Raw genomic sequence first — 72,089 nt, 5'->3', positions numbered from 1 at the left:
GTTCTGAACCACCTTTTTCCCCACTGTATTTACCCCTAATACTTCAGTTTGTATGAATTATTAAAAGACAAACTAAGGCATATTAAAAATATTAAGAGTTTATACTATTCCAATCAGGCAATACCAAACCAGAAGGAGAAAGGAGTTCTCCACCAACAGGACTCAGGGAAAGATTTTTATAGAGAACAGGTAGAAACAAAGCAAGGAAATTATTTGACTGCCTCATTTGTAAAAGCCTAGTTTGCTGCTGGTGACTGGTTGTCCTTTGGTTTTGAGTTCTCCACCTTGAAGCATTTACAGACCTAGGCTGTGGTGTGCTTATGCAGGCAAAGCACCTCAGTCTAATGGTTTCCTATTTAATTAATTTAACCTTACAAAGAACAAGGATATCCCTCTCATATAATCATAGTACTGTTATCAACTTTAGTACACTTAATCTGGATATAATTATATTTCCTAAATCTACCATCCACGTTCCAATTTTGTCAATTGACCCAATAATATATTTATAGCAAATATTTCCTTTCCAGCAGAGGGTCCAATCTAGAGCTAGGTTATTATATAGCAGACCCTTGAATAACATGGGTTTGAACTTCGTGAGTCCACGTATACAGGGATTTCTTTCACTGAATACATACTACAGTACTGCATCGTCCACAGTTGGTTGAATCTGAGGATACTGAACTTCAGATATGCATGGACCACTGTAAAGCTAACTGTAGACTTTCGACTGTGAGGAAGATTGATACCTCTAATTCCCTCGCTGTTCAAGGGCCAACTGTACTTAGCTGTAACATCTCTTTCAGTTCAGTTCAGTTCAGTTGCTCAGTTGTGTCCGATTCTTTGCGACCCCATGAATCGCAGCATGCCAGGCCTCCCTGTCCATCACCAACTCCCGGAGTTCACCTAAACTCATGTACATCGAGTCGGTGGTGCCATCCAGCCATCTAATCCTCTGTGGTCCCCTTCTCCTTCTGCCCCCAATCCCTCCCAGCATCAGCGTCTTTTCCAATGAGTCAACTCTTCACATGAGGTGGGCAAAGTATTAGAGTTTCAGCTTTAGGATCAGTCCTCCCAAAGAAGACCCAGGAATGATCTCCTTTAGAATGGACTTTAGCCTCCCTTAATATGGAACATTTCCTTGGCTTTTCATTGACTTTTATGACCTTAATATTTTGGAAAAATATAGACCTTGTAAAATAAAAAAGTGGAATTTGTCTTATTTTGAGCTTGTCTAATATTTCCTCATCATTAGTTTCAGATTTTGCATCCTGGATACATTAGTGGCATTGTGTCCTCAGTCCCTCATTTGTGATAATTTGTGCTCATTTTGATTTTCTGGTCAAGGTGTTATTTGCATAGTTAGCTGTTTTTTACTCTTGTGACCAGTAAGCAACCTGTGAGAATTATTATTCAATAGCACACATTCGGTGGATACCAGAATCTAGTCCTGTAAATTGTCTTTGAGATTTTTTATCTACCTGTAAATTAGGCTGCATACTGAATTCTTCTAATTTCAAATATCTTGTGATGACTCTTCAAGCTAACATTTCTAATTTTCTTCCGTTCATCTGACTTAAAGTCACTGAGAACAAAGGCTGCCCTTTTCTCTGCAAACCGAAGCTGGAAAACTTGATACAAATTCAGAGGAATCACTGCAACAGTTCCTGTGTGGCCAGCCTTCATGCCTGTTGATGTGTGGGCCACACATAAAGTTCCTTGGATACCTGATGACACCACCAGAGAGATTCAAACCACAAAAGATGCTTCACACCCAAATATCTCAAAATCACTGGCTCCCCTCAGAACTCAGAAATTGGACTTACAGTCTCTTTCAATTACCAACCTTTGTTACTATTTTGTTTCCCTAGAAATGCCTCTTATTAAATACCTATTGGCTTGAACCATATAAACCTCACTTTTGGAGCCCAGATATATCACCTATAGCCATAGGGGTTCAGAATATGTCACCCTAAAATACGCCACATCAGTATATTGATTATTTTGAATTAAAGTTACTTTAGAAATGGCTGATACAAGAACTCTGACCTTACTTTGTCCCCCCCTAAAAGTATGAGATCAATCTCTCATGTACAAGGTACCCTCTCTGTACCAGGAGGGTAGAAGGCATTTTTATCACCAAAGACAGGGAATTTAGGGCCAAGAAAGCTGTAGAAACAAACCTTGCTACTTCATCATGTTACTACCCTCCTGTCTTGTCAATTTTTCACATGTTTATTGTTTCTTTGTCGAAAATGTATTGAAGGAGGAAACAGATAGAACAGGCTCCATCTTGAAAGCAGGACTCCATCTTGGGATGGACTGTGGACTTTGAGCTATATGCCCAGTATCTATGGAAAGGACATATCAACTGGAAAACCAGAGCCCCCCCGCCAACAGATGGAAGAGCCCCAGGGCTCATACCTAGAATCTCCGTCGCCTAAATGAATATTCTAATTATCTGTGTAACCAAATAGAATCATAAATTCTATTTTGCTTATTGGGGTATGACCAAAGGCCTATTGATAATTGTCCACTATAAACTACCTAGGCATAAGTCATATGAATCACGGGTTAACTTTGATTGTATCTTTCTTTTCCTTTGTTCAGACTAGTTTCAGAGAATTTGGGGAGGTGAATTTGAGCATGTACACTTAGGGTATATACATCACATCACACATCAGTCACTCAGTCGTCTCTGACTCTTTGCGACCCCATGAATCCCAGTACGCCAGGCCTCCCTGTCCATCACCAACTCCCAGAGTTCACTCAGACTCATGTCCATCGAGTCAGTGATGTCATCCAGCCATCTCATCCTCTGTCATCTCCTTCTCCTCTTGCCCCCAATCCTTCCCAGCATCAGAGTCTTTTCCAACGAGTCAACTCTTCGCATGAGGTGGCCAAAGTACTGGAGTTTCAGCTTTAGCATCATTCCTTCCAAAGAAATCCCAGGGCTGATCTCCCTCAGAATGGACTGGTTGGATCTCCTTGCAGTCCAAGGGACTCTCAAGAGTCTTCTCCAACACCACAGTTCAAAAGCATCAATTCTTCGGCGCTCAGCTTTCTTCACAGTCCAACTCTCACATCCATACATGACCACAGGAAAAACCATAGCTTTGACTAGACGAACCTTTGTTGGCAAAGTAATGTCTCTGCTTTTGAATATGCTATCTAGGTTGGTCATAACTTTCCTTCCAAGGAGCAAGTGTCTTTTAATTTCATGGCTGCAGTCACCATCTGCAGTGATTTTGGAGCCCAGAAAAATAAAGTGTGACACTGTTTCCACTGTTTCCCCATCTATTTCCCATGAAGTGATGGGACCAGATGCCATGATCTTCGTTTTCTGAATGTTGAGCTTTAAGCCAACTTTTTCACTCTCCACTTTCACCTTCATCAAGAGGCTTTTGAGTTCCTCTTCACTTTCTGCCATAAGGGTGGTGTCATCTGCATATCTGAGGTTATTGATATTTCTCCCAGCAATCTTGATTCCAGCTTGTGTTTCTTCCAGTCCGCGTTTCTCATGATGTACTCTGCATATAAATTAAATAAACAGGGTGACAATATACAGCCTTGACGAACTCCTTTTCCTATTTGGAACCAGTCTGTTGTTCCATGTCTAGTTCTAACTGTTGCTTCCTGACCTGCATACAGATTTCTCAAGAGGCAGATCAGGTGGTCTGGTATTTCCATCTCTTTCAGAATTTTCCACAGTTGATTGTGATCCACACAGTCAAAGGCTTTGGCATAGTCAATAAAGCAGTTTTTCTGGAACTCTCTTGCTTTTTCCGTGATCCAGCAGATGTTGGCAATTTGATCTCTGGTTCCTCTGCCTTTTCTAAAACCAGCTTGAACCTCAGGAAGTTCACGGTTCACATATTGCTGAAGCCTGGCTTGGAGAATTTTGAGCATTACTTTACTAGTGTGTGAGATGAGTGCAATTGTGCGGTAGTTTGAGCATTCTTTGGTATAGCCTTCTTTGGAATTGGAATGAAAACTGACCTTTTCCAGTCCTGTGGCCACTGCTGAGTTTTCCAAATTTGCTGGCATACTGAGTGCAGCACTTTCACAGCATCATCTTTCAGGATTTGAAATAGCTCAACTGGAATTCTATCACCTCCACTAGCTTTGTTCATAGTGATGCTTACTAAGGCCCACTTGACTTCACATTCCAGGATGTCTGTCTCTAGGTCAGTGGTCACACCATCGTGATTATCTGGGTCATGAAGATCTTTTTTGTACAGTTCTTCTGTGTATTCTTGCCATCTCTTCTTAATATCTTCTGCTTCTGTTAGGTCCATACCATTTCTGTCCTTTATCGAGACCATCTTTGCATGAAATGTTCCTTTGGTATCTCTGAATTTCTTGAAGAGGTCTCTAGTCTTTCCCATTCTGTTGTTTTCCTCTATTTCTTTGCATTGATCTCTGAGGAAGGCTTTCTTATCTCTTCTTGCTATTCTTTGGAACTCTGCATTCAGATGTTTATATCTTTCCTTTTCTCCTTTGCTTTTCACTTCTCTTCTTTTCATAGCTATTTGTAAGGCCTCCCTAGACAGTCATTTTGCTTTTTTGCATTTCTTTTCCATGGGGATGGTCTTGATCCCTGTCTCCTATACAGTGTCACGGACCTCATTCCATAGTTCATCAGGCACTCTATCTGTCAGATCTAGGCCCTTAAATCTATTTCTCACTTCCACTGTACAATCATAAGGGATTTGATTTAGGTCATACCTGAATGGTCTAGTGGTTTTTCCTACTTTCTTCAATTTAAGTCTGAATTTGGCAAGAAGGAGTTCATGGTCTGAGCCACAGTCAGCTCCTGGTCTTGTTTTTGCTGACTGTATAGAGCTTCTCCATCTTTGGCTTGAAAGAATATAATCAATCTGATTTTGGTGTTGACCATCTGGTGATGTCCATGTATAGAGTCTTCTCTTGTGTTGCTGGAAGAGGGTGTTTGTTATGACCAGTGCATTTTCTTGGCAAAACTCTATTAGTCTTTGCCCTGCTTCATTCCATATTCCAAGGCCAAATTTGCCTGTTACTCCAGGTGTTTCTTGACTTCCTACTTTTGCATTCCGGTCCCCTATAATGAAAAGGACATCTTTTTTGGGTGTTAGTTCTAAAAGGTCTTGTTTGTCTTCATAGAACTGTTCAATTTCAGCTTCTTCAGCGTTACTGGTTGAGGCATAGACTTGGATTACTGTGATATTGAATGGTTTGCCTTGGAAACGAACAGAGATCATTGTGTCGTTTTTGTGATTGCATCCAAGTACTACATTTCGGACTCTCTTGTTGACCATGATGCCTACTCCATTTCTTCTGAGGGATTCCTGCCTGCAGTAGTAGATATAATGGTCATCTGAGTTAAATTCACCCATTCCAGACCATTTCAGTTCGCTGATTCCTAGAATGTTGACATTCATTCTTGCCATCTCTTGTTTGACCACTTCCAATTTGCCTTGATTCATGGACCTGACATTCCAGGTTATGCAATATTGCTCTTTACAGCATCGGACCTTGCTTCTATCACCAGTCACATCCAGAGCTGGGTATTCTTTTTGCTTTGGCTCCATCCCTTCATTCTTTCTGGAGTTATTTCTCCACTGACCTCCAGTAGCATATTGGGCCCCTACTGACCTGGGGAGTTTCTCTTTCAGTATCCTATCATTTTGCCTTTTCATACTGTTCATGGGGTTCTCAATGCAAGAATACTAAAGTGGTGTGCCATTCCCTTCTCCAGTGGACCACATTCTGTCAGACCTTTCCACCATGACCCGCGCATCTTGGGTTGCCCCATGGGCATGGCTTAGTTTCATTGAGTTAGACAAGGCTGTGGTCCTAGTGTGATTAGATTGACTAGTTTTCTGTGAGTCTGTGAGTATGGTTTCAGTGTGTCTGCCCTCTGATGCCCTCTTGCAACACCTACCATCTTACTTGGGTTTCTCTTACCTTGGGCGTGGGGTATCTCTTCACGGCTGCTCCAGCAAAGCGCAGCCAATGCTCCTTACCTTGGACGAGGGTATATAAGGTTTTCACAAAAACTGGTCAGGGTCCTTGGCTAAGAGGAGACTCTGCCTTGGGCCCGCTGGTGTAATAAACTGCACTCCACTATCTGCATTGCACTCCTAAGTGAGTTTGTTTCCTGGAACGCATGGCTACAACAGTAGAAAAGTGTCCTGCTTTGCTCAATTTGAGTTTCATGTCTTTGTAGGGGGGCGGGGGGAGGGGGCTCCCATATAATTACATTTGTTTATCTCCTGTTACTCTTTTTATTACAGGTGGGTCTCAGCCAACAACCTGGGAGGATAGAGGGGAAATTATTTTTCGTCCCTTACACCACCTTCTGAAGTGAGACACAACTCTGTAACTGAACTGACCTATTCTCAGTACTAAGAGACTAGTTCAGTGAGACTACCAGCTTCACAAAGACAGTGAAACTTAGCAGGGAACTTTCAAAGGATGGAATGAAAAGTAGCAGAATATGCCACTCCAAAATATACCTCTTTGGCATAAGGATTATTTTGAACTGATTATTATTATTATTATTTTTTAAGAAACAGCAGACACAGGAGAAGCTCCAAAACAGAGCTGAATTTACCCTTTTCTAAGGGAAATCTCTATTGATTACGGTGCCTTCCTCTCTGTACCAGGAAGAGAATGACTCTAAATCACAAAACTCATCCATGAAGAAGGTGCTGGCTTAAATCTGCGTAACAACCTTACCCAGTTTGCTGTGTCTTTCCTGATAACCTCCTGTAAGTGGCCCCCCTAGTCCCCAGCATCTTTCTTTTGTCTTTAGCTGAAGATAGTATTTCAAGTGATGGATTGGGCCATTTCAGGGTATTTTACTCAGTTTTCGTGGGTATCTCCCATGTATACATGATATATGTGTTAATAAACTTCTGTGTGTTTTTCTCTTTTTAATATGTCTTTTATTTCAAGCGGTCTGATCACAGAACCTATAAGGGTAAAGGAAAATTACTATTCATAATAGTATGAGTTATTAATGCTAGAACTGTTAATAAGAAGATAGTGTGTGTGTTTCTAAGAGTTCTTTTAGTATCAGGATCAGCCACAACTTTCTCCTTAGGATCAGGAGAGGTTAAAAGGTAACATGACAACATTAAGCAAAATATTAGTTGCTGTTTATTTTTACAAAAGACCAAATGGAGTAAAGACGCCCTCTAGTGAAAGATTAGGTACATTTTGCAATCAAACAGAAAGAACAGAAAATCTATCCACAATTACATGGCAATTGCAATGTGGAGCTTTTGCTTTCTTCCTGAACAATAAAATCAATAACAGAATTAAGAAATTAATTCACTTATGTAATAAATTATGTTCTCATTCATATGTTCTTCCTGAATGAATTTTATTGATTTTAATTACTTCTAAGTTGTTTTGTTCTATAAATTCGAATAACCAAGTTGTCATTCTGTCAAGGAAATCTGTTGTTTCCTATTTTGGAAAAAAAAAAAAAAGAGTCACTGTTTATTGACAAATATACTCTTTCTCACAGGTTTATAAAGTAAATATTGATTTGTTCAACAGATAATCTGAATGTGTTATCAGAATTTACTTTAATTTTATAAAATAAATATTTGAGAGAAAGTAATTTGCAAAATTATCAAAAGATCTAATGATAAAGAGCTTCCCTGGTGGCTCAGTGGTGAAGAGTCTGCCAATGCAGGAGACAGGGGTTTGACCCTTGATCTGGGAATATCTCACATACAGTGGTGCAACTAAGCCTGTGTGCTACAATTGTTAAGCCTGTGCTCTAGAGCCAGTGGGCCACAATTACTGAGCCCACATGCCAAAACTACTGAAGCTCACACACCCTAGAGACCCTGCTTGCAACAAAGAAGCCACCACAATGAGAAGCCCACACACCAGAACTACAGAGTAGCCTCCCCTTGCTGCAACTAAAGTCCAGGCAGTGCTGAAGACCCAGAACAGCCAAAGATAAAGAAAGAAAGAAAGTTACTTAAAGCAAAAAGATATAATGACAAATCTCTAGAAAAATAAGATGTTGACAGAAATTCTTATTTTATGACTTTCAGGGTCAAGGTGCTTGAGAAAGAGATAAAAGAATAAAGGGACTGTGTGTAGAGTTGATGGGCACGGGGAGCAGGAGATTATGCTCTCAGAGGCCAGCCCAGAGTCTTGTTTACAGTGAAAATCAATAAACATTGTTGACTGGAGGTGAGACAAGTTGTTCCCTAACAAACTGAAATAAAATCTCTTTTGGATGAGTTGCTAAGATGGTTGGCAAATGCCAAAATTCAGTGTTTCATTGATTTAAAACTGTCCTGTAAAACTTACAGGCTGACAGTCCCTTGGCTATGACAAAAGGAATACTAAAATACAATGGTGAAAAGATGATCTTTTCAACAAAAGGTTCTGAGCTTATTGGATGTCCATCTGCACACACACAAAAATTAATCCTAGCTTCTACCTCACACCTTAAAGAAAAATCAGTTCCTAGTGGATTGCAGATCTAAATGTGAAAGGTAAAACATCAAAGTTTCTAGAAGAAAACACGACCACCTCAGGGATTGCAAATATTTCTCAAACTGGACGTGAACAGCATTAACCACAGAGCAAAAGACCATACTAACTGAAATTAAGAACTTCTCTACTTAAAAACACCACTAGAAGACCTATGCAATATGTATGTTCAATAAAGGACTTTTATCAAGAATACATAAATAATTCCTACAAATCAATAGAGAAATGAACACAGAAGAAAAATGACTTAAAATTAATAGGGACTTTACAAAAAATGATACTCTACTGATCAATAAACTTATGAAAATGTGTTCAACTTTCTTAGTCGTCAGAGAAAAAAAACATTACATCATAATGTGACAGCACAATAAGCAGAGGTATCCTGGTAAATGTTCGACAATTGGCTTTCTAGAAGGAGGAAAAGTCTGTATGTGTGCGTATCACAAATGGACAAATAATAAAATATACAGTGTATACTCTTTACTGTAAATTCCATACAGCCAACTGATTCTTACAGAATTCTTTCTGATTTTTGCTGAACTTTTGCATCCTTATCTAAGGCTGTAATTCAACCATGCTTTGATAATTTTTTTAGCTATTCACAAGATACCAACTACATACATGAAACTTTTAAGCTTAATCTGCATTATTAATATTTCCCCCATCACTTTCTGAAGTCTGTATAAATCAAGCCCTGATTAGTGGCATGCCCCAGTTTTCATAGTGTAAATATTCCACTGTGGTCAATCTCAAACTACCTAGAAGATATTGCTAAAGAGATGCATATAATATTATGTATTATATAGTATTTCCCTCACATGGATAAAATTACTATAAATAAACTCAGTAGCATAGAATGATAGTCAAATGTAGTACAGTAATTAGGAGGTGATAAATTTTGAATACTTTTGTTTTAATATAACTTACTTACGTTTATGTAAGTTAATTTTTAATAATGGTTATTTTTAACAACCAGTTGTCAAACTTACTACAAATTTAACCTTTTGTCCCTGAGAGCTGGTCTGAGCCAACTCCAACATACTTTTGAACCTACCAGAATGAAAAGATAGCCAACACCACATGAGATCTATGACAATTAATTCCTAGATAAATCCCCAACAGAAATGCACACCTAGGTTCACCAAAGACATGTATAAGAATGTTCACAGCAGCACTATTCATAATAGCCCTGAATGAAAAGCAACCCCAAAGTCATCAATAATAGATAAATAAATCATATAATATTCAATGAGAATGAACACACTATTGTTACATGTACCAACATGGACGAATCTCATAAAGGTGAAACAAACCAGACCCAAATGTATACATGGGCTTCCCTGATGGCTCAGACAGTAAAGAATCTGCCCACAATGCGGGAAACCTAGGTTTGATCCCTGGGTTGGGAAAATCCTCTGGAGGAGGGCAAGGGAACTCACTCCAGTATCCTTGCCTGGAGAATCCCCATGGATAGAGGAGCCTGGTTGGCTAGAGTCCATGGGGTCACAAAGAGTCAGACACAACTAAGCGACTAAGCACAGGATAGCAAAAGAATACATGCTGTTTGTTTCCATTTATATAAACTCAAAAACAGACAAAAGTAGTCTACAGTGTCAAAGTCAGGAGAATGGGGTAAGGGCGCAAGGGACACAACCGGTGCTCTGGTTGCGTTCTTTTTCTCAATTGGCACGGTCTCCATAGTTGTGTCCAGTTTGTGAAAATTCATTAAACTGGACCACTTAAGATCTGTGTGATTTTCTGTGGATGTGGCATTTCAGGGTTTAAAACATTAAAAAAAAAAATCTACTCCCTAGATTTAAAAAGGTACAACTGACCTAACTGATAATTCCAAGGTAATGCTAAGTTGGCTAATTTAATTATCTTTAACTGAAGGAGTTGTTTAGTCACCAAGTCATGTCTGACTCTTTGCAAACTCCATGGACTGTAGCCTCGCTAGGCTTCTCTGTCCATGGGATCTTCCAGGCAAGAATACTGGAATGGACTGCCTTTTCCTTCTCCAGGGGATCTTCCTGACCCAGAGATCAAACCCAAGTGTCCTGCTTAGCAGGTGGAGTCTTTATCACTGAGCCACATGGGAAGGCCACTGAAGGAGTAAGGGAGTAGAAACCAGAAGGTTGATGAATGGAATCCCACTGTCTCATCGTGAGAGCCTCTGAAAGAATTTTTATTCCTTTTGTGACTCAATACTTTCTACTACAAATAGAAGTGAATTACAAAAATCAGAAAATTAATGAAACACAAAGCTTACCAAATCTCTGTACTAACCTTCAAAATAGCTAAACTCTATGAAGCTATTTTGTAACAGAGAGTAATATATCCCCAAATAATTTACTTGGTCCTTGAAAATATGACTCTGTTAAGAGTCATATAGCCTTTTAAAGATTTTTCAAAGACATAATAACCTTGTTCATTTTTTCCCCATTTGGCCTGGATCCACAGACAGAAAACAGCCACTAGCCAATAAAATAGAAAGGAAGGCGTACTTCTCAGTAAAAGATATGGGTAAATGGTTAAATGGATGTTGGAAATGGAGTGAGGGCTCCATCAGCCGTAAACCCAGTGGAAGGAGCAGCTTTCTGTTGAGTGGAAGTTAATTTAACATTGTATGTTGCAGATAAAAATGCTTGCTGGAGATTATTAATTCATACAGGCCTATACCTAGATCTTTAAATTATTTTCAAATTACTTTTGAAAGCTTTCTCCTTCCATATCACATACAAAAATATGTTAGACTCTGTTGCTACCCGAACACTCTCCTTCTAGAAGCTTTACTGCTACAGCACATTTCACATTTCATAAATTTTGATGTCTGTTTTGCCCTAGACTTTCCTTTCTATGTGAGTTATTTAGCAGAACTTAGTTTAAGATTATGTGATACGTATAAAAGAGTACTCATTTTAGATGGACGTGATAGAAATCTTTTCTTGAAGGTTCATTCATTACATTTTGTAAGGAAAAGAACCATAACTGAGTATCAGTTTCACCATAAATCTACCCATCTCCTTTGCAAAGAGTCTATAATCAGCAAATCAGTGATCTGGGAATTATTTTAGACATTTAGCTCTGCACACACACCAACTTGACAAATGTGAATAATAGGCTCACACTGACTGGACAGTCAGAAGCAGACAACACTTGGGTAAATCAAACAAGGTTTACATATTTGGAGGTGCAGCATGAAGTTAGAATAGATTAGCTGGGCAGTAGAGGCATCAACTCTCATTTCCTATTAACAGTCAGAAGTGTTTTACTTGAGAACCCATCAAGGGGGCCACACCAGCAGATACACGGTTGGGGATGTTAAATCTGAGCAAATGAGGCTCCCATCAGACCTTTCAAAGACTAGGACTGTCAGACCTAGTCTCGTATACCTAATGCTAAAGCAGTCCAGGATGTCTTGGTCTTGCTTGGGTACATGCTGGAGACAACTGCACCCTGGCCAGGTATACCACAACTCTCAGGGAATCACAGGACACATGCCAGATTTGCAGGAGTATATCATACTCACGTTGTTTGTTTAGTCACTAAGTCATGTCTGACTCTTTTGTGACCCAATGGACTGCAGCCTGCCAACCTCCTCTGTCCGTGGGATTTCCCAGGCAAGAACCCCGGAGTGGGTTGCCATTTCCTTCTCCAATATAAATAAAATCTTTGTTCATTGCCTTTAACCCCTCCAAACTAGGACAGCATGGGCTGGATGTAATTCTGAACTCCATGCCATGGAACCAGAGTAATGGGTAATCTGTTATCCATATGGCTCTGGGACTCATGCTAAAGCACCCTTGGGCCAGTTTTAGGATCCAATAAAGTCCAGAGTTACTTATGTTGACAAGGAATCATGAGATTAAACAAGGAAAAAAAGACTGCAAAATACATGCCCTGCTAAGTCACTTCAGTCGTGTCCAACTCTGTGCGACCCCATAGACGGAGCCCACCAGGCTCCCCCATCCCTGGGATTCTCCAGGCAAGAACACTGGAGTGATTGCCATTTCCTTCTCCAATGCAGGAAAGTGAAAAGTGAAAGGGAAGTCACTCAGTCATGTCTGATTCTTAGCGACCCCATGGACTGCAGCCCACCAGGCTCCTCCGCCCATGGGATTTTCCAGGCAAGAGTACTGGAGTGGGGTGCCATTGCCTTCTCCGATACATGCCCTGCTGCTGCTAAGTCGCTTCAGTCGTGTCCAACTCTGTGCGACCCCATAGACGGCAGCCCACCAGGCTTCTCCGTCCTTGGGATTCTCCAGGCAAGAACACTGGAGTGGGTTGCCATTTCCTTCTCCAATGCATGAAAGTGAAAAGTGAAAGTGAAGTCGCTCAGTCGTGTCTGACTCTAGCGACCCCATGGACTGCAGCCTACCAGGCTCCTCCATCCATGGGATTTTCCAGGCAAAAGTACTGGAGTGGGGTGCCATTGCCTCCTCTGATACATGCCCTAGCCATAGACTATCCAATCATCTAGTCACTAAACATTGCAAGACAATTTTCTACATCATTATTATTTTTTTAAACTTTCTATGTTGCATTGTGAAGTGAAGTTGCTCAGTCATGTCCAACTCTTTGTGATCCCATGGACTGGGGCCTACCAGGCTTCTCAGTCCATGGGGTTTTCCAGGCAAGAGTACTGGAGTGGGTTATCATTTCCTTCTCCAGGGGATCTTCCTGACCCAGGGATCAAACCCAGGTCTCCGGCATTGTAGGCAGATGCTTTACCCTCTGAGCCACCAGGGAAGCTGGTGCATTGGGGTATAGCCAATTAGCAATGTTACGATAGTTTCAGGTGAACAGTGAAGGACTCACACACACACACACACACACACACACACACACATATATCCATTCTCTCCCAAACTCCCCTCCCGTCCAACCTGCCACATAACATTGGGCAGTGTTCTATATGCTATACAGTAGGTTCTTGTTGGTTATACATTTTAAATATAGCAGTGTGTACATGTACATCCCAAACTCCCTAACTATTCCTTCCACCATTCCTTCCCCCAGCAACTGTAAGTTCATTCTCTAAGTCTATGAGTCTGTTTATGTTTTTTAAGTTCATTTGTATCTTTTCTTTATAGATTCCACATATAAGGGATGTCATATATTTGTCCTTCTCTGTCTGACTTACTTCACTCTATATCATTATTTTATATGTGCTTTTATTTTGCTTATTTTTGTTGCCTTCTAAACCTATGCAGTGAGATGTGAGGAGGTTTCTATTTAGCCATCCTCCATCATCTGGGGGCATCCTTTTACCAGGTGAAACACCCGTTTGCTTTGGATGGTGTCCTTTCTTTCAACTCAGTTTTGAATAATAGGATGCCAAACTGCAGTGCCACAATGAGATCCCAGCAATCTGGGCTTCTCATTGGCTTAATCCATGACTTTTCTTTTTTTGGCTGCACTGGGTCTTTGTCGTTGTGCTCAGGTTTTTCATCGCAGTGGCTTCTCTTGTTGCAGAGCACAGGTTCTATGGTACCTGGGCTGCAGTAGTTGTGGTGCACAGGCTTAGTTGCCTCGTGCCACGTGGAATCTTCCCAGACCTGGGACTGATGTCTCCTGCGTTGGCAGGCAGATTCTTCATCATTGGACCACCAGGGAAGCCCTCATGGCATTTTAATCAGAGAAGAATTGCTAGATGTTACACATCTCTGCCTAAAGCTTAATCTACCTTAACCACTCTGTCATGCTGAAACCCTTACTCACCCTGGATGGTTCTGCTGAGGCAGAGAGCTGATTTAGATCAGGATCCAGGCTCAAACCCTGGGTTTACCAACTACTACGCTTGTGATCTCCAGTAAGTCCCATGGGGCTCGAGTTTGTTTTCCTCACCAGTGAAGTGGGATCTAATCTATTACCCTTATGAGTTTGCAGCAACAGTGTAGAGAATGCTTGTAACTTTGCCTTAAACAGTGCTTGACACACAGTCTGTGCTCAATAAACATAAATTGATTCTAAATCTGACAGTTTAGTCTCTTGAAATATCGCATGTGCAAAAAATTGTTTATTGTCTACAGATTTTACTGACATGGATGGGTTTTACTGAAAAGTCTCTAAACTTCAGCAATAAATTCATTGCTAGGATTTTAGAGGACAAGTTTGTTGTGTTGTGAACAGATGTAAAAGTGCCTACAGCTAAAAGCATTTCCTTGTACGTGAAATTAAGACTTGCAGCTACATGCCAAGCAACTCATGAATCAATATCATATTCTCGGCCACCACTTACCCTCTTAGAAGCTTTTTGAAACTATTAGTAAGTGTAACCAAGAATTTGTTGAACTCAAGTAAATTTTCACTGAGTTGTTTGATTGCTCAGTCTGTTAGACGGATTAAAGGTTATTAGAGAGGGACTGTCATTGACAGTGCTGCTGATGGATCAGCAAGCAGCAAGACTGCACAGTAATGAAGAGAAAGAAAATCACTCCATACAGGGATTAAGATTTTAATTGGTTTCTCAAGGCACTTACAGACTCTATTCAAGAGCTAGTTCTGAAGTTTAAAAGAATATTGGAAGATCACAGTCATGACCACTTAGGGCTTTCTGTTTTGCATTCACAAATATTAATTGAATACATCACCACTGTCTAAAAATAGCCCAATAAACATTTACCAAGAACATCTGGCTATTAGACTTCTTAACTGAATACACCCAACTGTGTTAATTTTTGCAATGAATGTGCAAATTGCTAAGCTGGTATAGGGATTCTAAACTTGGAAAGGGCAAAGGTAGGAGAGTAGGAGGTAGTTCTTGGAAAATTAGCATGAATAGGACTGGACTACAGTGGTCAGTGGCTCAAACTCTGTGTATCTTTAGTTACTGCCCAGTCTCAATCTGCTCACATGATATAGGCTCTGCTGATTACAGGTGCCAGCCCTTAACTTCTGAGTTAATGATGCAAAGGATCAAGGACAGCAGGAAGCCTCATGATGGCCACACAGAGTTCTAGGGAAGCAGAGACTGAGGTTCTAGCAGCAATAGCTGTATCTGTAGGGCAGGCTGCCGTGTATATACTGCAATAGTGATATTTGTGTGCTTTTGACTGGATATGTTGGCTCTGCTGTGTAATTTCAGGTGGTATTCCTGGCTGCATGGCCCTCAGTCTTGTTTTTCACCTTCCTTTGGATTCTGGGGCCTACCAAGAGTATGTCACAAATTCCTTTTGCTAACTAACTAAGCCAGAGTCAGTTTCTCATGCTTATAATTAAGAATGTAGTATTTCATTTGAAAAGACCCTGATGTTGGGAAAGATTGAAGGCAGGAGGAGAAGGGTACAACAGAAGATGAGATGGTTACATGACATAACCAACTCAGTGGACAAGACTTTGGGTAAACTCTGGGAGTTGGCGATGGACAGGGAGGCCTGGCATGCTGTAGTTCATGGGGCTGCAAAGAGTTGGATACGACTGAGTGACTGAACTGAACTATTCATTCAATTTTTTAAAAGCCAGTGTTAGAATATCAAAAATCCCCATGGACTGGATTTGTGATGGTACATCACTTCGAGTCCTCCCTTATAAATTATAAGCTCCTGGGAATTCCCTGGTGGTCCAGTGGTTAGGACTGTCTGCTTTCACTGCCGTAGCCAGGGTTCAATCCTTGGTCAGGGAACTAAAATTCCACAAGCCACATGGTATGGCTAAATACATAAATGAATAAATAGCAAACTTCTTCATAAACAAAGTGGGGGAAAAGAAATATGAACAGAATTCATACAAGCTGGGTTTCTTCATTTTCTCCCAGCATCCTATTTTTTTAAAAGAGTATTTTAACAGAGTAATAATTATTAAGTATTCTTTAACAATTTGTTACCAGATCAAAGAAAAGACAAAGCTCAGGGGTAAAATGGCTGGGTCATAGTGCACATCTGGTTTGCCTGAATCCCTGACATAACATGCTGATGGGAAAATAATATATGGAATATATTATATTCCATAATATTTAGAACAATCAGGTAGCCTGAAGAGAAAGACAAAGGAGACTTTCCCCTTTCATTCTTTTAACACTTATGCCAATTAGTAAATGCTGTTTACTTTGGGCAAAAGAAGGTGCTAACAATCTGAAGAAACTCAAAGAAGTATGGACCACCTGACTGGCCTTCAAGGAAACATATTTATTCATCTTTCAAATGTTTATTAGATTCTCCTGTATTAGACCTGATGGATATAAAGATCTGCAAGGTATAGCCCTTGTCTGTTGAGGCTTATGGTTAATAGGAATAATCATCCACATGACTAGAAGCCTGTGTGGCCTTAGATATATGTATATATATGTATATATATTTTAGCTTATTTATTTTTGGTTAATGTTTTAAGCATGTACAACCAATTACCATAACCTGTGGTATTTTCAAAAGTTTGATACTCATTGCATGTCTTGAGTTTATAGACTTAAGCAGTATATAATATAATTAGAAAGTTATAAATAAACTCATAAAGGCAAAGGTATGTTCCCCAAAGTGGCATGTACATTAATTAAATCAGGCATCTAAAATTATGACCAAAGTCTTTTTAAAATGTAGAAATGTAAAATTACACTTTTTTAAAAATGAAGAGATTATCTATGCACTTTAAAAATCAAATGTGTCTTGTATCAGAGACAGAAGACAGATATAGGATTGCACTCTTCAAAGCCAATTACCTAAGATTTTTCTTATTACCTAAACAATAGCGATGGCATTAGAGGAAAATTACACCTGCATTTTAATTGCCAATCTAGCATTAAGGTAGTTCTGCAAAAAGGTAACGCAGTTGAAAGACTTCCAATCTCCAAATTAAAAACCTGCAAGGCCCAGATTAAAGTATGGAATATTGCAGATAAAAATAAAGATACAATTGGTTTACTGAATGGAATCAAACATTGCTGACATTTCTATGAAATTTGGAACTACTAAATTTCATTTCTTTAAATATTTCCATTATTTTTTTTCTTAGTGGGATGAATTATCTCAAATAGCTTACAAAGTTATTCTCTACAAAGCACTTTTGTTTGCTGCTGTTCAGATAGAACAAAAACTTTTCCACATTAACAATACATGTATTTTTGTTATAAGATTTTATCATGATGGATAGCTAACAATTTTTTCACTAAAACAAAACAGTAAAATATTTTTGTTCTATCAGCACTGCATCTTAACCATGTTACATTAAATACAAAGAACCAATATCTTATTTGGCTATGATATACTGAGTTGGAAAAAACCTATAATTCTCCTGTGCTTCTCTTTATTCTCACACTACTGTTACATTCATAACATGCCTGACACTTCTGGTCATGAAATGTGAGGGTATTTTCCCTACACCAAGCAATTCTCCTGGAAACCAGGTGGATTTATGATTTAATTCAACTGTGGCACTGTCTACCTGGAGATAGTGTCAGATTCCACTAGTTAAGGGCTCAATCCCACAAGACTGCTCCCAACTTACTTCAGATATCAGTCCTAAGTCCCTGGGTCTCTAGGTCACCCACAACTTCTGACTTGGCTACAAATAGGAGGTTCTCACAGCTCTCTCCTTGTTGTGCTGTGCTAAGTTGCTTCAGTTGTGTCCGACTCTTTGCGACCCTATGGACTGTTACTTGCCAGGCTCCTCTGTCCATGGGATTCTCCAGGCGAGTATACGAGAGTGGATTGCCATGCCCTTCTCCAAGCTTTCTCCTTAGGTACTATTAATTTACAAAAGTGGCTCACAGAACTCAGGGAAACACGTTTACCAGTTTATTAAAACCTACAATAAAGGATGCAGATGAACAGCTAGATGAAGAGATGCACAGGGTGAAACCTGGGAGAGTCCTGAGCACAGGAGCTTCTGTCCCCATGAAGTGGGGTATGTCTACCGACCGGTGTGTGAGTGTTCACCCACCTGAAAGCTATGTGAGCCCCTAACTATTGGGATTTTATGGAGGCTTCCTTATATAGCCATGGTCAATTGCTAAATCCATTTCCAGTCCCACTCCCCTCTCTGGAGGATGGGCGGTAGAGATGAAAATTCAAAAATTCTAATCATGGCTTGGTCTTCCTGGTGACCATCCTTCATGCAGGAGCCAGCCAGGAGCCCACCCAGAGTCTCCTTGAAAAAAGTTGCTCCCTGTACTCTTACCACTTAGGAATTTACAAAGGTAGAAAAGGAAAGATATAAACATCTGAATGCAGAGTTCCAAAGAATAGCAAGAAGAGGTAAGAAAGCCTTCTTCAGCGATCAATGCAAAGAAATAGAGGAAAACAACAGAATGGGAAAGACTAGGGATCTCTTCAAGAAAATCAGAGATACCAAAGGAACATTTCATGCAAATATGAGCTCGATAAAGGACAGAAATGGTATGGACCTAACAGAAGCAGAAGATATTAAGAAGAGATGGCAAGAATACACAGGAGAACTGTACAAAAAAGATCATCACGACCCAGATAATCACAATGGTGTGATCACTGACCTAGAGCCAGACATCCTGGAATGTGAAGTCAAGTGGGCCTTAGAAAGCATCACTACGAACAAAGCTAGTGGAGGTGATGGAATTCCAGTGGAGCTATTCCAAATCCTGAAAGATGATGCTGTGAAAGTGCTGCACTCAATATGCCAGCAAATTTGGAAAACTCAGCAGCGGCCACAGGACTGGAAAAGGTCAGTTTTCATTCGAATCCCAAAGAAAGGCAATTCCAAAGAATGCTCAAACTACCGCACAATTGCACTCATCTCACACGCTAGTAAAGTAATGCTCAAAATTCTCCAAGCCAGGCTTCAGCAATATGTGAACCATGAACTTCCTGATGTTCAAGCTGGTTTTAGAAAAGGCAGAGGAACCAGAGATCAAATTGCCAACATCCGCTGGATCATTGAAAAAGCAAGAGAGTTCCAGAAAAACTGCTTTATTGACTATGCCAAAGCCTTTGACTGTGTGGATCACAATCAACTGTGGAAAATTCTGAAAGAGATGGGAATACCAGACCACCTGATCTGCCTCTTGAGAAATTTGTATGCAGGTCAGGAAGCAACAGTTAGAACTGGACATGGAACAACAGACTGGTTCCAGATAGGAAAAGGAGTTCGTCAAGGCTGTATATTGTCACCCTGTTTATTTAACTTCTATGCAGAGTACATCATGAGAAACGCTGGACTGGAAGAAACACAAGCTGGAATCAAGATTGCCGGGAGAAATATCAATCACCTCAGATATGCAGATGACATCACCCTTATGGCAGAAAGTGAAGAGGAACTCAAAAGCCTCTTGATGAAGGTGAAAGTGGAGAGTGAGAAAGTTGGCTTAAAGCTCAACATTCAGAAAACGAAGATCATGGCATCCGGTCCCACCACTTCATGGGAAATAGATTGGGAAACAGTGGAAACAGTGTCAGACTTTATTTTTCTGGGCTCCAAAATCACTACAGATGGTGACTGCAGCCATGAAATTAAAAGACGCTTACTCTTTGGAAGGAAAGTGATGACCAACCTAGATAGCATATTCAAAAGCAGAGACATTACTTTGCCAACAAAGATTCATCTAGTCAAGGCTATGGTTTTTCCTGTGGTCATGTATGGATGTGAGAGCTGGACTGTGAAGAAGGCTGAGCACCGAAGAATTGATGCTTTTGAACTGTGGTGTTGGAGAAGACTCTTGAGAGTCCCTTGGACTGCAAGGAGATCCAACCAGTTCATTCTGAAGGAGATCAGCCCTGGGATTTCTTTGGAAGGAATGATGCTAAAGCTGAAACTCCAGTACTTTGGCCACCTCATGCGAAGAGTTGACTCATTGGAAAAGACTCTGATCTGGGAGGGATTGGGGGCAGGAGGAGAAGGGGACGACAGAGGATGAGATGGCTGGATGGCATCACTGACTCATTGGACGTGAGTCTGGGTGAACTCTGGGAGTTGGTGATGGACAGGGAGGCCTGGTGTGCTTCGATTCATGGGGTCGCAGAGTTGGACACGACTGAGCGACTTATCTGATCTGATCTGATCAGGAGTCCTGTGTCAGGGATTTGAGATAAAGATCAAATAAAGATATTTCTTTTTATATGGCAAAATATCACAGATATATTTTAAATCTCTTATTAGAGAGAAAGCCTGGGAAGAAGATGCAGAATTTCTTGAAGTTTAAAGGTTGCAGAACCCCCAAAGACAAAATCCAATCAAGTGGTTTAGCAGCCTAGAGGGAGGTTAAAGACACGTAAACTTCTTAAAACCTGAGCCAGAATAGGCTTCCCCTCTTTCTAGGTCTTGTACTGATGCCAAACTGAAATTATAGCAGAGTGATCACATTTCAGGTATACAAAAATGGAGTTGGGCGGCCATGTCCTTAAACTACTGAGACACGTCCCTTAAACTACTAGGAATTGAACATTCTTTAAACATCTTTAAACACATCCAGTTGTGTCCCTGGATGTGTGGGACACATCCAGGGATACAACTAGCAGCTGCATTTAAAACAAATCCTGCCAACTGCAATCTTATGTTCTCAAGGTCTCCCCTTATAGCTATGCAACCATTTCAGACCTCAACCAATCCTTACTTAACAATCACCCTTACTTCTTGCCAGCTCCAATTATAATTCTTAGTAAGTAACTCACGTAATTAACTGTAACCTTGCAGTTTTTGCCTTTATCAGTCTGTCTCATTTTGTAGTCTGGCAGAACACAGTTCAAGTGCATCCTGGATCTGTGTGTCCTGGGAGGCAGTCCTAACAAACCCCAAATGAACATTTTTTAAAATTTCAATCAGGTCTCAGTTTCTAAAATTAGGCTAATGGCACTTTTGCTAAGTAACCCCTCTCTGAGCTTCAGTTCCTTCATCTGGCAAATGGGGATTAATGCCTATTTCATAGGACTGCTGTGCAAATTAAATTTAAACAGTGTAAAGTGTCTGACTTATAGCAGGTAACTTAACAAATATTTATTCATTTTTCTTTTCCTTTGGAGCTTAAGATCTAGTTGGGATGATCAGTGGTAAACCCATGACGAGGTAAAGAAAAATTCAAGATTTAAGCTACAATTCACATTCTCTGAGGTGGCTGGAGAAGATGATTTTTAATGTCCCTTCCAGCTCTAAACATCGATTATTCTATACAAGCTGTATGAGAAGTGTCATGGGATGCTGCATGATGAATTGGCAGTTGGGAAGTGCAGACAGTAAAAGCTATGAGGTCAAAGAAGTGAGTGACTGCCCTGGGCTGGAATCGTTTAGGAAGACCATTAAAAAATTCTGAGCTGTCTGAGCTAGAACAAAAGCCCAATCCAATTAGGAGAATGACTGGCAAGAGTCTAATTATAATACAAATTCAGGCCAAGCTGAGAAGAATAGGAAACAGAAAATATTGTAGAGAAAGGAGAAAGGAAAAGGCAGTGTCAGCAATTTGGTTTCTGAAACAGAGAATATCAAGCAGCTATCAGGCTTTTCATCCTTGTAATAGTCTTATAAGGTAGCTGTAGTGTATTAGTCCTGGTGAGACTCTCCTGTGAGTGAAGAATCTGTTAGAAATGTGTTTGGTGACAAATAATAGAAAATCTCGCCAATAGTGGCTTACACAAATAAAGTGGTGTTTTTTTTTTTTTTTTTCTCCTTCAAGGGAAAGGACTCCTGGGTTGGTGCCACCATATAATAACACAGTCTAGACACAAGCTCTTTCTAGCTCTCTCCTGCCTCACCATTGGCTTGTTGGCCCTTGCCTTATTGCTCTTTGCCTATGGTCAGAAGGTGGCTGCTGTGCCTATGGTCAGAAGGTGGCTGCTGTGCCTCAATGCATCACATTTGCATTTCAGACAATAGGCAGACAAAAGGGCAAAAATGAGGGCAAAATGGCATACCCACTGAGTCTGTGCCTTTTTATTAAGAAAGCTAAAGTTTTCTGCAAGATTGCCCAATAGGCTTCCCCTCGGTAACCTGCTGGCCAAAGTCATGTCTCCTGGTTGCTCCTAGTGGTAAAGAGGGAGAAGGGGAATGTGGATGGGATTAGTTAGCCGACTGCTGATGAAGAAAAGTGTTGAAGCCTTGTGAAAAAAAACTACTACAAATTCAATTTCCTTAGTAGCTATCAGGTTATTTAAACTACCTACTTCATCTGGGGTGAGTCGTGGTAGTTTGTGCTTTTTAAGATATTGATCTATTATCAATAAGTTTTCAAATTTTTGTGTGGAACTTATTCATAGTATTCCCTTATCAATATCCAACTATTTGCTAGTTACTAAACTCTTTAAGATATGCAGAAACACTGTATATGTCATCAATTTTTAGTTTCTTGTAGAAATCTTTCTCAGAGCCATCTGATTGCTCCAATCCAGAGTGAAGTCCCCTTTGTATAGCGTATAACTCTCACCTGGGGATTTTGCTTTCCTCCTATTTCCTGAGTCTTGTGTCTTCCTTTTGCTTGGTTTATATCTACCAGTAACTTCCTCAGAAGGGTGAAACTGAGAATATCTTTATTCAACTCTCACACTTTATTGATAATTCAGTCTAGTATAGAATTCAAGGTTGGAAACAATTTTTCTTCAAAATTTCCAAAGTATGTCTTCATTGTCTTCTTGTATCTGGTGTTGCTTTTAAGAAGTCTGAAGCTATTCTGATCCTGAGCCTCTGCTGGAGACCTGTTTTTTCCTGTCTGGAAACTTTTAGGATTTTTTCATCACTAATTGGGAGGCCATGGTTCAACTAACAGGTAAGTATCCTAAAGTAAATCAGCTATATAACCAGAAGTTTTATAAAGTGCTTCTATCTAACACCCAACTTTGCCTACATACACTCCCTGTATATCCTTGAAATCTCCCCTGAAATTCTACTTCAGATGATATAAAATGCCCACATAGGCAAAGTAAGTTTACTTCTTAACAGTTTTGGCAGGAAAATTCTCCCCATCACCTCCAGACGGACTGGTCATTACAAGTACAGTTTTGTGTGTCCCTTCCATTCTTTCTAGAGGAGTGAAATAAAAAACAGACACCAAACATCTTTGTGATCATCTGAGAGGAAGAGGTGAGGAGGCTTTTAGGATGAATCAGACACTGACATGGTAGCAATTACTGAAAAGAAAGATGAGAGGAGAAAGTTTCATACCCCCAAATTCTTAGATCTTTGGGACCCAGTGGAGATAAAGTTTATTTTTTATTTCGTAATTTTTATTGGAGTTTAGTTGATTTACAATGTTGTGTTAGTTTCAGATATACAGCAAAGGGAATCAAATATATATATTTGATATATATATATATATATCCTTCTTTGATTTTTTCCTCATATAAGTCATTACAGAGCATGGAGTAAGAGTTCCCTGTGCTATACAATAAGTCCTTATTCAGTTCAGTTCAGTCACTCAGTCGTGTTCAACTCTTTGTGACCCCATGAATCGCAGCACTCCAGGCCTCCCTGTCCATCACCAACTCCCGGAGTTCACCCAGACTCACGTCCAATGAGTCAGTGATGCCATCCAGCATCTCATCCTCTTTTGTCCCCTTCTCCTCCTGCCCCCAATCCCTCCCAGCATCAGAGTCTTTTTCAATGAGTCAACTCTTCACATGAGGTGGCCAAAGTACTGGAGTTTCAGCTTTAGCATCATTCCTTCCAAAGAAATCCCAGGGCTGATCTCCTTCAGAATGGACTGGTTGGATCTCCTTGCAGTCCAAGGGACTCTCAAGAGTCTTCTCCAACACCACAGTTCAAAAGCATCAATTCTTCAGGGCTCAGCCTTCTTCATAGTCCAACTCTCACATCCATACATGACCACAGGAAAAACCATAGCCTTGACTAGATGAACCTTTGTTGGCAATGTCTCTGCTTTTGAATATGCTATCTAGGTTGGACATAACTTTCCTTCCAAGGAGTAAGCATCTTTTAATTTCATGGCTGCAGTCACCATCTGCAGTGATTTTGGAGCCCCCAAAAATAAAGTCTGACACTGTTTCCCCATCTATTTTTCATGAAGTGATGGGACCAGATGCCATGATCTTCATTTTCTGAATGTTGAGCTTTAAGCCAACTTTTTCACTCTCCACTTTCACTTTCATCAAGAGGCTTTTGAGTTCCCCTTCACTTTCTGCCATAAGGGTGATGTCATCTGCATATCTGAGGTGATTGATATGTCTCCCGGCAATCTTGATTCCAGCTTGTGTTTCTTCCAGTCCAGCGTTTCTCATGATGTACTCTGCATATAAGTTAAATAAGCAGGGTGACAATATACAGCCTTGACATACTCCTTTTCCTATTTGGAACCATTCTGTTGTTCCATGCCCAGCTCTAACTGCTGCTTCCTGACCTGCATATAGATTTCTCAAGAGGCAGATCAGGTGGTCTGGTATTCCCATCTCTTTCACAATTTTCCATAGTTGATTGTAATCCACACAGTCAAAGTTTTTGGCATAGTCAATAAAGCAGAAATAGATGTTTTTCTGGAACTCTCTTGCTTTTTCGATGATCCAGCGGATGTTGGCAATTTGATATATTGTCACCTATTTTCCCACTTTGCAAAAGTGGGGAAATTTCTCAAGTATTATTATTTTGATTTTATCATTTTTCTGTTTTTTTTTTTAAAAACAGAATTTTTTAAAATTCTGTGTACAAGTTTATTTGTATTTTTAAAACTTTTTGATGAAGTAAAATGTACATGCAGACATATGCACAGATGTTATAGCTAAATGAATTTCACAAAAATAAACACGCAAATTTTATTTTGTTTATAATTTATCTTGTAAATTAACAGTGAAGCAAGATCACAAGTGTGATATCTGAAATTCTATACAATGGATGTATCAAATGCTAACCATTTCTTGCCATTTAACTTAATTGCTGTTAAGGATCTTTGGCTGAGAATGACATACCTCCATCCATAACAGTTTTTGCAGTTTACTAAACACTTCCTTTTGTAGCTTACAGCTTACTAATATTTCTACATACCTTATCTTAATCATTCCTCATAACAATTTTACGAGGGACAAATAATTACACAGTTTTAGAAAGAAAGAACCAACAAGGACCTACTGTATAGCACACGAAACTACTATACTCAATATACTGTAATAACCGATAATGAAAAAGAATCTTAAAAAGAATATATATATGTGTATGTATATATACACACACACATATATATCTGCATATATATATACACACACACACATATATATATATACATGGGCTTCCTGGTGACTCAGTGGTAAAGAATCTGCCTACAATGCAGGAGACGTGGGTTCAATGCCTGGGTCAGGAATATCCTCTGGAGAATGAAATGGCAATCTACTCCAGTATTCTTGCATGGGAAATCCCACGGACAGAGGAGCCTGGTGGGCTACAGTCCACAGGGTCGCAAGAGTTGCATTTGACTTAGCAACTAAACAACAACAACAATATGGATATATAAGTGAATCACTTTGCTGTACACTTGAAACTAACACAACACTCTAAACTATATTTCAATAAAAATTTAAAAAAAAAGAAAGAAGGAAACTGAGGCTTAAAGAGGTGAAGCCATTCCTTGGGGGCAGAAGGTCTAAAAGCCGTGGGACATGAAGCAAGGCCCTGAGAGTCCAGTGTGGAAGGGAATTCATACATGCTCAGTCATGTCCGACCCCATGGACCCACCAAGTTTCTCTATCCTTGGAATTTTTCAGGTAAAAATACTGGAGTGGGTTGCCATTTCCTACTCCAGGGAAATCTTCCTGACCAAGGGATCGAACCCGCATCTCTTGCATCTCCTGCATTGCCAAGAGGATTTTTTTACCACTATGCCACCTGAGTGGTTCCTGAGAGTCCAGGTCTAGTATCAGTTCTATAGACAAACTGCTTTTGTGTAAGGCATGCTGTGAGGCGCTGCCTAGATACCCCTTCAGGAACAAAAGACTTATTCTTCTGAAGTACTTATTCCTTATCCCTGCTACTGGTGGAAAACTCTGAGTTTCACCACTTCTGGGACTCCCTTGGCTGAAGAGAGAAACCTCACCCAAGGTTATGTCTTCTTCAGTGGGCAGTCACATCCAATGACTCATCAATGAACCATGGCCCAGCACCCTGGGGAAAACTGAACTCATCTCAGCTTCAGAGCTTCTGGCATTATGGTTGGTGAGGCCTCCATTAGAGTCCAGGGCACCACATCTCTCCCTATCCAACTGTGGGTTCCTCCCTGCCCTTCCACAGGTGTTGATTCTAAGTGTGCTCCATAATAAACCTCTCCTACACTAATCTCTGGATAATGAGACACATGTGCTATCACATGGGGTAAGAATAGCCATACTCTGCATTCGAAAGTGTTGTATAGAATTTCACTAACAGTTATTGAGGAGTTATTAGTTGCTAAGTATAGAAGATACTTAAGCTCAGACGGTAAAGCGTCTGCCTACAATGCGGGGAGACCCGGGTTCAATTCCTGGGTCGGGAAGATCCCTTGGAGAAGGAAATGGCATCCCATTCCAGTACTCTTGCCTGGAAAATCCCATGGACTGAGGAGCCTGGTAGGCTACAGTCCATGGGGTTGCAAAGAGTCGGACATGACTCCGTGACTTCACTTCTACTTTTAAAAACACTTATTCAAGTTGTCTCCCAGAAAAGTGAAAGTCACTCAGTTGTGTCAGACTCTTTGTGACCCCATGGACTATACAGTCCATGGAATTCTCCAGGCCAGAATACTGGAGTGGGTAGCCATTCCCCTCTCCAGGGGATCTTCCCAATCCAGGGATCGAACCCAGGTCTGCCACATTGCAGGTGGAGTCTTTACCAGCTGAGCCACAAGGGAAGCCCAAGAATACTGGAGTGGGTAGCCTCTCCTTTCTCCAGTGGATCTTTCTGACCCAGGAATTGAACCGGGGTCTCCAAGAAAGTAATGTTGTAAGCTAAAACAAAACTGATGAAAATATTTATATTTACCTTAATTGGTCAAGAAAGAGAGTCTATGGATTCTGATATAAATTTTTAAAATATTTATATCAATGTCATGTTTGTGGTTTGTGGTTACATGCTCCCCCTTGTAATTTTGGAGGGAAAATTTCGCAATATCTGGAGCCCTTGAGGGCCTGTAAACAGAGGAGGAAAATGTCCTCAAATCCCTCACAGCAGAGCCCAGTTAGGGGGCGCCAACGTGACTTCCCAACGGGATAGCACATCTACAAAAGGAAAAGTGATGGCGTTACTTTGTGAATCTGAAGAGAATCTGGGAGAAGCTTCTGCTGGCAGCTCATGCCCTTGCTGACATTGAAAACCCAGCTGATGCCAGTATCACATGCTCCAGGAATCTGGCCATTCAGCCAAGCTGTGCTGAAGTTTGCTGCTGCTATGGAAGCTACTTCCATCGTGGGGTGTGTCATCCACTCCTGTAATCATCACTAACCAGATGCAGGCAGCTTCTGCCCTGTCTTCTGTGCTTACAGACCCCAGGGGTGACCACCAGTCTCACAAAGGCGTCTTACAGCAACCCGCCTACTGTTGCTCCAGGTCACACAGACTTTCCCCTGTGCTGTGTGGACACTGCCACCCCCACAGCAAGAGGGGAGCTCCTGGGGTCTGATGTGGCCATACTGGCCTGGGGATTCTGCACCTGTGAGGCTCCATCTCAGGTGCGCACTTGTGTGAGGTCAGATCCTGTCTCTGCTTCATCAGGGATCCTGAAGAGACTGAAAAGGAAGAGCAGGTGGCGCTGATAAGTTTGAGACTCAGGAGGAATTTCAGAGTGAATGAATCACTCCAGGTCCCGAGTTTATTTCTACTCAACCGCAGGTTGCAGACAGGTCTGCAGGCACAGATGGCCACAGTGCCTTCCAGCAGCTGCTCCTGGAGGACCACGGTACTCTGCTCGCCTCTGAAGGCTGGTCTACAGCTGCTGTGGCTCAGGCCACTGACCCGGCAGGAACAACAACCACAGTGATCTTACATGGCTCCTTCACATACTCTTAAAGAGAAAATGTAAATGAGGTCGGTGGAAAATAAATAGTTTCTTGGGAAAAAAAAAAAGCCCATGAATAAGAATAGCTGATCTGAGCCTCAGAAGGGCTGGGAGCCTAGTATAGTGCCACACAGACACAGACAAACTGTTGTTTGGGTCCTGGTTCTGCCACTTACTTGCTACAGAACTCTCAGCAAATTACCTAGCTATTTGGAAATATCAGCCTCACCTGTAAAACATAAGCTCCATGAGGACAGGAACCATGTTTGAGTTGATCTAATGCCTAGCAAACCTGGCACTATGGTACTTGATGACAAATCATACATAGTATGGAAGCAGTGTACTGAGAAAGAAAAAAGGAACAGCCCCAGACATTCAGAACCTGGCTTGTATTCACAGATTGGCCGGAAAAGGAAGATTAGTTCCTGCAGGACCTGGCAGTTGGCTTGTATGGCTGTGTGCTTAGGAATGTGACAGGTTATGTCCAGGCCAGATCCTGAAGGGTCTTTTTTCTATGCAGAGAAATTTGAATTTTCCGTATAGATAATAATCCAGAGCAGAGACCTTTGGAGGATTAAAAGCAGGGGAATATAACAAGATCAAACTTATACCTTGGAAGGATGGGGTGTGGAAATAAGAAGGAATGGGGGACTACTTAAGTTCCCTACACAAGACATGGGAGGCCTTCTCTGATCACAAGGTAACCTTGCTTATTCCTTGAAATTTGGGGTGAGAAGACAGAAAAAAAAATATATGGTTGCCCTCTTCAAATATTTGAAATTCTGTCATAAAAGTGAGCTGCTTTCTTTCTGAGCTGCTCTAGGATCAAGGTATAAAGTCATTAAGTGCACTATTGGGGAGCACTTTCTTTTTTTTTTTTAATTTTATTTTATTTTTAAACTTTACATAATTGTATTAGTTTTGCCAAATATCAAAATGAATCCATCACAGGTATACATGTGCTCCCCATCCTGAACCCTCCTCCCTCCTCCCTCCCCTGGGGAGCACTTTCTAATAATAAGTGGTCTTAAAATAACATAGGCTTCTTCACAATTACTTCTTACATTTCTTTCTCATCTATTCAACAAATATTCATTGGAGCAGTTATGATGTGACAGGCATTAGGCATATAACGGTGAGCAAAACAGACAAAGGCACTGCCCTCAATGGAAGTTACTCTAATTTCTTTGTGTAATGTGGTGCCGTGAACGGATAACTTTTATATAATCATTTAACCAAGAAGCAAGCTCCCAATAGGGATATCTCAAGAGTGGCTTCGAGTGAGCTCTGGCCAAGGAAGGATGATAACCCAATAGTAAAGAGTTATAAAGTCTGTGTTAAATCTCAGGAGTCATAGGACGAGAGAGCCCCCTATCTCCTCTCTTGGATCCATCCCACCCGTTCGGCCGGCGCTCCGCCCAACGTTGCCCAGCGCCTTCCCCTTCCTCCGCCCCCACCCGCAGCTGTGAGTCTCGTCTCGCGACTCGCGGGATTTCGAACCCTTCTATCGCGTGATCTGCACTGTACCGGCGTCAGCTCCGGCGGCTGCTCACTGGGCTACTGAAGCTGGTCTTGCTGCAGATTTTGAGCACGTTTGGGTCAGGCCCAGTGGTGTTAAGTAAGTTCTGGCGGCCGAGTTCCGCGCTGCAGTCTCGAGGGTCTCTGAGAAGAGACCCGGACGGACTCCCTGGGTCGTGGGCCGACTTCGGGCCGCTTGGGCGCAGCGTGTGCGCCGCCAGCAGGAACTCGCGTGAGGTCTTACCGCGGGGTGCGGGGTCAGGTCGGGGTGGGTGGCCCGCAGGCCCGGTGACACCGCCCGCGGACTTCTGCAGTGGGTTCTAGGCGCGTCCGCAGCAGGGTTTGGGGCTGGTGGTGTCCGGGACGGCCCCGGCCATTTCTGGCCCCTCCTTGAGTTCGCCGGGGTTGGCGCCCAAGTGACACCTGAGGTCAGCGCCCAGTTTCCTGGCTCCGAGGGTCTTGCATATGGGATCCTCCGCCAGTCGCTTCTTTCTGTTACTAAGGAAATTACTTCTTCCAGAGATTGCAGGTGGAATGGGTTTTTCTTATTTGCTGCTGTACGAGGCTTGGCTGTCTTATACAGAAAAGGCAGAAGGAAGATTTGTATAAAGGAGTGAATAGAAAAATGTCTAAATTTCACTATTCTCTGTCCTTGAAATCAAGGTGTACAGAAAAATGGAGTATATGACAGACCCCGTCAAGCACACACCTGGACATATGTGAGTCGCGTCCCTTTTCCCCATCCGCACTAAATTTTAAAACGTTAAAATGAGTCTAAAATTTACTGTGGGGAAAAGCTTTTCTTTTAGGGGGATTCTTTTGTCTTAAGTGGGAAAAATGAAAAGCCTTGTTTCCTGGAAAAAACGAGTTCGTTTTTCGCCAGAAAGTTTGTTGTGGTAAATACTGTTTTAAAAGTGTTAAAATAGTCTCTGTACACTCTTCTAGATTGGCATCAACCATTGGCCATATGTGGCTTTTTAAATTTCAAGTAATTAAAATGTAATAAAACGATTCAGTTCTATTACCCACGTTTCAAATCCTCAGTAGTCACATATGCCTGGTGGCTACTACAGTGGACATTAGTGATCATAGAACTCTTATTTTGGATAGCTCAATGATTTTTAAATACTTTCTGTTCCCAATACACCTAGGGTTATGATGCTGCCATCAGTTATACTGATACTCTTCCATCCTTTTTACATTTTGGCAGTCCTGGTGCTATATTGAGACTTTAAAAAAATTCTTGCCTTTGGACTATAAAGCTGTCTAATGAGTACTGTTAGTTATTTAGATTCTCTAGACCTTTTTTTTTTAACCTTTTGTATATCAGTCATATCTTGAGGCTTTTTGGAATTGTGGCCATATTTTTTTTTTCCCTCAATAATCTAAGGTTTTTAAAAATCTAGTGCATCTTTGAAGATTGCTCTAAGTCAGGTTTTTAAAAAGTGCAGAGATACTATGGCCTAACTTGAAGACTTTGGTTGGTTTGTTAATTTTATTATTACTTTTTATTGAAGTATAGTTGATTTTTCAGTGTTGTGTTAGTTTCTGCTGTACAGCAGTGTGATTCAGTTTTATATATAAACTGTGACTCAGTTATATATATATATTTCATATTCTTTTCCATTATGGTTTATTATAGGATATTGGTTATAGTTACCTGTGCTATACAGTGGGACCTTGTTTATTTTATATATAGTAGTTTGTATCTGCTAATCTCTGTTTGATAGTTTTTAAATCTAACTAGTACACTCATGAAATGTAACTTGAAAAAATGTATGCTTTATTTAAGCTTGTGCTGCGATTGTGGTGTCCCAATTAGTCCAAATCCTGCTAACATTTGTGTGGCTTGTCTGCGAAGCAAAGTAGACATCAGCCAAGGCATTCCGAAACAAGTCTCTATATCTTTCTGCAAACAATGCCAAAGGTATAGTGTGATACTTTTTTATCCTACTTAAAGTTGAAATTCATATATAGGAGAGCCACTAGAATATAGTGAGATTAAGATACATATACTAAAGTGCATGTTACTGAGATTTAAGTTTTATTTATGGTGTCAAAGCTAGAGATTATAGAATTTGCAATTTTGTAATGTAGTTTTCTAGTTTTCCCTGCTAATGTGGTAAAAGTTAGTATAAAGGGATTGAATCTGTTTTTTTTCTGTTAAGGGATTAAAAGGTTTGATATGTATAATTAATACATAAAAGTTCATGTTTTCAGGAGTGAGAGCAGATTTTAAAGACATAACTGTTCCAATTACCATGAAGTTTTTGTTTTTCCCTTCAATCACTCGAAGCCATATATAATAAAAAGCACCTTATATTTAAAAGTAATTTGGCAATGTGTTTTAAAAATCATATGTTAATGTTCCTGTGTAACTAAAATGACTATGGCTAATGGAGAAAAAGCTCAGTATATCATGTCTAGGATGATCAAAAATTTGAAGGCAAACTTAAGTTAATGTTTTTTATATTCTTTAGCTGTTGCATAAATAGCTTATGTCTAGTCTGCTATTGAGTAATACAAAACTGCCCATTGGGGCTACCCATAACGTTGTATGTCTGTGACTTCCCAAGTGGATTAGGACTCTAGTGGTGCGTAACTTTTTTGGGAGGGAGGGGTTCATGAATCCCTTTAAGAATTTAAAAAGTGCATTTCCCCAGAAAAATACATAAAATATGTACATAAATATAAAAACAGGAAACTTGTATTCTGTTTCAGGGAGATTATAGTTTGTAATCTTGGTTGATATGAGGCTTAATCTGTAATATTCTCTATTCTTTATAGCGATGTGGAGTGAGAAAAACACTAAATTCCTCATGAACTGGGTCTCTGAAACTTGGCCACTTAACCTCTCTAATGCCTTAATTTCCTCATCAGAATGAGGGGGCTTTATTAGATGACATATGAAACATTTTCTAAATCTAAAAACTTGGCTTATAACAAAGGGACCTTTGTAAGTAAGGTATTTCAGTGAACCTTTAAAAGTGAAAATCAGAATATTTACTTAACGAGTATGAACAAAGCATTCACATAATACATTTAGAAGTATTATGTATTTAACAAACATTTGTTGAGCATTTACTATATGCTAAGCAGTGCCCTAACTCCTTGCCTGGTTGGGCTACAAGACTTCAAGTACATACATAAAAGATTTTAATTTAGTCAGGTTTTATGTAAGATTTTAAATTTTAAAATTTAAAATTTGAAAATTAAAATTAAGATTCGTGTGTTAGTCATTCAGTCATGTCTGACTGTCTGTGAACCCATGGCCAGTAGCCCACCATGTTCCTCTGTCCATGGGATTTCCTAGGCAAGAATACTGGAGTGGGTTGCCATTCCCTTCTCCAGGGATCTTCTCTACCTAGGGATCAAACCTGGGTCTCCTGCATTGCAGGCAGACTCATTAGTGTCTGAGCCATCAGGGAAGCCTGAAAAGGGATTTGAAGTACGTGAGTAGTCTTGAGCTCTTATTTGTATATAGTATTAGGTACTAATTTACATTTTTTTGGGTATGTGAGAAATAAGCAGTTCTTAAGCATTTTATTTGTACACTATAAACCATTTTAATGCTATTTTGAGATGAGTTTTTATCCATGTTTCAGAACATAGCTTCAGGAAATTCTTCGCATTTTGTCATCATAGTAATTCTTATTGGTGCTTGAAGTAATAAGACCTTTTAATAAGTTATTACAGATTGACTTTCTCAAATACTCAGAATTTCACCTTTTTAACTAAACTACCGGTCTAATTGAAAGTTTCTGAACCTATTAAAGTATGTTTGGGTTAAGTGCCTCAGATCAACCTTAAGTAGTAGTATATCTGGTTAATAATCATTGTTGTGTCTTCATATTTAAATGAATTTTTTTTTTTTTATTTGCTGAGAGATACTGAGTTTCAATATGGTACCTTTTCTCCTAGGTATTTCCAGCCACCAGGAACTTGGGTACAGTGTGCATTAGAATCCAGGGATCTTCTTGCTTTGTGTTTGAAAAAAATCAAAGCCCCTCTGAGTAAGGTAGGTCAAATAGCTAAAAATCAGTTTTTGTAGGTGTATGTGGGTGTGGGTGTGATTTAATGTCTCATTTTCAGATAATCTTTGTGTGAGTAGATTTTAGAAAATAACTGTTAAATACTACTGTAGGTAAGCACACTACTACACATGTTGTTTTCATCTTTCAGTTTAGTCGCTCAGTCGTGTCCGACTCTTTGCGACCCCATGAATCTCAGCATGCCAGGCCTCCCTGTCCATCACCAATTCCCAGAGTCCACCCAAACTCATGTCCATCGAGTCGGTGATGCCATCTAGCCATCTCATTCTCTGTCACCCCTTTCTCCTCCTGCCCTCAATCCCTCCCAGCATCAGGGTCTTTTCCAGTGAGTCAGTTCTTCTTATGAGGTGGCCAAAGTATTGGAGTTTCAGCTTCAACATCAGTCCTTCCAATGAACACCCAGGACTCATCTCCTTTAGGATGGACTGGTTGGATCTCCTTGCAGTCCAAGGGGTTCTCAAGAGTCTTTTCCAACACCACAGTTCAAAAGCATCAATTCTTCGGCGCTCAGCTTTCTTCACAGTCCAACTCTTACATCCATACATGACCACCGGAAAAACCATAGCCTTGACTAGACGAACCTTTGTTGGCAAAGTAATGTCTCTTTTTTCAATATGCTATCTAGGTTGGTCATAACTTTTCTTCAAGGAGTAAGCGTCTTTTAATTTCATGGCTGCAGTCACCATCTGTAGTGATTTTGGAGCCTAAAAAAATAAAGTCTGACACTGTTTCCCCATCTATTTCCCATGAAGTGATGGGACCAGATGCCATGATCTTTGTTTTCTGAATGTTGAGCTTTAAGCCAGCTTTTTCACTCTCCACTTTCACTTTCATCAAGAGGCTTTTTAGTTCCTCTTCACTTTCTGCCATAAGGGTAGTGTCATCTGCATATCTGAAGTTATTGATATTTCTCCCGGCAGTCTTGATTCTAGCTTGTGCTGCTTCTAGCCCAGTGTTTCTCATGATGTACTCTGCATATAAGTTAAATAAGCAGGGTGACAATATGCAGCCTTGACGTACTTCTTTTCCTATTTGGAACCAGTCTGTATATATTCTTTAATGGAAATGAAAGTCCTTTTGCTTTAAAAGATTTAGTATAGAATCAAACTTTTTAGTTGATTGAGAACCTCTTTTGTGCAGTAATCTTTTATGAAAATATATACGACCATCACTAAACATAATTTTGGAGACTATAATAATATTAGGGCTATGGTTTTCAGTTTTTAAAAAAATTTTCATTACTCTGGAAGGAAGATACCTGTACTTATTATTTAAAGTCAGTACATAAACATCTCCAAAAACCAAACAGGGTTAGTTAGTCTAGTTAGCCTCTCTACATAACGCTTTCAGTTTTCTTTATGCTAAATTTTATGAATTATTTCCACCAGCTATGTTTTTAATTGAAATGGACTCTTTTGGTTTGAAGGCCTTCAGATTCTCTTATCCTCTGAAAAAATTTCGTGTAGTAGTTCTTTGAAGTTTCTCTCTTTATTTCCCTTGTTTCTTTCTCCCTGGAGTTCTCATTAGTCAAATGTTGGCCTACCAGCTTAAAACTTTGTGAAGTGCCATTTTGCCCTTGTATTGTCTTTAATCCTTTTTTCCCTTGTGTTCCTGGCAGTTTCTTTTATCTTCTAATTTTTGTATGAATTTTTTTCAGTACTAATAGTTTAAGTTTAGAATTTTTAATGTTCTTGATTCAGTCTGTTGAATATTTCTGAAAGTTTAATTGTTGTTTTTATACTTTCCTTCTGTTCCCTGATTTGTCTCAAGTTTTTCTTTTTTTTTTTTTCCCCCTGGAGTCAGTTTTTTGTGTAACTTGGTCTTTTGCTTTGATTCCTCAGGCTTTTGTCAAATGTTCTTTAATAATTCATTAGCATTTCACAGATGTTTATTAAGTGTCACCCTTGGGCCAGTCTGCTTGTGGTGTCAGAAATATGGCAGTGAATGAGAGAGGAAAAATCTCTGTCTTAAAGACCTTTTATTTTGGTTGAAGGGGAAGGTATGGAGTGGGCAGTAAACTAAATAAATAAGTATATTAAAAGGTATAAATTCTGTGGAGGAAAAATTGAGGAAGGGGATCAAAACTGCTCACGAAGAGTTGCAATTCAAAATAGAGTGGTTAGAGGAGACCTCATCGATAAGGTGATCCTGCTGCTGCTAAGTCGCTTCAGTCGTGTTCAACTCTGTGCGACCCTGTAGACGGGCAGCCCACCAGGCTCCCCCATCCCTGGGATTCTCCAGGCAAGAACACTGGAGTGGGTCGCCATTTCCTTCTCCAATGCGTGAAAGTGAAGTTGCTCATTTGTGTCTGACTCAGCCTACAAGGCTCCTCCGCCCATGGGATTTTCCAGGCAAGAGTACTGGAGTGTGTTGCCATTGTCTTCTCTGAAGGTGATATTAGAATAAACATTAAAAGCAGTAAGGGAGGAGGCCACAGCTTAGAGAAGAGCATTATGGGTAGCAAAATAAGTGTAGAGGCCAGGGACAGGAGCATACCTGTATGGTTAGAGTGGAACTGGGAAGAGAAAGTACTTGGGGGTGAACTAGGGAAGACTAGGTGAACTAGTAAAGTTCAACTAGGGTGAACTAGGAAAGTCCAAGTAGGTCAGGCCTTTTGGACCCTTTTGAGGACTGGTTTTTACTCTGAGTGGGGCTCCCTTGGTGGCTTAGATGGTAAAGAATCTGCCTGCAATGCAGGTGACCCGGGTTCGATCGCTGGGTCGGGAAGATTCCCTGGAGAAGGGAATGTCAACCCATTTCGATATTCTTGCCTGGAGAATTCCATGTGTTTAGAATAGATATGAGGGGGATGGGGGCCTTTAGGAAGCGATTGTAGTAATAATGAGAAATGATATTTGAATCAGTAGTAGAGGTAGTGAGAAGTGGATTGATTGTGGCTCTGTTGTTGAAGGTAGTCAGTAGGCTTTATTGATGAAGCTGGATGTATGCTTATGAGTTGAAAGAGTCAAGGGTGACTTCTATGGCTCTTGAGCAACCAGGAAAAAGTTGCTGTTAGTGAAGTAAGAAAGACTTCAAAAGGAGGAGGTCAGGTGGGAGAAATCAAAACTCATCTCAGGTGGTACTTAGCTGTTCATTAGACATGGAAGCAGAAACAGTGGGGAGCTGGATGAATAAGCAAGGGCATGGTCTAGACTGAAGATAATGAATTTGGGGATGTATATGGTATTTAAAGCTATGAAATTGGATGAGATTTCCTAGGGAGTTTAGAGAAGGAGAAATTTGAGAACTGAGTCCTGGGATCCTTTGATGGTAAAAGTTTGAGAAGATGAAAAAAAAATCAGTCATTACTTCTCATTAGCTTCTCAGTTCAGTCACTCAGTCATGTCCGACTCTGACCCCATGAACTGCAGCATGCCAGGCCTCCCTGTCCATCACCAACTCCTGGAGTCCACCCAAACCCATGTCCTTTGAGTTGGTGATGCCATCCAGCCATCTCATTCTCTGTTGTCCCCTTCTCCTCCTACCCCCAATCCCTCCCAGCATCAGAGTCTTTTCCAATGAGTCAGCTCTTCGCATCAGGTGGCCAAAGTATTGGAGTTTCAGCTTCAACATCAGTCATTCCAGTGAACACCCAGGTCTCATCTCCTTTAGGATAGACTGGTTGGATCTCCTTGCAGTCCAAGGGACTCTCCAAGAGTCTTCTCTAACACCACAGTTCAAAAGCATCAGTTCTTCGGCACTCAGCTTTCTTTATAGTCCAACTCTCACATCCATACATGACCACTGGAAAAACCATAGCCACCGCTTCTGTGCAGTCACAGCCTCATTAGCTGTAGGGAGAGCTATATATATATAATCAGAAGATCTAGAAGGTGAAAGGAATGTTCTGGAAAGAGATTGAGGATTTAGAATGTTCTTTTGTTAGTGAATGTTGAATTCCAGAAGCCACAATAAAAAGGTTTTCAGGATTTGGGGAGGAGTGTTGGATGGGACAGAAAAAGGCATATGTGTTACACATGGAGATTGGAGTGTGGGAGATGAGCAGCTGGCTCAGGTAATGGTAAAAAAAGTTAAAGGGTTCAGTAAGTTGTATTAGTCCTGGTTGAGGACAGATAGTGTGGTGAGACTGAGCTGGGGAATGGTGAAGCAGATCTGTTTCTCTCTCCACTCCTACAGATGGAGATTGGAGGCTGAGGAAAGGGCAGTCTTATACAGGCCCATGAAGCTTCCTTGAACTGCCGCAGATGGAGACTGAGGGAATAAACAGCTCTCTGTCACCCTTTGTACCTGGTGACTTGTCGACTGACTACTAAGCTTTAGTTTAGGGGAGCCAGCCATGTGAGGAGGGTTTTACTCTGGACTGCTGTATTTATACTAGCTTATCTACTTCTCACCAGACAGGTCTTGATAAAATTATTATCTGCCTGCTGATGTCTCCCAAACCTGTTATCTATCACTCAGATTTCTCCATAGAGCACCAGAGCAAATGTGTATATTTCACTATCTCCTGAACAGCTTCACTTAGATATCTCAGATAAATCCTCTTGAACCTAAGTGTCTGAAACCAAATACAGCACATTCCTCTGCTATATTTCTCTCAGTCCTCAAATAATCTCTTTTTTATTTGTGACAGAAAAATAGTGTTACCTTGGTGTCCAAGCTGGATCCTTGACTATCATTCTAAAATCTTCCCATATCTATTTGCTATTAAATCCTATAGATTTTATCTCCCAAATATCTCTTGGCTTGGATCCTTCTGCTGCTATTATTTTCATCCCCTCAGTTCAGGTTACCTAAACTCCTGCTCAAATTAATGAAACAATTTCTATTTTTTGTTCTCGAACCTCCTTTATTAAAACACTCATTTTAGCCATATGAACTGCATTGAGTTTGTCACATAGGGCGAACTGTTTTTGGCTTTTGCTGACTGCTGATTTTGCAGTGAGTTACCATTGTGGATTCAGTAATCAGTGCGTGAGACTCCTTCTGAAGAATGAATGTCCATATATATTTTTTAAGCCACAAATTTACTATAGAGAGAATAATAAAAGTAGAAACCTTTGTTCATGAGATTTCTAGTAGATGATCAAGTCATCAGCTCTTTGTTTTCTCCTAAAAAGTGTACTTTGAATTAGAAAAACTACTGTTTCTAGGGGAAAGGAGTTTTTTTCCTTTTTAATTTTTGCTTGAATTATTTGCTTTAATATAGTCACTAGATTTTCACTTGCTCTTTTTGTTGCCATACCTCTGATGGTTTTTTTTTTTTTTTAATTGGTGATGTTGGGTAGATTAGTCACAGGATTGCTTAAGCGTCTATGAAGTCTTTTTATTTTGAGTTTTTCTTTCATCTTTTTTCTCTTCAGAAGGGAACTTATGTTTCTTTTTGTTTGTGTTTTATTGAAGGTACGGCTTGTAGATGCAAGCTTTGTTTGGACTGAGCCTCATTCTAAGAGACTTAAAGTTAAACTGACTATTCAGAAAGAGGTAAGCTATACATAATTTTTTCGGCATGGTTAAAGTGTAGGTAGTGAAAATACGGGGCTATTGGTAAATTATGAATTGAGAGCTTAAAGAGAAGCAAATAACATTCTTAATTTTAATTCTTTGTTTTGTTTTGGATCATCTGCAGAAATGATCAGGTCACTAGTAAGACCAGCCTTTGTTCGTGATTAGTGGGCTAAGTTAATTTTCTCAAAGTCATTTTTATTTTAAATAAGATTGAAGTAAAAACATGAGCTAAGGCAGTGCTTCTCAAACTTGGCTGATGATTATGACTCACAGTGACTGAATCAAACTGGATTCACCTGGATATAAGACCCAGGAATCTATAAAACTTCCCAGGTGATTTCTGATGATTGGTTAAGTTTGGGAACAATTAAGGAATGACTTCTTTGAGAGTTTTCTTTGTCTCCTAAGGATGAATTTTATACACACACGCATATATAGGTATAGTGAGAGTGAAGTTGCTTGGTCATGTCCGACTCTTTGCAACCCCATGGACTGTAGCCTATCAGGCTCGTCTGTCCATGGGATTTTCCAGGCAAGAGTGCTGGAGTGGATTGCCATTTCCTTCTCCAAGGGATGTTCCCGACCCAGGGATTGAACCCGGGTCTCCCGCATTGCAGGCAGATGCTTTACCGTCTGAGCCACCGGGGAAGCTGAAAAATGTGTTTGCAGGTATGATTACTTGCAAAGTGAAGTGAAATGAAGTCGCTCAGTCATCTCCGACTCTTTGCGACCCCATAGACTATAGCCTACTACACTCTTCTGTCCATGGGATTTTCCCGGCAAGAGTACTGGAGTGGGTTGCCATTTCCTTCTCCAGAGGATCTTCCTGACCCAGGGATCGAACCCAGGTCTCCCGCACTGTAGGCAGACGCTGTACCATCTGAGCCACCAGGGAGGTACATATATATGTATATATAGCTTTAAACAATTTTTTTATATATATATATGTGTATATAGCTAAAAAAAATCTTCAAAGAATATCTTACAACCACTTCAACCCAAAGATATATTTGAAATGTTAATCTAATAAATCCTATGAATTAAACCTATATATGTTTCTGGAAATAGTATAACTTAACGACTTTAAATGTAACTTATTTATTACTAATGTCCTCAAAGCATTCATAGAAAAAGATTTTAAGTTAAATATTAAAGGATCTTCTTTTGAGAAAGGAAAGAATGAAGAAGTGGATTGTTTTCTTTGTCAGGTGATGAATGGTGCCATCCTTCAGCAAGTGTTTGTGGTGGATTATGTTGTTCAACCCCAGATGTGTGGAGATTGCCATAGAGTGGAAGCTAAGGATTTCTGGAAGGCTGTGGTTCAAGTCAGGCAAAAGGTAATGAGAGAAAGATGATATGTGAGTCCTCCATCTGTATTTTGCCTTTGTCCATTATAAATAGTGGGTAAAGCCTTCTCCTTTCCCTTCTTTCCAAGTTTAGTTCAGGCACCAAGGATATTCCAGGTCTTTGGGACATTCACCTTTAGAAAAAGATCACTGCCACATTTTAGATAATCTTTAGATTGTTTTAAAAATTATTGTGCTATCCTACATATAAAGGAAATCTGGAAAAAAAAAAGGGATACATGTATGCATATAGCGGATTCACTTTGCTGTACAGTGGAAATTAACACAACATTGTGAAATAACTGCGCCAATAAAAATTAAAAAAAATTAGTGTGCTATCTGTAGGTGCCTTTTTTTTTTTTTTGCATTTCATCTGTTAATCTAATAACTCATTTATGTTTAGACTTTGCACAAAAAAACTTTCTACTATCTGGAACAGTTGATTTTGAAGTATGGGATGCACCAGAATACACTTCGTATCAAAGAAATTCATGGTGAGTTAAAATTTAAAGCATTTGAAATGATTTCAGGTTTTACCTATCTTAAGGAGTCTTTTATCATTACTGATAATATCTAGAATAGGACTGTCCAAAAGAACTTTCTGTTAAGAAGAAAAAAAATCTGAATTCTTTTTCTGCATTATCCAACTAATATGATAGCCACTAGTCATAAGTAGCTGTTGAATATTTGAAATATGATTAATTTTTTAGATAAAAAATTTTAATTTTTTTTCTATTTTAGTTTATATTTACACTAAATGGCTACCAAATGAGTAAGCCAGTAACTGCAATAACAGAATGTAAAGTGGTAGAAATTTATCAAAAACTTGTTTTATGCAGAATTCAGTTTCTTCTTGAAAAGAAATTATTTTTGACATGTGTTGTAATATTTTTGTTTTTCATATGCCTAGTGGCATTTGTGATGCATACATTGAATCAGAAGGGTAAACTCAATAATAATAAACAGTGATATACAAATGATATAATTAGATTTCTTGAAGGTGGAATTTTAAAATACTTGCATAGTTTCATAATGGCTCCTCAGAGTGTGTTCTGTCTTAGCACTTATTATTTATTAGTGTAGCATACTTACACAGACTAGTTGATGGATGAATATTTCTTTAATAATAGAAAATGTAAGTATTTAGCAAATACTTCAGTCTCTTGCTAAAAGTGAATGTTTTTAGTTGTAGGACATGTACATAGTTTTCCTAGTTGTTACAGTACGGGTTTAGAGATAGCTTTTCTTGAAGGAATGACCAGATTCTTGTGCTACTTATTTTAAAAGTGTAAGTTCCTCTTTTACTTACTGATGTGTTATTCATTTATCTCATATGTCTTGAAGAAAGTACTTAAAAGTATGGTTTGGGGTCTCTTAAATGGGGTGAAAAATACCAGTTTTGTCACCTGGAGAAACTCTTTTAAACTTTGTATCTGATTTGAGTGCATTACCAGACATAAGGTTAATAGTCAAAATCTGTGGAATGTAGCAATAGCAGGTAAAGTACTTTGCTACCTGTTTAACATGGTGTCTGCTATTTGTGGCTAGCCATCAGGCAAAAATGCACTTTTGTTCTGAGTAACTTGGAAATTGGGATCCTAATATTCTAGCAAAGGAAACAGAAAACTCAGATTATTGTTCATCACCATGGCAGAAATATCCTCACTTAATTTTTTGTAGCGAAAGACGTGGATACATTCTGAGACATATTTTTGCAGTCACTTTCAAAACCAAAAATGCTGGAAGTGTAACAATCCTTTTTTTCATCCAGAATTAAATCTGTTTTTTTTCCTACTGGTTCTTGGTTTGATGTAAATTAATGTTTTGTTAATTTGCTTGTAACTGTGTTTTTAAAATCATCATAATTATAAAAATTCATAAAATTTTAAATTAAAAATTCTAAAAATTATAAAGAAAACAAGCTTTTATGAATAAAGGACCTCTGTTCCATTTATCCACTTGTTATTCCCAGATATAGCCCCTTAAAACAGGATATTACAGTGTTTATTCTGTATATCAATTGTGATAACATTGGTTTCTCCTCATATTTGAGATGGTTCTGTAACATTCTATGACTTGCCATCTTACTATATTTAGAAACCCTTCCACATCATTGCATATAATCCTGTTTCATTATTTTTAACTCTGTGGTTGTATATTTGTTAATCATTGTGTTTTTAATTATTTAGTTGTTTCCTATTAATTGGCTTACAAGATGTTCCAGTTTTTTGCTACTAGAAGCAGTACTGTAGCAAACATCTTTATGTTTGTGCATAGCTAGTAATTTTTCTTTGGGACTCAGTTCAAGAATTGAAATTACTGGACAAGAGTTTGCAAATGTTAAATTTTTACGTGTGCAACTAGATTGTTTTCCAAAATAGTCCCATCGCTTGTGAGAATTTCTGTTTTACCAAACACTTGCCAGTACTGCATAAGATTGTATTGGGCTTTCTAATTGCTGTTCTAATGAAGAAAATAATGGCATCTTGTTTTTATTTTCATTTCCTTGATTACTAATGAGGGTTAACATTTTCATATGTATTGGCTGTTTATCTAATATGAATTATTCTTTATATATCTAATTTTTCCCTGTCTGTTATAGAGGATATCAATCTCATGATGTGTGTATTTATATACAGAGAGAAGCATGCAGAGCATGCCCTTGAGTGTGAGCTGAGAGAGCAGATACTTACTGTTTCATGTCTTCTCTTATCTAAGCTGTTCATATTTTAGTCGTATGAAGACATGTGAAAGTCACTCAGTCGTGTCTGACTCTTTTTTTTAACCCCATGGATTTTACAGTCCGTGGAATTCTCTAGGCCAGAATACTGGAGTGGGTAGCCATTCCCTTCTCCAGGGGATCTTCCCAACCCAAGGATCGAACCCAAGTCTCCCTCATTGCAGGTAGATTCTTTACCAGCTGAGAGCCACAAGAGAAGCCCAAGAATACTGGAGTGGGTAGCCTGTCCCTTCTCCAGTGGATCTTCCCAATCCAGGAATCCAACCGAGGTCTCCTGCATTGCAGGCGGATTCTTACGGAAGCCGATTTTAGTCATATAGCTACTAAGGAATCCCATTTTAGTCATATAGCTATGGCTTATGACTTTCTGTCTTACATAGGATAGAATCTTTCTATCTTTCTTTAATCTTTCTATCTTTATACTCTCAAGATTATTTTTAAAAAGTAGATTTTTGCTTTACTTTTTGGATCTTTAATCTTACCTGGTATGACTTTTTCCCAAAAAGTTAACTTGCATTGTCTCAATACTTACCTACCAAGTAGTCTCTTCTTTACTCACTGATTTAAAATATCTCCTTACTTATATATACTAAATTCCTTAATACACATCCCGCAGTTCTAGTTTATTTTGTCTCATTGCTTTTATTACAGTATGTAAATTATACTTCATAATATGTACCCTCTTGTTAATTCTTTGGTAAAACTTGGTTGATAGTAAGAGCATTAATTGTGGAGCCAGATTTTGTGAATTTGAATCTCTTTCCTACCATGTTTTTGCTGTGTGACCCTAGGTGACCTGGTGCATAATCATGTTTTTTCATTTCTTTTCTGTATTTCTTTGGCATAGTTTTCCTCATCAAGATTTTGAATGATTCTCACTTTTTTTTTTTTTTCCAGAGTATTCTATACTTTTAGTTATTGGGGATGGCGGTTTTTACTACATTTTCTGTCATTATTGCTATTATTTTCGGGAAGCTCTTGATTTTATAGGTTGATCTTTCTGAAATTTCTTAATATAGCACTAATGGTTTACGTTATATTCTTGTGTTATTACATAATACTCCTGGTTTACTAGGTAAATTATTATTTGTATACAATGATAGTTTTATTTCTTCCTTTATGGTATTATTCCCTCTTTCTCTCCCCTTTCTTTTTTCCCTCGTGTCTAGGAGTGGAGAACAGCATTGAGTGGTAATGTAACAGGCATTATTGTCTGTCTGTGTTTCATCCCTAAATAGAATATTTATTGAGATTTGTATTTGGTTCATATGCATACATAATTATATTTAAACTGTTCTCTCTAATATTGCTATTTGTTATGTTAGTGATATAGAAGCAGTCAGTTTTTTCTCTTTCTGCATGGTGTTAATCAACATCTTTAAGTTTAATAAGTACCAGCCCATTAAGCCATTCAGTTTGGTATGAGGAGAGGGAGGAAGCAAAACCTTTTCAAATCCTTATGTTAGGATGTTAATTTTTTTCAGGTATTATACTGCTTCTTGAATCAATTTTAATAGCATTTTACAAGGAAATACATGTCATTTGGGTTTTCACATACTTGGCATAGAATTGAACATTGGGTGTGTGTATGTGTGTGTGTGTGTGTATCATGGTCTTAAATCTCATCCATAACTCATCATTATATCTTCTTCATTGTTGCCAATGTTTGTCTTTTCTCATCTTCTTTCACTTCCTCTCTCTCCCCACTCCTATCAGATTTGCCAGAGTTTTGTCTATTATAGTAGTTTTTTCTAAAGAGTTAGCTTTAGTTTTATCAAAAACACAAAGTCTTACTTTTTTCTTAATTTTTGTTTTTATTACTAACTCCTTCCACTTAAAATTTTTTTATTGAAATAGAATTGTAAAATTCACATAAAACATTAGTTTCATGTATGCAACATACTGATTGGATATATGTGTATATTGTTGACTGATCACCCTATGTCTGCTTAACATGCATTGCCATACATAGCTATACAATTTTTTTCCCTTCTACTTTCTTTAGTATTTTTTATTTAAATTAATTGAAAGCTTAGCTTATTTTAAGTTTCTAATATATAGATTTAAAGTTAATAAATTTTCTTCTGAGTATCATATTGGCTCTGTAGCTGGTACTTAAAGCTATATTTTTCCATTTTTTTCTCAGCAAGCATTAAGCTATTTTATTTTCTTGAGTGCCTACCTAGGTGTAGAATTGCTGAGTCATATGGTAAATTTGTATTTATCGTTATAAGAAGCTGCCATTTTCAAAGTGGCTGTATCGTTTTATATTCCTGTCAGTAGCCTTTGAGGGTTCCAGTTTCTACATCTTGACATCACTTGCTATTGTTTCTTTGTATAAATAGCTATTGTAGAAGGCGATGGCACCCCACTCCAGTACCCTTGCCTGGAAAATCCCATGGATGGAGGAGCCTGGTAGGCTGCAGTCCATGGGGTTGTTTAGAGTTGGACACGACTGAGTGACTTCACTTTCACTTTTCACTTTCATGCATTAGAGAAGGAAATGGCAACCCACTCCAGTGTTCTTGCCTGGAGAATCCCAGGGACAGGGGAGCCTGGTGGGCTGCCGTCTGTGGGGTCACACAGAGTCGGACATAACTGAAGCGACTTAGCAGTAGCAGCAGGGGATGAAGTGGTGTATCATTGTGGTTTAAATTTGCTTTTCGCTAATGACTGATGATCTTAATTGTCTTTTCATGACCTTACTATCATTTCTGTATCTTTTTGGTAAAACAAGCAGTTTAAATTTTTGCCAGTTTTGATTGTGTTGTTTGTCTTAAGTTGTAAGATTTATTAAAATGTACACTAGATTTAAGCCCTTTTTCACGTAAGATTTGTTAATATTTTCTCCTGGTCTATATTTTCATTTTCTTAATGGGTTCTTTCTTTCTTTCTTAATTATGATAAGAACACAACATGAAGATTACCCTCTTAAAATTTTAAGTGTATGGTAGTGCATAATACCTTATAGTTGAGTAGGTATAATGTTATATAGCAGATCTCTAGCTGAATCATCTCGTTTGATTGAAATTTTATGCCCATTAACTAATCACTCCTCATTTCTCCTTTCTCTCTGGCAACCATAGTCCCACTCTTACTCTATGCTTTTGACTATTTTACATACCTCATATAAATAGAATCATGCAGTATTTTTCTGTGACTGGCTTATTTCACTTAGCACAATGTTCTCAACGTTCATCCATGTTGTTGCACGTTGTAGAATTTCGTTCCTTTTTAAGGCAGAATAATATTCCTTTGGAGGTATATATCACAGTTTATCCATTCATCTGTTGTGGAAACAAGCTAAATGTCCATTTTCTTAGCTATAGTGAATAATACCTCAATAAACATAGGAGGTCTTGATTTCACTTCTTGTGGATAAATACCTAGAAGAAGGATTACTGTATCATTTGATAGTTCTGATTTTAAGTTTATGAAGAACGTCTGCACTGTCTTCCATAGTGACTGTACTGTTTAATATTTGCCTTAGTAGTAGTGTACAAGGGTTCCAGTATCTCCATGTTCTCACTAGCATGTGTCTTTTTTTTTCTTTGATAATAGCCATCCTGAAGGCAGTGGAGTGTAAACGCATTGTGGTTTTGATTTGCATTTCCTTGATGATTAGCATCATTGAGCTTTTTTCATATATCTGTGCCATTTGTACATCTTCTTTGGAGGAATGTCTTATTCCTTTCCCATTTCTTATTGGCTTTTCAGGTTTTTTTTTTTTTTTTGCTGATGAGTCATAGGAATTCCTGATAGATTCTGGAGATTAACCGCTTTTCAGATACATGGTTTGCAAATATTTTTTCCCATTCTGTAGGTTGCCCTTTTAATGTGGTGATTGTTTCTTTTGCTGTGTGTGAGCTTTTTTAGTGTGATGTAGCCTCAGTTTATTTTTCTTTTTGTGTCATCCATGAAATCATTTCTAAGACTGATGTCATGAAGCTTTTTCCATATTTTCTTCTAGAAGTTCTACAGTTTCAGGTCCTAGTTTGAGTCTTTTTAATCTGTTTTGAGTTGATTTTTGTTAATGATATAAGAGTTCAGTTCAATCTTTTGCATGTGGATATAGAGTTTTCTCAATGTCATTTGTTGACAGTATTATCATTTTTCCACTGTGTATTCTTGGCACACTTGTTCACGATCAGTTGACTATATATGTGTGGATTGATTCTGTAGACTTGCCTTTTTGTCTCTACCACACTGTTTTGATGACTGTAACTTTGTAATGTGTTTTGAAATTAGGATATGTGGTGCCTACTTACAATAATGTCTTCTGAATCATGAAAGTTTTAAAATCTTTGTATGTGAATATTTTATGAATATTCTATCAATTTTTTGAAAATAATAGGTATTCTTTCTTGGACCATGTTCTATAATCTCAGTTAAATCAACCTTGATAGTTGGTTCTTCAAGCTCTTTGTATCCTTCCTATTTCGGGTCAGTTTGGGCTTCCATGGTGGGTCAGATGGCGAAGATTCCGCCTGCAGTGTGGGAGACCTGGGTTCGATCTCTGGGTTGGGATGATCCCTTGGAGGAGGGCATGATAACCCACTCCAGTATTCTTGCCTGGAGAGTCTCCATGGACAGAGGAGCCTGGTGGGCCATAGTCCATGGGGTTGCAAAGAGTTGGACACGACTGCAGTTTGGCACAGCACATTTTGTTTTTTGATCATTTTGGTTTTGTTAGTCTTATACTAGTCTCCCTCAATGATTGCATGTGTTAACATTTGTCAGTTTTTTCTTTTTAGTAGTTTATGATTTCTGTATCTCAACACTATGCTATTACATGCATTTCTGTTGTTTTCGTGGTGGATTGTTCTGTTTATTACATAGAATACCCTTTTTTGTTCTGTTTAATATTTTTCTGTTCCCTTTGACCTTGAATTTTGTCTGAAGTTTAAGTTATGAATCTTGTTTTGTTTTGTTTGCTTTTGTCTGATTTATCTGTCCTTTTGTCAGAGAAATCTTAAGTGATATGGCATTCCTAGTGTGCTGTGGCAAGAAAATTATAATTTAATTATTTAATATGCATTTAATTTGTGATATAGTCATATTAGTAGAAGAAAATCTTTACAGTATTACTTTAATATGGCTTTTTTCTTTAAAAGATGGTCTGGATTTCTATTATTCCTCAAAACAACATGCTCAGAAGATGGTAGAGTTTCTTCAGTGTACCGTCCCTACTAGGTATGTTCTGAAACCTACATGTGATTAAATCCAGGCAACAGGGAATGAACGTAGGTCACATCCATTCTTCAGGCTTAGGCAGCTTACCTTAAACTATGTAAAACTATAGTAGGATTACTTACACAATTAGTAAGCATTTGTTGGATAAGCTACTTTTAACAGAAGTATTAGCCAAAGAGCATTAAGAATCTTTGGGGAGCTAGACTCAGTCTGTGATAGTAAGCACTGTAGTCCTGAACCACTGATTCAATGTATTTAAATAAGAAAAAACAAGAACAGGGTTAAAGGACTTTGGGGAGAAAATTTATGGAGTTGGAAGGACTTAAGCTCCTAAAATGGGGAATTTTCGAAAGTAGTGTTTGTGCTGAAGGGTGAGATTAGTGTGAACAGTGACTGGGAGTGGACATTAGTGTGGACTTTAATGGATGATAGATATAGACTTGCTTGGTCTAAGCCATGAGCATGTTTTGGAGGTTTTGAGTAGATAAACTGGAAAACAGATAGAGTGCAATCAGACTGGTGAAAGTTTATAAATGAAGTGGATGAACTGAGACTTCACCCTAACTGGCATCAGGAAGCTGTTTCAGACCTTGGACAGTAATGATTCAATGAAAATTTATATTCCCACGATTAGACAAATAAAAGACCTTTGTCTTTTTATAATGGTTAACTTTTTCTCTTAACAGATACAAAGCCTCACAGAGACTGATCTCTCAGGATATCCATAGTAATACATATAATTACAAAAGCACTTTTTCTTTGGAAATTGTTCCAATATGCAAGGTACTTTTTCTTATTTAATTAATCCATGTCCTTAATTGGTTTATATGTAATTATTAGCTCCTGATTTCCTTCTGGGATTGGTTAAACATTTAGAATAACTTCTTAATGATTTCTGACACATTTTAGTCATGTTAAAAAGATTTAAGAGTAATCATGCTTAAAATTATAAATTTTTGGTGTACTAATTAAAAGGCCTTATTGCAGTTTTAAGGCATATATTCCTTAAACTTTGCAGTTATCATGCAGTGGACACATGATAGTTCTGTGAAACTTTGAATATAGGAAATTACTTATCAGTGAGCCACTTTGTGGAATGTGTGCAAACTGGATTTTGGCAAGATAAAATTAAAGAATATTATGGAAGGAGAGCATTGAATTATTTTTGTGATTTTAAAAATATCTGAATAATACTTAAGATATAGATTATCATTTTTTAATGACCATCCATTATTTTATATAGATATAGAATTAAATTAGAAAGGAAATATTTTTCTCCTCATAAGAGTATTTACTCTCTTTACAACTTTCATACATAACATACAGGTGTATTAATTGTGTTTATCATGTTGTGCGTTATATCCTTCATAGTCATTGATCTTGCAACTGGAAGTTTGTGCCTTTTGACTACAGTCATCCAATTCCTCTTTCCCCTTGCCCCCACCTCCACCACTTCTGGTAGTTGCAAATCTGATCTCTTTTTCTAAAGACAAAAATTGTCATTTCATTAATTGTACTAAGGTAAAACTCTGCTTCAAAAAATAGAAATGAATTAAAACTCAACAAATAGTTACTGGGAATCTGTTGTATAGAAGACTGTGTATTAAGGACTGTGTCCTAGATGTCTCTGCTGCATAGGAACTTACATGTCCATGTTTAAATCACTAATAATGATAAGTGCTATAATTTATTGTGAGCATTCTACATAAAGGGACTTTCTGAGTACTTAAGTATGTTTCACCTGTTTAGTCTCACAACTACTGGAGTAAATCATACCATCATTCTGAAGATGAGTAAACTGGTGCTTGGGGAGGTTAGATGATTTGCCAAAGTTAACAACAAAAGGCGGAGAAGGCAATGGCACCCCACTCCAGTACTCTTGCCTGGAAAATCCCATGGACGGAGGAGCCTGGTAGGCTGCAGTCCATGGGGTTGCTAAGAGTCAGACACGACTGAGTGACCCCACTTTCACTTTTCAGTTTCATGCATTGGAGAAGGAAATGGCAACCTGCTCCATTGTTCTTGCCTGGAGAATCCCAGGGATGGTGGGGCCTGATGGGCTGCTGTCTATGGGGTCGCACAGAGTCGGACACGACTGAAGTGACTTAGCAGCAGCAGCAGCAACAACAAAAGGAGGCCAGGATTTGTACCTAGGTCTCTGACTCTAAGGCTTTAAATCTGTTATCACTAATTGTGGTTTAGTAACTAGAAGAAGCACAAGCTGGAATCAGGATTGCCAGGAGAAATATCAATAACCTCAGATATACAGATGACATCACCCTTATGGCAGAAAGTGAAGAGGAACTAAAAAGCCTCTTGATGAGAGTGAAAGAGGAGAGTGAAAAAGTTGGCTTAAAGCTCAACATTCAGAAAACTAAGATCACGGCATCTGGTCCCATCACTTCATGGGAAATAGATGGGGAAACAGTGTCAGACTTTATTTTTGGGGGCTCCAAAATCACTGCAGATGGTGACTGCAGCCATGAAATTAAAAGACGCTTACTCCTTGGAAGGAAAGTTATGACCAACCTAGATAGCATATTCAAAAGCAGAGACATTACTTTGCCAACAAAGGTCCATCTAGTCAAGGCTATGGTTTTTCCAGTGGTCGTGTATGGATGTGAGAGTTGGACTGTGAAGAAAGCTGAGCACTGAAGAATTGATGGCTTTTGAACTGTGGTGTTGGAGAAGACTCTTGAGAGTCCCTTGGACTGCAAGGAGATCCAACCAGTCCATTCTAAAGGAGATCAGCCCTGGGTGTTCATTGGAAGGAATGATGCTAAAGCTGAAACTCCAGTACTTTGGCCACCTCATGCGAAGAGTTGACTCATTGGAAAAGACTCTGATGCTGGGAGGGATTGGGGGCAGGAGGAGAAGGGGACGACAGAGGATGAGATGGCTGGATGGCATCATTGACTCGATGGACGTGAGTCAGTTCCTGGGTGAACTCCGGGAGTTGGTGATAGACAGGGAGGCCTGGCGTGCTGTGATTCATGGGGTCGCAAAGAGTCGGACACGACTGAGTGACTGAACTGACTGACTGACTGACTGACAGTACCATGAAATGATGGCTTAAACAGAGTCAGCAATTTTTTTTTTTGTAATAGCCAGATAGTAAATAGTTGCAGTTTTTAGGTTATATGGTCTGTTTTGCAACTACTCAGCTGTGCTCTTGTTGCACAAAATTGGCCATAGATATGAAGGGCTGAGGCTGTGTTCCAGCAAAACTTTATTTACAAATGTTTGCCTCAGGGTCTTATTTTGCAGACCCCCAGTTTAAATAAAGCAGTGAATCTAGGTGAGAGGACATATTTAGGCCTTGTGTATTAAGTGCTTTAGTGATTCATATAGGTAGCTGAATGAATACAGTGTAAAGAAGTTTTTCCATTAATCTTTGGAGAATCTTAGTAAGTTTCAGGAAAAAAAAAAGGACTGAGCTAGATGCCAGTAAGGATGTACGGAGTGTCCTTTCAGTGAGGGAGCCTATGATTGTGAATAGATACAGCTTAAAATATAATCCAGATCCCTTTTATATTTTAATAACATTAAGAACAGACAGCCACATCGGTGTTAGTATGTCCTGGTGCACACATAGGCATATGTGCTCTTGGGGGGTCATTAGATCTTTGATTACACATTGGTACATGTAGATGAGAAGGAGGAACATATGGCTCCTCTGAAATTTTTATGGAGAGTAAATGAAGTCACGCTATATTCAGTTCAGTTCAGTCACTCAGTCGTGTCCGACTCTTTGTGACCCCATGAATCGCAGCACGCCAGGCCTCCCTGTCCATCACCAACTCCTGGAGTTCACTGAGACTCACTTCCATCAAGTTGGTGATGCCATCCAGCCATCTCATCCTGTCATCCCCTTCTCTTCCTGCCCCCAATACCTCCCAGCATCAGAGTCTTTTCCAATGAGTCAACTCTTCGCATGAGGTGGCCAAAGTACTGGAGTTTCAGCTTTAGCATCATTCCTTCCAAAGAATACCCAGGACCGATCTCCTTTAGAATGGACTGGTTGGACCTCCGTGCAGTCCAAGGGACACTCAAGAGTCTTCTCCAACTATATTAACACAGAGTAATAACCAAGCATTCACACTTCAATAAAATTGAAATGAACTATGGGGAAACTGTGGAAATAGTGTCAGACTTTATTTTTTTGGGCTCCAGAATCACTGCAGATGGTGACTGCAGCCATGAAATTAAAAGATGCTTACTCCTTGGAAGGAAAGTTATGACCAACTTAGATAGCATATTCAAAAGCAGAGACATTACTTTACCAACAAAGATCTGTCTAGTCAAGGCTATGGTTTTTCCTGTGGTCATGTATGGATGTGAGAGTTGGACTGTGAAGAAGGTTGAGTGCTGAAGAATTGATACTTTTGAACTGTGGTGTTGGAGAAGACTCTTGAGAGTCCCTTGGACTGCAAGGAGATCCAACCAGTCCATTCTGAAAGAGATCAGCCCTGGGATTTCTTTGGAAGGAATGATGCTAAAGCTGAAACTCCAGTACTTTGGCCACCTCATGCGAAGAGTTGACTCATTGGAAAAGATTCTGATGCTGGGAGGGATGGGGGGCAGGAAGAGAAGGGGACGACAGAGGATGAGATGGCTGGATGGCATCACTGACTCGATGGACATGAGTCTGAGTGAACTCCGGGAGTTGGTGATGGACAGGGAGGCCTGGTGTGCTGTGATTCATGGGGTTGCAAAGAGTCGGACACGACTGAGCGACTGAACTGAACTGAAACAGAAACAGCTTGGTGACTAGGATCTTTAAAATACTTCTAAAAGCCATTTTATTAAGACGGTTATCTCCATCTTAAGGTATGGCTTATTTTCTGTTTCTGCAAAGTCTGATTCTCTTAAGCCATCTGTTGATACATAGAATTAAAAATGACGTTTTGGTTTGATCAGATGCACTTTGATCAGGTTTACATTGATGGTGTTTATCAAGACTTCTACTTAAAATTTGCTTCACACTAAATGTTAGTTCTTATTCCTAGGATAATGTTGTTTGTCTGTCTCCAAAACTGGCACAAAGCCTGGGAAACATGAACCAGATTTGTGTGTGTATTCGAGTGACGAGTGTCATCCACCTCATAGATCCAAATACCCTACAAGGTAAGTTTTAGAAACTGCCTTGACACTTCCATTTAAAAAGCAGTAATAATTTGTTATGTTAATTTTATGAAGTATTCTCAGTAATACTGTTTTAAAAAATTAGTTAAAATTAATGCTGTACAGTTTTTAAAACACTGGAATTTAACACTTTTGGTAAGTTGCTCTTGTATTTTTTTTTTTGAAGAAAAATTTATTTTAATTTTTAAGTTTTTATTAGTCTTATCCCATTAATTTCTACTGAACTGGACTTATTTACCTCTTTTATTTTTTATGACTAATTATTTAGGTTCATTATTAAATTTTAGTCTGGAGCATATGTTTTACATTTTGAAACATTTGACTTAAAAGAAGACCCTATATTGATAGGTGTCTCTCAGTACTTGGTTGCATCTCCTACTTGATCTTTTTCATATGTTTACTGTAATACACGTTTTCTTTTATAAAACATTGAATTTATTTTGATATTTTCTAGAAAGTCATTTATTATCCTTATCAATTAGAATTCATCAGTCAAAATTCTGTTTGTAGTATTGGGATGAACATGTGTCAGGTAGAAATTTATTTCCCGTAAACTAAACACCTGAGATGGCTGATAATGTGTCAAATAAAATGCCAGCACACGAAACAGCTATACAGCTGATGGGATCCAATCTTATTTTAAAGGCACTTGTTGGTAGCTACTTAGGATATTTTTGACACCTGGTATTTCTCTTACTCTCTGGGAAATTTGGGGTTGATGTATAGGAATAAATGATGTCCCCTGCAGTGAAAGTTGCCACTCTGGTTTCTGTTGACCTGATGCTTCTCAGTTCACTATATCAACTTCTTCCTAGTTAACACATTTGATGGCTTTTGAAATACTTCAGTTCTTTCGTTCTTTAATGTTCTGTGTTTGCTCTTAGTTGCAGATATTGATGGGAACACTTTTTGGAGTCACCCTTTCAATAGTTTATGCCATCCCAAACAACTGGAGGAGTTTATTGTTATGGAATGCAGCATAGTCCAAGATATAAAACGCAGTGCAGGTGCTGGAATGATATCAAAAAAGGTAAGTTCCATCCTGTTCACCTTCCCCTAATCCTAACTTACTGTTTTAGTCTCCCTCTCTCACTCTTTTTTTGGTTTTAATTTGTTAGTAATTCCAAACTGTGGTTCCAAATAAGCTAGCACCACATTCAGTTAAAAATGGGTTTTGTGTTTGTATGCCATTTGCTTTTAACATGTGGCCATTGTGGTGAAAACTATCAGACTTACGCTGTCTGGTAAGTTAATTCTTTCTCTTTAATATTAAAATGTTATTATGAAAAAGTATTTCTTTTACTTTTTGTACAGAAGGAGCAAATGAGAAGTTTAACCCACTTTCACTTTTTAAAAAATGTCAAACATTTTGAATTAAATATATATATATTATCACTAAATACTGAATACTTCAATATGCATCTGTAAAAACTAGAAACCTTTGCTACATAATCAAAGTATTATCATACATATCAACTACATAGCTTGCCAAATTTCTTCATTTGTCCCAAAGTGTCTTTTATGGTTTGTTAACACCAGTACCTATCTGGGGACTGACTGTACCTCTTAAATATTAATAATAGTACCTGCTCTTTTTTTCTAATTTTTTTTTTTTTATGATACCAACTTTCTAAGGCAACTAGGCCATTTATTTTGTGGATTTATATTCTCATTTCCTCATGATGTTATTTAACTTGCTTCATAATCTCTTATATTTCCTTTAAAAGTGGATCTGAAGTCTCATTTAAATTTAGGTTAATTTTTTTTTTGGTCAGAACATTTCAGAGGTGATGATATGTACCTTTTGTGATATATCAGGAAGCAAGTAATGTTTGATTGTTTGATAGCCAGATATCTTTGTTGAAATTTTTGAAGTTTTTCCCTTTGTTCCTGCCTTCTCCCGCCTCCTTCCTTCCTTCACTGCCTCCCTCCCTTCTACTCAGATTGCCTCAAATGTAGCCAGTAGCAGCCTCTTCAGAATAGTTTCTGTCCTTTAAAAAAGTTGTTTTTTTTTTTTAAATAACTTTTACTTTTTTGGGGGGCGGGTAGGTGGGGGGGCTTCCCTGGTACCTCAGATGATAAAGAATCCACCTGCAATGCAGGAGACCAGGGTTCAATCCCTGGGTCGAGATCGCCTGGAGAAAGATTTTTTTTAGAGCAGTTTTAGGTTCATATCAAAATTAAGATGCGATAAAAGATTTCCTGTATACCCTTTGCCTCCACACATTGGTAGCCTCCTCCATTGTCATTGCCTTTCCCCCACCAAAAGAGTGGTACATTTGTTACAATTTATGAATAGATTTATGGACATACAGTTTATGTCCACGTTGACATGTTATAATCACACAAAACGATTACATATTTGACATTACAGTTCACTCTTAGTATTGTACTATCTATGAGTTTGGACAAATGTATTAATATAATGACATGTATCTATCATTATAGCATCCATCATTATAGTATGCAGGATATTTTCATTCCCTTTAGAACCTGCTGTGTTCCCTCCTAACCCCTGGCAATCACTGTTTGTTTGTTTGTTTGTTTTTTGTAAATACTATCTTTATAGTTTTGCCTTTTCCAGACTGTCATATAGTCTTCTCCTATTGGACTTGTGTAGTCTTTTTATATTGGCTTCTTTCACTTAGTAATGTGTGTCTAAGGTTCCTCCGTGTCTTGGCTTAATAGCTTTTTTTTTTGTAAATGCAAAGTATTATCTTGATATCCCACAGTTTACTCATTCACCTACTGAAGGACATATTGGTTGCTTCCAAGTTTTGGCAGTTATGAGTAAGTTACTGTAAAGATTCCTTTGCATGTTTTTGTGTGGACATAAGTTTTCAGCTTCTTTGGGTAAATACCAAGGAACATATTTAATTCTGTAAGAAACCACCGAAGTGCCTTCCAAAGTGATGGTATCATTTTGCACTCCCACTAGCAGTGTATTGGAGAAGGCAATGGCACCCCACTCCAGTACTCTTGCCTGGAAAATCCCATGGACGGAGGAGCCTGGTGGGCTGCAGTCCATGGGGTCGCGAAGAGTCGGACACGACTGAAGGGACTTAGCAGCAGCAGTGTATGAGAGTTCCTGTTACTCCACATCTTCACCAACAGTTGGTGTCAGGATTTGGGATTTATCCGTGTTTAGGAGTTGGGCCATCCTAATAGGTATATGATAGTATCTCATTGTCAATTTATATTTCCCTGATAACGCATGATGAGGAGTATTTGTTCATGCTTATCTGCTATCTGTATGTCTTCTTTTGTGAGTTGTCTGTTAATGTCTTTGGCCCATTTTTTTAATCAGATTGTTTTTTTCTTATTTTTGAGTTTTAAGAGTTATTTATGTATTTTGGATGATGTCCTTTGTTAGATGTGTTTTCTGGAAATATTTTCTCCGAGTATAATTCATCTTCTTCTTCTCTTGACATTGTCTTTCATAGAGCAGAAGTTTCTAATTTAATGAAGTTCAGTTTATCAACTGTTCTTTCATGGATCCTGCCTTTGTTTTACTTACAAAGTCATTGCCAAACCCAAGGTCAGCTAGATTTTTTTCTTTTGTTATCTTCTAGGAGTTTTATAGTTGTGTGTTTTCCACTTAGGTCTATGATCCATTTTGAGTTAGTTTTTGTGGAAGGTGTAAGGTTTGTGTCTAGATCGACTGTTTTTTTTTTTTTTGCATGCCAATATCCAGTTGATCGGGCTTTCCTGGTGACTCAGCAGTAAAGAATCTTCCTGCAGTGCAAGAGTTGCAGGAGACATGGGTTTGATCCCTGGGTTGGGAGCATTCCCTGGAGGAGGGCATGGCAACCCACTCCAGCATTCTTGCCTGGAGAATCCTGTGGAGAGAGGAGCCTGGCGGGCTATGGTCCATAGAGTTGCGAAGAGTCAGACATGACTAAAGCAACTTGCATGCATGCATCCGGTTGATCAAGCGCTATTTGTTGAAAAGACTGTCTTTGCTCCATTGTATTGCCTTTGCTCCCTTGTCAAAGATCAGTTGACTGTATTTATGTGGGTACACTTCTGGACTCTATTTTGTTCCATTGATCTATTTGTTTATTCTTTTGTCAGTACCACACTGCCTTGATTACTGTAGCAGTATGGTAAGTCTTAAAGTTAGGTAGTGTCATTGCTACAACTTTATTCTTCTCCTTCAAAATCTTGTTGACTATTCAGGATATTTTGCTTATCTATTTAAACTTTAAAATCAGTTGTTGATACCCACAGAAATATCTTCTTGGGATTTTTGAAAAATTGAAACGTAGTTGATGTACAGTAGTTTATTTTCTATATACAAGTGATTTGATATTTGCATAATATTATGAAATGATCACCATGGTAAGTCTAGTTACCATCTGTCGCCATACGAAGGTATTACAGTATGACTGACTGTTTTCTTCATGTTGTATATTATACCTATGTGGCTTAATGTGGGATTTTGATCAGAATTGCATAAATCTATAGGTCAAATTGGGCAGAACTTAAATCTTGGCAATATTGAGTTTTCCTGTCTATGAACATGTAACATCTTTGTGTTTTATTTCTTTGATTTTGTTCATGAGAGTTTTGTAGTTTTCCCCATACAGATCTTATAGTTTGTTAGACTTAAGTTTTGGGTGCTAATGTAAATGGTGTTTTAACATTTCAAGTATCATTTTTTGTATTGGTAAACAGGAAGATGACTTTGATTTATAACCTTGTATCCTGTTACCTTGCTAAATATATTCAGGAGCTTTTTGGTCCATTTAAGTTTTCTTTGTAGATGACTGTGTCATCTGTAAAGATAATTGTATTTTTACCTTCCTGGTCTATATACCTTTCATTTCCTTATCTTTTGTATTAGCTAGGGTTTCCAGTAGGATATTGCAAATGAGTAGTGAGAGGGGACATTCTTGCCTTGTACCTGATCTTAGAGGGAAAGCTCCAAGTTTCTGACCATTAAGTATAATGTTAGTTATAATTTTTAAATAGATACTCCTTATCAAGTGAAGGAAGTTTTCCTTCTATTTCTAGTTTACTGAGAGTTTTTATCATGAATGAGTGTTAGATTTTGTCAAATGCTTTTTATGTATTGATATCATTGTGTGATTTTTTTTGTTTTTAGCTTGTTGTTAATGACTGATGGGCTCCATTAACTTGATTTTCAAATATTGAACTAGCCTTGCATACATGTGTTAAATTCCACTTGATAATGGTGTACAGTTCTTTTATATTTTGTTGAGTTTTAAATCTATGTTCATGAGAGATTGGTCTGTAGTTTACTTTCCTTGTAATGTCTTTGTCTGGTATTGATTTTAGGGTAATGTTGGGCTTGTCAATGAGTTAGGAAGTGTTCCCTGTGCTTCTGCCTTCTGGAGAAGATTCTAGAGGAATGGTATATCTCCCTTAAATGTTTGCTAGAATTCACCAGTGAATCCATCAGGGCCTGATGCTTTCTGTTTTGAAAGATTATTAATTATTGACTCAGTTTCTTAATAGCTGTAGGTGTATTCTTATATCCTTTGACATGACTTTCTTTACTAGTCTTTGAAAGCATTGTTATGTTTTGGGATAACACCACAACATTTAGGTGTTCTAAAATCACATTGTATAGTTCTTACCCCAGTATCTGAAATCATATATTTCTTCAAGCATGTCAGTCCTATTTCTTCTACTATGAAAGCAGTATTTAAGAGCAGACACTTATCATTTAAACACCACCACTTCTTCTCCAACATATATAAAGCTAGATATGTTTTTTTTGTTTTCAGAAAATACATTGTTAGAACTTAGTCTTTTCCTGGTAATTTGCTCCCCTCCGTCCCCCCACCCCAGTTTTCCCCTAAATCCAGGACCTGTTAACTTCAGTTTTTTCCTCTATCTTTATCTCTTCTTTTTAACTCTTTGAGATTCTTTAATTCTGTCTATAATTCTTAGTGTTTTGCTCTGAATCCCATTTTACTTGGGTTTGTTTTTGTTAAGGTATTGGCATGGCTATACTTAATTCAGCCAGGAAATTTGAAATGTCATTTACAATTGCTTGTAAAATTCCATGTTGGAAAGGGCCCTAGTGGTTTTTTGCTTAAAAAGTTCAAACTTGAGATGATGTTTCCGTGATAGTTTTTTTAAAAAGTTATGCCTCAAAATAGTAGACATTCAGAAAATTAATTTGATGATTTGGATGCTGTTGTGGCAGTGGTGTTGCTGGGATTGTTAAATTATTTTCTATGAACTCTGGTGTTTTTAACCTTATGTGTAAAACATAAGGTGTTACTTAAGATATTTGCTGTATTTAAATGAAGATTCCCCTGCTTTTTTAGTAGGTGGCTTCCCAGATGTGCAGTGGTAAAGAATCTACCTGCCAATGCAGGAGATGCGGGGTTGGGAAAATTCCCTGGAGAAGGAAATGGCACCCTACTCCAGTATTCTTGCCTGGAGATCCCATGGACAGTGGGGCCTGGCGGGCTACAGTCTATGGGATCGCAAAGAATTGTACGTGACTGAGCACACGCATGTATGAATGTACTTTATTCTTTTTGCTCAGTCTTTGTTGGATGATCTCCCTGTGAATACATTTCTTTTGAAAGTTCTACATATGTGTCTGCTTTGGTGACAATGTTAATGTTTTTAGAAGCCTTGAATAAAATCTTAACAAAAATATTTATTTTATGAATTACTTATGAGTTTTTCTCTACTCATAGTTCAGTAATTGGTTAATTTTGACAGTGTTTCAGAGGTCTGGAAAGTCAAACACTTTTAATTCAAAATGAAAATCAGAAACCAAAATCAACATTGTATTTAACTTTTCTATGAGATACTTTTAAAATTATGCCTAGATTATTGAAGAGTTCATTTTCTTCCCTGTTAAGCATACCCTCGGGGAAGTCTGGGTACAGAAAACATCTGAAATGAATACAGATAAACAGTATTTTTGTCGCACTCATTTGGGACATCTTCTAAATCCTGGAGACCTGGTGTTGGGGTTTGTATAATTTTATATTATTTTAAACTGCCCAGTAGCATTGCAAATTTTCTCTGGGAGCCAGCAGAGCTATCTAAAATAAAGTTGTTTATCCTAAAAAGAATTTAAGAATTCTTAGGAGCTATATAGCTCACTTTGTTATTGATAATAAGTTAAATTACTGATTGGACAGAAGCTTATAATTATTCCATTTTGGCCATTATCTTAGAGTGATTTGTTATAAGATTTGAGTAATTGATCCCTGAAATTGTATGATAAGATTATGTGTATAGTTTTTTGGGGAGCAAGTGGTTTTTTGTTAGGCATATGCTGTTAAAATAAATTTCACTGTTAAAATATGGCAGCTATATATGTAAGGGGTCTTTATGGGCATAGGATAGCCCATTCTGATGCAGAAGTTAATAAGCTTGCCTTAAACATTACTTTTGCTCTTGGGGTTTCAGTTCTTTTTACTGGAGAATGAAGGGTGTTTTGTTTTTGTTGTTTATAAAAAATGGAGCCATCTAACTGAATCTTTACATTAGACTGAGATATATCTGTTTTGTTCTTTTACAAGAGTATGGTAAGGTGGGCAATAGTGGATGACTTGTGAAACTTAGAGATAGAATGCATTATTATCTTTACTATGATCTGTAGAAGCCTATTTACTGCACAACTTCTGAATTGGGAAAGCGTATTAAATGCTTGATCTTAGGAGGAACTGTTAGGTGATTATTTATAAAACAACATGGAAAGAGTAAGTGTTTCATTAATTGTTTCATTGTTTTCATTTCAGGTTTGATTTGGTCAACTGTAACTTAAATGATGAGCATGTCAACAAAATGAAATCAGATAGAGTCCCAGATGTGGTAAGGCTTTAGATTTTTCCCCCCTTTTTCTTGTGTTGATGGGGATTAATGTAATTGTTATGGGGAAGATGCACGAGTTCACATTTTTTGAAAATAATAAACTTAGATATTTCTTTTGAAATTGCAGTTAAATTATAATAACAAAATCTTTATGTAAGATAATTATTCTTAATCTCAAAATCCAAGATTTATTGAGTTTTTTGTTTTCTCTTACCAAATTTTCATTCTGTCAAATTGCTTGATAGTACCCATAGAGCAAAAATAAATTTACAGCTAAAAACGATGACCTTTATTCTGTTCATTCTTTTAGGCTCAGTTTATTTCATGCCTTTTTTCTTCATTTTTTGGTGGCAGCTCATATAGATTCTTATTAGTTCCCTGACCGGCGATCGAGCCCGTGCTTCCTACAGTGGAAGCGTGGAGTCTTAACCACTGCCAGGAAAGTCCCTCATATATTGTTAAGAAGGCATTTAAAATTAACACCATCATTCAGGTTTGAATATAATTATTAGTTGAAAATAATCTTCACAGTATTAAGTCTTAAGAGAAAGGATGTTACTTCCAGAAAAAAAAAAATGTTAATTTTTAACATGAGTTTATAAAAATCAGGAGCAACAGTGAATGTGAAATGTGAAAGGCTATTTCCTGCTTGCTTAACTTAATGTTTTAAAATAAATATTGATCTCTTTAGAAACTGTGGGCAGAAATCAAGTTGTGGCATAAGAAGGACTCCCCTCCTCATCACCCAATTGTGCTTTTATTAATTAATAAATTAGGAAATAGAAATGTAGTTTAGGTGTAAGTCTAAATCGGTATTTTTCAAAGAGGTCATAAAGAGATTAAAATGGTCTTACAAGATTTTGTGAAATTATTTTATCCCCACTTTATTAAATTGTTCTAGGACATATAGTTGTGAATATATATATGTAGTCTATAAGTATTTATTAGTAGGAATATGAGGGAGAAAAATTGTCTTCCTTTGATAATGTTTCAGAATGACTTACATGAATGGTAGCAGAAAACTGAACTTTGATGTAACAGAAGGAAAAAACCACCAGAAACATGAAATTTTTAATATTAAAAAGTCTCAGTCACTGGAAAATTTCAGTTAGTAAATTTAGCAGTTATACACATAAGGCTAAATGCATTCTCATAAAATATTAAGTACATTAATAAAAATGTTGAAAGTTCTGACACTGCTTCTTGATCTGTACTCCTTTCCTTTGAGGTATAACCACTATCATCAGTTGGCGGTCTTTCTGACATTCCCATAACCTTTCATTTAAAAAATTTTATTGGCTTTTGAGGTCCTGTTACTTAGTTCCCATTTTTTGTAATTTTGCAAATATTTCTTTAGGTATTAATCAAGAAGAGCTATGACCGTACCAGACGTCAGCGTCGTAGGAACTGGAAACTGAAAGAGCTTGCAAGAGAGAGAGAAAACACAGATACAGATGATGAAAGGTCGCACTTTGTTTATACTTTTTACATTGTCTCAAAGGAAATCCTTTTGATAAATCTTTATGGTTTTTATATCATCAAGAAATAGTTACCACACGGTTGCTTCTTGCACTCAGTATTAATTTTGTTTACTTATCAATATGTTGTTTGGATCACGATGAGCAGATATAATAACCTTTACCACAGATCTAGTTATTTTTTCCTGATTTGTGACCTGACGATTACAATGTTGTTATAGATGATTCATTTGAAAATATAATGAGTTCTTTTGGGTCCAGAGTATAATCCACAAGGTATAATAATAACCTTGTGGCTATCACAGAGAGCAAATGAGTACTTATGACTTAGTGTAAAAGAAAACAGCTCTTTGATACCAAATATGCTGATTTTCAATTTAAGGAGAAATGAAGATGCTGTGTTCTAGAAAAATTTATTGTGTGATTGGAAGAGTGGCCTTAATGATGACATTAATAATATTGGTATCTACGAAAATGAAAAGTTTAAATAAAGTGTCTTGAAATGTGAGTGGGAGACAGCAGTATTTATAAAATATAGTCTCATAGTGTAATTTAAAATAAGTACGTATGTATAAATATATAATATTAAATAGATATTGTAAGTACATATTTGACTGTTTCATCTATAGTCTTAAAAATGTTTGTATTTCAACTTGGCTATACATTTTTTGAGGGAGAGGGTAAAGTATGAAGGGGTCTTCTCATTGTCTTATATTTAATGTCCTCTTATATTCAAGTGGGGCTTCCCTGATAGTTTAGTTGGTAAAGATTCTGCATGCAATGCAGAAGACCCTGGTCGATTCCTAGGTCAGGAAGATCTGCTGGAGAAGGGACAGGCTACCCACTCCAGTATTCTTGGGCTTCCCTTCTGAGTTAGCTGGTAAAGAATCTGCCTGCAATGTGGGAGACCTGGGTTCGAACCCTAGGTTGGGAAGATCACCTGCAGAAGAGAATGGCTACCCACTCCAGGATTCTGGCCTGGAGAATTTCATGGCCTGTATAGTGATTTGGGTCATAAAGAGTCAGACATGACTGAGCTACTTTCACTTATATTCAAGTGTGTATTGTTTCTTATTAATCAGGTAATTTTGAAGGAAAATATTTTTCAAAAACTTGTCAGTGTTTATTTAAGATCCATATTTGACCTTCAGTTATTATTTTTAAAGATTTTAATACTTGGAACACACCTTGTAATAATGAAAATGAAGAAGACATTAACTTCATACTTTTTGGTAAAGGAGAGATACTTAAATGTTTCTTTATCCTTCCGTAGGCAATACCAAGATTTCCTTGAAGATCTTGAAGAAGATGAAGCAATTAGAAAAAATGTGAACATTTATAGAGGTTGGTGAATAAGGATTATTTAAGTTGTATCTTCTGTAAATAAATAATTACTGCACTATGAGTATCTTGATATCTTAAACTTCGATTCCATAAACCACTTTTATTGTATGTTCTAAAACTACTCTATAAACATTTACCCATCTTCCCCCTAAAAAAAAATCCCAAACTTTCACAACAGTAAAATACTGCTTACTTTGCTACATTTATATAATTTGCATCCTAGCATGATCCCTCAATTTGCTGTCCCCTATACAAATGGGTAGTTATTCATACATTTATGCAAGTTCAGTCATTCAATGCATATTTAAATGCCTGCTCTGGATGTGATATAAGTGCTACAGATATAATATGGTTAAATAGTAGTAATGATGGGGAGGGCAGGTATTTACATATTTCTATGTTTGTATTTATTTGAAGTTCTCTTTATATTTTGTCTTAGATTCAACCATTCCTGTGGAAAGTGACACAGATGATGAAGGAGCACCTCGAATTAGTCTGGCTGAGATGCTTGAAGACCTTCACATTTCTCAAGATGCTACTGGTGGTGAAGGTGAATCGATGATGACATGAGATCATGTTGTATATGGTTTCCACATCTGTAGGGTCAGGATGTTGGGCAAAATACTTTTACTGTCTGTTCTGTCTATGCCTTCACATTGAGAGAAGAGAAATTTAGTTTTAAACCTGAATAAATGCAACTATTTCAGTTGCTCACTTGAAGAACTGAAAAGTTGATGGCTTTGAAGGTTTAGATTAAAAATTACAGAGAATGGAATTATTACTGAAATTTAGGCCATTTACAAATAGGTTTATTGGCTTGCTTTTTTTATGAGACATTAGTATTTTCATATATTGTGTAGCCCTGGGTTTAAAAGCTTGCAAGTTGTGATTCCTTGGAGGTTATCTAAACCTTCAAGCACTAAACATGCTTTTACATTCTTTTTATATTGATTGCTTTAGTGGAAGAGCATATGAAAAGTCATTTTTAGGATCAACTTGTAGGGCACTTTAATCTACTTTAGATCATTTTTATATCCTTGGGATAGGAAAATTAGGGGTTCAGTTTATAACTGGACATTCAGTAGAAAAGTTACCTTTTTTTATTTATAGTATCTACATCTTCAAAAGCCGTTAAGATGGGGATAATCTTATTTTTTGTTGCAGAAGAAGATATATGTAAAATATTTACAAATTATATAGCAAACAGAGTATTGAAAGGTTAAATAATAATTTATTCCTGAATTGTTTTGGTCTGTGCCAGCAGCTTAGTGTTGTAGCTGCTTATGTTATAAAAATGTCTTCCTGTCTCTACAAGGGTTTTGCTTTTAAAATTTTGGTTTACAAATTGAGAAGGAATTCTGTCTTTATAAGTTTGTTTCATTGAACACATCACCATCAAAAAGAATGTTAGAATCCAGCATATGGATGATGAAATAATATGTGCTCTTCTTGCTTTATAAAACCATGAATCAGATTTAAATAGGAAATACCTTTCATATCCTTGAAGGGAAAGCATTGGTTTGGTTTTTAAAGTGTTCTGAAAATGAAGTTTTAAGATCCTATTTCTATAAGCAAGACAACTGAGCATGCCAGAACTAAGAGCCAACTCATAAATTCTATATATATATCACTAAATAAGGAAATTGAGTAAGTGCTGAATGAAACACTTTCCTATTTAAGATTTGACTCCTTAATCCTGAAGTTATGAATAAAGCTATGTTCTTTCTAAAGTGACTTCTTTTCTGTCTGTATATTTAAAATTTTTACCTGTGGTCTGTCTTTATCTCTTCCTGTGTCAAGACTTTAAAAAGCATGAAAATAAAAACAATCTCGCCCTTTTTTGTGTCCTTGAAGTGATTATGTTTGTGTCATATTTAAGTTTCTTGCAGTTTTCTTAGATAGAATTAGTGTTTTGTTACTTGTTTTGATGTTGTCTTTATGAGTAATGAAATCTGTTGGTTAAAAGAAAGCTGTGACAAGATGAGGGAATATAGCTAAAAGCAAAGCTGTTAGCCAAGATTGTGTGCACAGTTGTACTGCCTTGCTAAATCTGCCATTTTAGAGGATAGTTCCCAGGCTTATGGATCCCAAAATACTATTGTTGATGTCCCAGAGTTGATACGATTTGAGAAGTGCTGGTATTAATCAGAACCACAGAAACCTGATTTATAACCCAGTTTATAAATATGAATAATTTCTAAGTCAATAGGATTATTTTCTTATAGCCAGATCTCCACGTCAAGCCACTATTTTATAGGCAAAAGGCCCTTGATGAACAGGGAAGCAGTCCAGGGGAGAGGGTTGCTTCAGTAGTTAAGATGCTTAACAGCATCAAGCTAGTTCCTTGCCACAGTAGAACCCAGAATTCCAGGCTTTGTGCTGGGACACTGGTCAGTTTTGGAGTAAGTACTAAGAGCATTTCCATGACTCACATTTAATTTTGTTAAATGTGTTCATGGTGATTCTTACCTTTAGATAACTTGATCTGTTATTTTTAGCGTGAAGGATGTTTATTTTAAAAAATAATTGAATTTTGACATAATTTCAGACAAAAGTTGCAGAATAGTAAAAAGAATTCCTGGAAACCCTTCACTCATATTTGCCAAATGTAAACACAACCTTATTTTTTTTCTTTGTCTTTTAAAATATTTTTTTTTTCCTGAGCCATTTATTAGTACTGCCCTAAATACTTGTTTTTTTTTTTTTCTCTCCAAAGCAAGGAATTTTCTTACATAATCACAGTGCAATAATCAAAATCAGAGAATTAACATTGACACAATATTGTTATGTAATTAGTGGACCACACTGAAATTTTGTCATTTATCCCATCTATAATAAACTCCTTATCTAAGATTGTGTTGTGTGGAGTTCTCTTACTGGACTTCTTTGATCTGAGCCCGTTCCTGAGTTTTTTTAAAGGTGTAATTGGCATTTTTGAGGAGTCCAAACCAGTTGTTTTTGTAGAATGGCCTCAGTTTAGCCTGGTCTGATATTTCCTCACAATGATGTTAAGCCCTTTTAGCAGGATTACCCCAGAAGTAGTGGTAAATTCTCAGTGCATTGCCTCAGGAAATGTATGGTGTTGATTAGTCCAGGTGTTTTCAGACCTTGGGTTATTTTAAGTTGGTTTTCTGTTTGAAGGGATTAAAAAACTTGATCCTTTGCAGTTGTTATTTTAACTTGATTTTTCTTTTTAAATTCATTAATTTTTAAATGGTGAAGCGTATGCTTTGATTTACATTATTTGAATTTTAACATGTAGAGATCCTTATAATTGCCACTACAATTTAAAAAAATCCTGTCATCCTCCCCAGCTCCCCTGAATTCCCTTTGCTACCCTACCCCTTTGTTTTCAAACCATTCACCTATCCTTCACCCCTGCCAACTTCCAGTCTGTTTTTTAACCTTAGGGTTTGCTTTTTCCAAAATATGTAATATGAAATCATACAGTATGTAGCCACTTAAGTCTGCTTCTTTTCAAATAGCATGTGCAGTTGAGATTTGTCTAAGGTGTGGTATATATCAAGAGTTTGTTATTTTTATTTTGAATACTGTTAACATTGGTTGTACCACAGTTTATCCATTCCCCTGTTGAGACACATTTGAATTTCCAGGTTTTGATGATTAGGAGTAAAGCTCTTGTGAACATTTTTGCATAGGTTTTCATTTTACTGGGATAAATAACTAGGGATCTGATTATTGGATCTTTATAGTGTTGTGTATTTAACTGTTTTCCAGTTGATTTGTGCCTTTTTGAAAGTTTCCAACCAGGCTTCCCTGGTGGTTCAGAAGTAAAGAGTTCCATCTGCACTGCAGAAGGTGCAGGAGCTGTGGGTTCGATCCCTGGGTTGGGAAGATCCTCTGGCAAAGGGAATAGCAGCCCACTCCAGTATTCTTGCCTGGAGAGTCCCCGTGGACAGAGGAACCTGGTGGGCTATAGTCCTGGGGTCACACGACTGAAGGGACTTGAGCACTCACACATGCTTTCCCACCAGCAGTGTGTCAGCATCTCAGTTACTGTGTATCCTCACTACCACTTGATGTCATTTTTTTTTTTAACCATTTTTATAGATAGTAGATGGTGTGCTTTGTGGCTTTTTTAAATTTACATTTTCCTAATGGAGTCGCAGAGTTGCATATGACTGAGCAGGCACACATAGACACACAAGATGGCTTATTATGTTGAGCATCTTTTCATATGCTTACTTGATATATGTATATCTTCAACTGATAAAATTGCTGTTCAAAACCTTTGCCTACTTTTAAAGATCAGATTATTTATTTTCTTTTTGTTAATTTTTTCTATTGATGCTCACGTTCTGTAGTTGGCTAGTGGGTGTACCATCAGTCTGGTTCCTTTGTCCTTTTCACATGTTCTCCTCTATATATTTAATTTTATTCATGGAGGCTGATAATGTAACTCTTTGAGCAAGTTTTGGGTTTCCCTTATTCAGGGCCTTTGTGCAGTCTGCTTTTGGCTTGTTTTCATGATAGGGGCAAATTTTCCTAAAAATAGACCAATTTACTTAAAAATAGGCCAGCCTCAGTTGAGTCATCTTAGGAATTAAGGAATCAGGAAATGGTGTCATAAAAAGCACAGATGTAGGCTGTTCATTCTCAGTTTATCAATTCTGTCACATGTTAAACTAACTTGAGCAGTAAGGTGGTGAGCCTTGATGAAAGCAAGAAATCAGTCTCACTATCTCTCTCTACTTAAAAGTAGTTTAAGGAGAATAATCAGTTTGATACATTTTGAAAGAGCTGCCTTATTGCCTTGGAAAGAGGCATGTTGGAGGATTCCTTCTGGTAAAACAAGATCTGTAATATTTCAAACTTAATAGAAGTAGTTTTGATAGTCACTGTGTTTCTGTATCAATTCTGCTTGTACAGATGGTCACTGATTTATGGTGGTTCAGTTTAGGATTGTTCAACTTTATGATGGTGCGAAAATGATGTGTATTCAGTAGAAACTGTACTTCCAATTTTGGTCTTTTCTGGGCCTGCTGCTGGCTGCTGCTGCTAAGTCGCTTCAGTCATGTCTGACTCTGCGACCCCATAGACGGCAGCCCACCAGGCTCCTCTGTCCATGGGATTCTCCAGGCAAGAACACTGGAGTGGGTTGCCATTTCCTCCTTAGGTGCACGAAAGTGAAAAGTCAAAGTGAAGTTGCTCAGTCGTGTCCGACTCCTAGCGACCCCATGGACTGCAGCCTACCAGGCTCCTCCGTCCATGGGATTTTCCAGGTAAGAATACTGGAGTGAGGTGCCATTGCCTTCTCCATTTCTGGGGCTAGAAATATGCAATACAATACTCTTGTGCTGTTGATCAGTGGCATCGAGTGTAGCTCCAAGTCAGCAATGAGGGTAAACAATAAACTTACGGTCATTCTGTATCCATACAACCATTCTATTTTTCCCTTCAGTATAGTGTTTCATTGTAAATCAACTAACTATACTTCACTTTTAAAAAATTTTGTAAAAAAATATTTGGGGAAAAGTTACAGTGATTTATTTAGCATTTACATTGTATCGTGCTTCACTGGTGGCTCAGATGGTAAAGAGTCTGCCTGTAATGCCTGAGACTGGGTTTGATCCCTGGATCAGGAAGATCTGGAGAAGGAAATGGCAACCCACTCCAGTGTTCTTGCCTGGAAAATCTGTGGAAGGAGAAGCCCGGTGGGCCATAGTTCATGGGGTGGCAAAGAGTTGGACACGACTGAGCGACCAACACTTTCACTTTACATTGTATTAAGTATTTTAAATAAATCTAGAAATGATTTGAAGTGTACACCATGGTGTGTGCAGTGTGTAAATATTATGCCCTTTATCCTTGTAGTTTGGAGCCTCTGGGGTGTCCTGGAACTAATCCTTTGCAGATTCTCAGGGACATCTGTACTAGGTCAGTCATTTATTTAGAGCAACATGGACTCATGAGTACTTACTTTATATTGAGGTTATTAGCTAATACTACTGTACTTTGCTGTTTGAGTTGTTCTAGCTTCAGCTATTTGTAGCTCTTTTGGTTGGTCTTCCTTTGACAAAATCCCATTGGGTTTGTATATGTGTTTTTTTCCCCTTTCCTCTCCTTTCTCCTCCTCCCCTCTCTCTACTTCCCCTTTCCCCATTCCTTGTCTCCCTCGCCCTTCACATTCCCCTTCTCTGCCACCATAATTATGGTACTACAGACTCATTTTGTATATTTACTGCTTTAGAATCAGCCATTTTGCCAAGAAATTCTGGTTTCATTTATTGGAGAATGGTTTTAAAAGCCAGTATCTAGGCACAAGGTATGCTTGTTGCTGCTGCTGCTGCTGCTGCTGCTGCTGCTAAGTCGCTTCAGTCATGTCCGACTCTGTGCGACCCATAGACGGCAGCCCACCAGGCTTCCCGTCCCTGGGATTCTCCAGGCAAGAACACTGGAGTGGGTTGCCATTTCCTTCTCAATGCATGAAAGTGAAAAGTGAAAGTGAAGTTGCCCAGTCGTGTCTGACTCTAGCGACCCCATGGACTGCAGTCTACCAGGCTCCTCCGTCCATGGGATTTTCTAGGCAAAAGTACTGGATGTCATTTCTTTCAGGCCTTGAGTGACTGAAAAAAAGCTTTTATAGTAATCTATATATTAATGTTTTTACTTATTTATATCTGTATTAAGCTAAATATGAGTTCATATTATCTGCAGCTTTTAATTCTTTACATCATGGATCCGTCTAACTTCCATGGTTTATCTGTAAACTCCCACTCCAATAGTAAAAAAAAAAAAAAACAAAAACAAAAACCTAAAACTCTGGTCCTCTCATCTGCCATTCACTTATCTAATTATTCAATAATTCTGGTATACGTGTATAGGCTTCCCAGGTGGCTCACCCAGTGGTAAAGAATCTGCCTGCCAACACAGGAGATGCAAGAGACTCAAGGTCAGACCCTGGGTTGGGACAATCCCCTGGAGTAGGAAATGGCAACCCACTCCAGTGTTCTTGCCTGGAGAATCCCATGGACAGAGGAGCCTGGTGGACCATAGTCCATGGGGTTGCAAAGAGATGGACATGGCTGACTGAGCACACACGCATCTTCAGTGAAGTTTCTGTATATTGGTAATACAGTTAGAATCTCTTCTCACAGTCTGCATTTAATCCCCTGACTTCCTAAATGATTTTTAAAAATTTTCTTAGATTAAGGTTCATTTTCTGCTATAAAGTTCTATGGGTTTTGGTAAATGCATAATGTCTTCTAGTCACCATTATAGTATGATGCAGAATAGTTTTACTGCTCTAAAAGTCCCCTGTACTTCACCTATTCATCCTGAACCCGATACCTTTGGCAGCCACTAATCATTTTACTCTCTGTATAGTTTAGCCTTTCCAGAGTGTCATGTAATTGCAATCATATATAGCCTTTTATATACTGGCTTCTTTGACTTAGCAATATGTCTTTAAGGTTATTTTGTCTTTTGTGCCTTGTTAGTGCATGTATTTTATTGTTGAATAATATTCCTTAGTATAGAGGTACCGTACTTTATTCATTCACCTGTCAAAATATCTTGTTTACCAGCTTTTGGTTATTATGAATACATCTGCTATAAACTTTTGTATGCAGGTTTTTGTGTTGATAAAGGTTTTCAAGTCAATTGGATGAACAC

The 72,089-nt window shown here is 38.2% G+C and overlaps 1 protein-coding gene across 1 annotated transcript; it reads left to right on the top strand.

Annotated features, from left to right (window-relative positions):
• Window positions 1-29,832: 29,832 nt before the first annotated feature.
• NMD3 (NMD3 ribosome export adaptor) lies at window positions 29,833-66,292 on the top strand. The gene is made up of 16 exons (XM_005888126.2): window positions 29,833-29,975; window positions 30,539-30,594; window positions 31,668-31,802; window positions 33,797-33,893; window positions 39,292-39,372; window positions 40,605-40,733; window positions 41,146-41,236; window positions 48,597-48,675; window positions 49,362-49,458; window positions 53,685-53,802; window positions 54,705-54,850; window positions 60,672-60,784; window positions 61,560-61,632; window positions 62,990-63,096; window positions 64,384-64,454; window positions 64,894-66,292. The coding sequence occupies exons 2-16, from the start codon at window positions 30,551-30,553 to the stop codon at window positions 65,022-65,024; spliced, it is 1,512 nt and encodes a 503-aa protein (XP_005888188.2). The 5' UTR covers window positions 29,833-29,975; window positions 30,539-30,550; the 3' UTR covers window positions 65,025-66,292.
• The last annotated feature ends 5,797 nt before the right edge of the window (window positions 66,293-72,089 follow it).

This window comes from Bos mutus, chromosome 1 (genome assembly GCF_027580195.1).
Source record: "Bos mutus isolate GX-2022 chromosome 1, NWIPB_WYAK_1.1, whole genome shotgun sequence".
Taxonomy (NCBI): Eukaryota; Metazoa; Chordata; class Mammalia; order Artiodactyla; family Bovidae; genus Bos; species Bos mutus.
This window is presented reverse-complemented; position numbering and strand designations above follow the sequence as displayed.

Bases quoted from the DNA above. Each gene is read 5' to 3' on its own strand.
- NMD3 (XM_005888126.2), top strand. From the start codon at position 30,551: ATGGAGTATATGACAGACCCCGTCAAGCACACACCTGGACATAT. The intron at 30,595-31,667 runs GTGAGTCGCGTC...GCTTTATTTAAG, and splicing joins AAGCACACACCTGGACATAT to CTTGTGCTGCGATTGTGGTG. The intron at 54,851-60,671 runs GTAAGTTCCATC...TTCCCTGTTAAG, and splicing joins CTGGAATGATATCAAAAAAG to CATACCCTCGGGGAAGTCTG.